Source organism: Papaver somniferum, chromosome 4 (genome assembly GCF_003573695.1).
Source record: "Papaver somniferum cultivar HN1 chromosome 4, ASM357369v1, whole genome shotgun sequence".
Classification (NCBI taxonomy): domain Eukaryota; kingdom Viridiplantae; phylum Streptophyta; class Magnoliopsida; order Ranunculales; family Papaveraceae; genus Papaver; species Papaver somniferum.
In genome coordinates, this window is record NC_039361.1 from 4,569,560 (window position 1) to 4,641,648 (window position 72,089).

Here is a 72,089-nt window from a genome sequence, read left to right on the forward strand (position 1 = left end):
AGTTCCAGCGTGCAACAAGAAGGAGAATCTCTTTTTAGGTTTTTAGAGAGATTTAATGATCTCTTGTCGCAATGTCCTCACCATGGGTTCGAGAAAATGAAACTAGTTAAAATTCTTTATGCCGGATTAGACTATTCGACCAAAGCCATGGTCGAGTATATGTGTGCTGGTAGGTTCACGAGTAAAAACGCTGATGAAGCATTCTCCTTCTTAGAAGATGTAGCTGAAAAATCCCAACAGTGGGAATCTTGTGTTGAACCCCCTAAAAGACTATTGGTTAATAGAAGTAGCACCAATGTGGTATATACGAGTTTTGCGTCAGTTGCTAAGTTTTCTTCTTTGTCTAGAAGGTTAGAAGCTTTGGAAATGGGTCAGTCTAAACATAGGTCCCTTGTTAAACCTAATGATAGAATTAGAGCTTCTCAAGTCTCTAGTTGTGGAATAGAGCCCGATAACTCGTTTTGGTAAGGTTAGGTTAGTGAAGAGCAAGTCCATGCTCTGTATAACAACTCTAGGTTCGAAAACTGTCAGAAGTTTGACCCATACTAAGAAACCTACAATCCTGGTTGGAGAAACCATCCTAATTTTTTCTCTTGGTCTAAGGGCTAGAGTCAAGGTCAGTCTAGTAATTCTCAGCCTCCCCTAGGTTTTGGTTATAATAAGAACCCTTCAGGTCAAGCCCAGTTTCAGAACCCTTCTGAGAAAAAGATCTCTAGCTTAGAAGAAACTCTTACTATGTTAGCAAAGAACCATGAAATGTTGTCAAATAACCACCTTAGCTTTCAACAAGAAACCAGACAGAGTTTGCAGAATAATGCCCAGACTCTTTCTAAATTAGAACTTCAAGTCGGCCAAATAACTAAGATTATAAGTGAGAGAGAGAACGGAAGGTTCCCTAGTCATATTGATCCTAATCCCAAAGGAGAGAAATCGTACAATCATGTGAATGCTGTTACAACCCTTAGGAGTGGAAAGAAAGTTGACAACAAGGTTGCCATGCCTGAAGTGAACATGTTGTAGTTCACCCTTCTGAGCCAGAAAATGAAGAGACTGGTAGGCTCTCTAAAGAGACCAATGAGGGTCCTAATGAGTCCGACTTTGTTCTCAGAGCCCCATTCCCACAACTGCTAGTTCCAACTGAGAGGGAGTCCAACATTAATGATATATTGGAGGTTTTTAAGCAGGTAACTATCAACCTTCCATTATTAGATGCAATTAAGCAGATTCTCGCTTATGCCAAGTTTCTTAAGGATATGTGTACGCGAAAGCGAAAACTTAGTGTGCAAAAGAAGGAATTTCTAGCTAATCATGTGAGTTCTATTATTCTGAATACCACTACTCCTAAGTATAAAGACCCAGGGTACCCTACCATTTCTTTCACAATAGGTAAATACCGTGTTGAGAAAGTGTTGCTTGACTTAGGAGCCAGTGTGAACTTACTCCCATACCATGTGTACCTTAAGCTAGGACTTGGTGAGATGAAACCTACCCAGATGACACTTCAATTAGCTGACAGGTCCGTTAAAATTTCTCGTGGTGTGATCGAGGATGTTCTTATAGAGGTCGACAAGTTTATTTATCCATTGGATTTTGTTATCCTAGATACCCAACCTGTCCCTGACCCAGAGAACCAGATACTGGTAATTTTAGGTCGCCCGTTTTTAGCTACATCCAATGTGATCATCAATTGTGGAAATGGTATTATTAATTTGTCTTTTGGTAATATGACTATTGAGCCGAACGTTTTTAATATTAGTAAGCTACCCTCTGAACTAGATGACTCGAGCATAGAAGAGGTAAATATGATGGGAACATTAGTCGAGGAGTCATTACCAAACACTTTGTTAGAAGATCCATTAGAGAAATTCCTAGCTCACTTTGAGATTGATTTTGATGATGATAATGTGATTAATGAGGTGAATGCTTTGGTAGATTCAGCCCCTTTGTTAGATACTAGTAATGGATGGAAACCTAAGTTCGAACCACTACCAGTTTCTAAGTTTGCCCTAGTTCCTTCTTTAGAAGAGCCTTCTAAGTTAGACCTTAAACCATTACCAGATACCCTGAAGTATGTGTTTTTAGGCCCATCTGAAACTTTACATGTAATTGTAGTATCTGATTTGGATAGTAATCAGGAAAGTAGGCTAGTAACCGTCCTTCAAAACAACAAGGAAGCTTTAGGGTGGACCATAGCAGACATTAAGGGTATAAGTCCTACTGTTTGTATGCATCCGATTTATTTAGAGGAAGAAAACAAACCTTCTAGGGAGATGCAATGTAGACTGAACCCTAATATGAAAGAAGTAGTTCGAACCGAGGTTCTTAAGTTGTTAGATGCAGGCACTATCTACCCCATTTCAGACAGTAAGTGGGTCAGCCCCATTCACGTTGTTCCCAAGAAATCCGGTATTACTGTAGTCCAGAATGATAACAATGAATTAATCCCAACCCGAGTGACCACGGGTTGGCGTGTTTGTATTGACTATAGGAAATTGAACAAGGTCACTAGGAAGGATCACTTTCCCCTTCCCTTCATCGACCAAATGCTAGAGCGATTATCAGGTCATAGTCACTATTGCTTGTTAGATGGCTACTCTGGTTATAATCAGATTGTTATTGCCCCAGAAGACCAGGAGAAAGCCACTTTTACCTGTCCCTTTGGTACCTTTGCGTACAAACGTATACCTTTCGGGCTATGTAATGCCCCTGCGACTTTTCAGCGTTAAATGATGAGCACATTTTCTGACATGGTAGAACGATTCTTAGAGGTCTTTATGGATGATTTTTCAGTGTTTGGTTCGTCTTTCGATGAGTGCTTGCATCATTTGTCATTAGTGTTGACTAGGTGTAAGGAAAATAATCTAGTGCTTAATTGGGAGAAATGTCATTTCATGGTTCGTTCGGGAATTGTTTTAGGGCATATCGTATCTTCTAAGGGTATAGAGGTATATAAAGCCAAAGTTGACCTTATTAAGACTTTACACGTCCCAAAAACCGTAAGAGATATTAGGTCATTATTAGGGCATGCAGGTTTTTATCGTCGATTCATTAAGGATTTTAACTTGATTTCTAGACCTCTTTGCAATTTGCTTGCAAAAGATGTTAATTTTTTCTTTGATGATGCTTGTTTAGAGGCTTTTGAGAAGCTTAAGACTTTACTCACTACCGCCCCCATAGTCCAGGCACCCAACTGGAAACTACCATTTGAGATCATGTGTGATGCTTCAGATTATGCTATTGGTGTTGTGTTAGGTCAGCGAGAAAACAAATTACTTCATGTGATTTATTGTGCTAGGAAAACTCTGAATGATGCCCAGTTGAACTATACCACTACAGAGAAGGAACTGTTATCCATTGGGTTTTTCTTAGACAATTTTAGATCATATCTCGTAGGTTCTAAGGTCATAATCTTTATTGATCATGCTACTTTAAAGTATTTTCTTTCCAAGAAGGATACTAAACCTAGATTGATTAGATGGATTCTCTTGTTACAGGAATTTTCCTTAGAAATTAGAGACAAAAAAAGGTGTTGAAAATGTAGTAGCAGAACACTTGTCTAGGCTTGTTGTGGATACCCCTGATGATTCTCCTCCTGCTAGGGATAGTTTTCCTGATGAACAATTGTTCTTTGTTACCCAATTATCTTGGTATGCGAATATAGTGAACTATCTTGTTACTGGTCGAATGCCCCAACATTGGGGTACACAAGATCGTTCTAGGTTTTTAGCCGAGGTTAAGCACTTATTTTGGGATGATCCTTATTTATTTAAATATTGTCCAGACCAGATTATTAGGAGATGTATACCTGAGAGTGACCAGTCCAGTATTATTTCCTTTTGTCATGATCATGCTTGTGGGGGTCACTTTAGTGCTAAGAAGACCGTTGTTAAGATATTTCATTGTTGATTCTATTGGCCTTCGTTGTTTAAAGACTCCCACAGTTACTGTGTTACTTGTGAATGCTGCCAGAAATTGGGAACCATTTCCCGTAGGAACATGATTCCCTTGAACTCTATTTTAGCTGTTGAGGTCTTTGATGTGTGGAGTATTGACTTTATGGGTCTGTTTCCTAATTCTTTTGGTAACTTATACATCCTTGTCGTTGTAGACTGTCTCTAAGTGGATTGAGGTGGTTGCGTGTAAGACCAATGACCATAGGGTTGTGATTGAGTTCTTTAAAGATAATATACTTACACGTTTTGGTACACCGCGAGCTATAATTAGTGATGGAGGGTCTCACTTTTGTAATGGACCTTTTAGGCTTTTGATGAAGAAATATGGTATTACACATAAGGTAGCTACCATTTATCATCCACAGACTAGTGATCAAGTAGAGGTTTCCAATAGGGAGATAAAACGTATATTAGAGAAAACAGTTAATCCTAATCGGAAAGACTGGTCGTCTAGGATTACTGATGGCTTATGGGCTTACCGTACTGCGTTTAAAACCCCCATTGGAATGTCACCTTATCAACTTGTTTATGGCAAGGCATGTTACTTACGTGTTGAGTTAGAACATAAAGCATATTGGGATGTTACTGGCAGTCCCCGGCAACGGCGCCAAAAACTTGGCAGGCCTCGAAAGGGTATAGAAATGAAGCGTGATAAAAACGGGGGCCTACAGTAATACCGCAAGTGCACGGTCGTCAGTTGTAGCTCGTGCAAGTACGGGTCGATCCACAGAGATCGGGTGTGTTTTGGAAGTGTTTTAGCTAATTGGGTTCCTAAATTGCTATTGGGCTATGAAGCCTTTTGGCTTAAATTGGGCTTTGAGTATTATTGGGTTTGTTCACAATAAAATGAACTGAGCTTGGGCTCAGTTGGTCTTTGAAATGTAAATGGGCTTTGGCCTTAAACTTAGGCTTTTGATTAAGCCTACAGTTAATTGGATTGGGCTTTTAACCTTAACCTAAACTGGGCTTTGAGCCTTAATGAAATGGGCCTCAGTGAACTAAACCTTGGGCTTTTGTATCTTTGGAATTGCACTGGGCCTTGGGTTTCACTGAATTGGACTTGGGCTCAGGAGTGAAGTGAGCTTTGGGCTCACTTGGCTTTGGAAGGCAGCAGGAGAAGAAGTGGCAGGGCAGCAGCAGCCTGGCAGCAGCAGCACAAGTGCTGCACAGCAGCAGCAACTTGGCAGAGGCAACACAGAGGGCAACAGCAACAGCAGCTGAAGTGGCTGAGAAGGCAATGCAGCAGCTGCAGTGGCAGAGAAGGCAATGCAGCAGCTGCACAAGCAGTGCACAACAGCACAAGGCCAAGAAGAAGGAAAAGCAGTTAACAGGAAAGGAGTAGCAGCAAAAACAATGCAAAGCAGCAGTGCAATGCAGTGAAAGAAAGAAAGTAGCAACAACAGAGTTGCAGCAGCAGCTGCAGACAACTGCAAGGGAAGTGACAACAAAACAAATAGCAGCAAAACAGTGAACAAAAGCAAAACAAAATGGAGCAAAGTGAAAGTGACACAAAGGCAACTAGCCTAAGGCAGGGGAGATGGTGAAGCTAACTTGGAGCAAAACTAAGGCACTCTTTTAGAGTGGGAAGAGAACTAGCTTGCTCATTGTCACAAGTGAGCACTAGTTTCTCCCCACTACTCAATTAACACTATGCAGCAAAGTTTTAATCTAACACTCCATTACTTAACATGTATCACAAACTTAACAGGAGCATCCTAAACTTAACAAACTTAACAGGAGACAAGCAATTTTAACAGGATAATCCTAAGCATAACAAGAGCAAACAATTTTGAACATAATCATAACATGAACATAAGCATAACAGGAAACAAGCAGGAAATTGAAACTTAACACATTAACATTAACAGAAAAATAGTAATCAAGAACATGAACTGAAATTGAGCTGTGAACTGAAAATTAACATTTTAACAGAACTTGAAAGTTCTGGATGCAGGCTAATCCAAACATAGTTTCTAACACAACCCCTAGTTCCTATTTATAGTCCACAACACAATTTCCCTAAATTACAAAATTAGGGTTCTTCCCCAAAAATCAGTTGAATTAGGTTTTGGTAATTCTTACCCACAGTGATGTGATTACACGCTACTGACTTCGACCCACGCCTCTAATTGTTCTCCTGATGTTATCCACGCCTCCAATTGCAACTCTATTTCACCTAATTTGTCAATTTCACCTCTAGGGTTCCTGACATGGGAGAGGCGTGAAATTGAGTGATTAGGAGGACATAGAGTTGGTGAAAGGGGAAGTAATGATGTGGGTTAGGGTTGTTGAGTGATTTGAGAGCTCGTATTGAGCTGGTGGTGGTGGCAGATGGAGTGGGTGGCAGAGGTGAAGAAGGTGGTGGTGTACGGTTTCTGCAGAGGGGGGTGATGGAGGAGAGGGCGACTGAGTTTGGGGTAGGGTGCGTTTGGGTGGCTGGTATAGGTTCGGTTGCTAGGGTGTTAGGCGGCTTCATCAAATTGGATGAACAGCGAGGATGAGCCGTGGGATATGGAGCTGGTAGGTAGATCGGACGGTGATGTGAAGTGAGGCTTGTAGCGACCGCTAGATTATATAATACAACAAAATCAACGATGCCAGATGGAGTTAGGTGTTGTAGTGTTAGGCGGAGATATCAAACTTTGATGCACAGCAAGGGAGCGACCGTTGGATTCAACTACCATCTAATCTGAAGGCTTGGAATTTCAGCGCTGTGGTGCTTGGCAGAGACTTCAGATTTTGATGCTCTATGAAGGAGCGACCATCGGATGCTTCTGAGAACTGATCTGATGGCTGAGAACGGAGGCGCTTTTGTGTGTAGAAAATGAGGTTGTGCGCACCATTCTTCGCGGCTTCCTTGCGTAATTCCTCCCGCCTTTTCACTACTTTTCTGCTCTTTTTGCTTCGCGACTCATCCGAACTTTATTTATTACCTAAAAATGCAAAATTAATTAATAAAAATATTTATTCTTGAAAACAATGAAAATACAGAATATGGGATAAAATGTAGAATTAATGCATAAAAGATGAGTTAAATTGCCAACAAAAAGGGATAAATATATACAATATTTGGCACTCATCAGTTACGCAGCTAAACTTTTCACTTGACAAGGCAGGATCCCATAGGAAACTCCAGCTCAATGAGTTGGAAGAGATTCGTAGAGATGCATATGATAGTACTAAGGAGTATAAGAACGAAACGAAACTTGTGCATGATAGAAATATTTTAAGAAAGTCATTTTCTCTAGGTCAAAAAGTTCTTCTGTATGATACCCGCTTGCATCTTTTCCATGGGAAGTTACGTTCTCGGTGGATGGGTCCTTTTATTGTTCGCACTGTCTTTCCTCATGGAGCTGTTGAGATCGAGACACCGGATGGTAGTAGTTCTTCGAAGGTTAATGGTAAAAGATTGAAACCCTTTTTAAAGCCCTTTCCTACAGGTGATCTTGAGGATGTCCCTCTGGAGGACCCTGCTTACCCTTGATTGACCACTGAGGCAATTGTATGTTGTATATTAGTTTTTGATTTCTCTCTTCACTCAGGTACTATCTTTCCAACTTCTCTCTTTACTGATTCCTCATGTTACTTTGCTTTTTGGTGTTACTCTTTCATCAGAAACATTAAGGACAATGTTATATTTAAGTTTGGGGGTGGGGAAGAAACTTTTTGTTAGCTTTTAGTTGCAATAAATAAACTCCAGAGCCTAAAAATTTATACTTATTAAGGTTGGCACTAACCAATTTAAGTGGATAGAAACATCTTGGTTGTAGGAGTTGAGAAACTAATCTGAGTGGATGGAAACATCTATAGAGTCTATTCATAAAAGCACAGAGCTCAAGTGTTAGAAATAACACGGTAGTTTCTCCATATCTTGTTGAGTCCTTTTCACCTTCTGTTTTTAGTTTTCTTTCCTTTTAAGTGATTTGGTGGGGCACACGATTCAAGTTGTTACCATTGCTAGGGTGAAATAGAGTGATTGAGATACAAAAAAAAAATTGAGACCAGACCATCATACCAACCGGAATAAATTCAATAAAGTTGACCGTTGGTTCCCTTGTATATGTCAGTTGTGTTGACCTAGAGTTAGGATTATCGATCGCTGGTTCCCTTTTATATGCCAGTTGTGTTGATATTAGTCAGACCGGTATCTCAGTCCATTAGGATAGGTTCATCTTGGCAGAGGCCTTCAGACAGATATGGGAAACACCGTTCACATTAAACCATCTACGTTTTTCTCTATATCCATCTGCTTGATCTTTTCATGTGATTGGTTTGACTCCGGATATTGATGTCCATAGTGCGACTATCTGAGTAGAGATTTGTCCCTTATATATGAATTTTAGTATGCTTGAGTCCAAACTCGTGTACAACAATTGGAATTTCGCATCAGGGTACTTCCTCCTATAGTGAATGATTGTATGCCAACCAAGGAGATTCTTTAGTTCCTTTCAAGGTTCTGCATAGATAGATAGGGTTTGGAGTAAAGGTTTTGTGGGTACACATCTTGTAGATCCTCCCGAGACAACACTCGGCCGCTAGGGCCACCTAGTGGTTTAACGACTTGCTGCACGTGTAGTCGTGATGCCTGCGACAATGAGTTAGGATTTTATTTTCTAGATTAGATTTGCTCGAGGACTAGCAACTAATAAGTTTTTGGGGCATTTGATAGACACATTTTTTTGTGTCTAAGTTGTTCTCAATTTTCTCTATGTTGGTACTCGATTTTGTACTTATTATGGTGTTTTGTGTGTTTGTAGGTATTTTTGGGAAATAAATATTTTTGGAAAAATCAGCTCGAAAAATTATGCGGAGCACCCCGGAGGACATTTGCTACGCGGACTCTCAGTTTGGTTAAGGGGCACCTCAATTACTAAGGGGCGCCCAGTTACTATTTATACCCAAGGGCGCCAACTGCTATTCGTACCCCCCATCTTTGTTAGGGGGAGGTCGTCCCATTCATTCAAACTTCATTTTTGGCGGGAAAAGTTCTGTTGATTCCTGCGAGTTCCTGGAAAAGATTTGGGGGAGATTTGATGGGAGTTTTGGTTGGATTTAAATTGCTAGTTTCCTGTTACGACAAACCAGGAGTAGTGTTTTGAATCGGTAAAAAAGGAACGGTTACGTGTACACACACGAAAACAAGGTGCATATATTCTGTGATATTCTGTAAGAATTTGTGGAGCATTTTTCTCATGCATGTTGATTGTGTTGATATTGTTTCACTAAAACTGGCAAGCTATATGGATTATTGTCGAAAATAAAAGGAAGAAACGTGTGATCACGAGAAAACAGAGTAGATGAAGTATTTCGGGATATTCTTGGTTCATTTGCGTGTGCCTGGATGGTGTTTGACTCTATCATAGGAGGTGTAGGATTGTGTTGAGGTATGCAAGCTGTAGTTAACGCGTGAACGAGGTAAAGAAGCAAATAATTACATAACTTTGTTAAGAAAAATATTCCCAAGGATGAAAAGCATTAATGGAGATTTCTTGGAGTTATTGTGAAGATTTGAAGGCACCGAAGAGTATAAAAGGGGTATTGGGATGTTGTAGGGAGGTTACGAAGTAATTGAGGAGAGACGGCAACACAGCCGTAAACATGGAGTAGGGTGTGAGATTAATTCCTCCTGTTTTCGTTTTTTGCTCAGCTAGTTTTAATTTTAACATATTTATGGATTTTGAGAAAGTCATGTCTGTCTAGAGCCATGTTAGGGTTTAGGTAGAAATCAATTTAATTGTGTAAACTCTGCATTTATATTTTTAATAATGATTTGATTGATTAATAGTATTTCTTCATATAGCTTGGTATTTAATTGTTCATGTGATTTTCTTGATTATTTATGCTTTTCAATTGATATTTCGTTCTTTGGTTAAATCCTTTGACGTGATATGCTTTAGATTGATAGGTAATACTTTAGAATCACTACCCATGAAGCGAAGAAAATTATAGCGGAGAAAAAGTATTTGAAAATGCATGGAATATATTTTTAAAGATTAGTAGAGTTTGCATAATTAATTGGTGGAAACCGAAAATCCTAATAACTAATTTCCATTTTGTTTATTCTTAGAATTATTTTTATTTCATCTTGTTCCAAATATCTAAAAGTCGTTAAACATCGTCTTGTTGATTACTTAGTTTTTGGTATTAGTTGGTAGAGTATTTCATACTCCTCGTGGGAACGAACCGCATTTGCTATCTATATTACAACTGATTTGTGCGCTTGCAAAAATAACTAGCTAGGTTTTATTTAATCATTAATTTTGGTTATCTAAAATCTATATCAGGCATGAGCCTCCGGATGTGGTCGCCAAATGTTGAGGGGTGATTTTAGTTTTGGTTCTACCTGCCCTAGTCTTACCAGGTGCCCTCACTTTACTAGAAATGGTAAAGAGAGTTTGCCTTTCCATTGTACTTTGTCCTTCCTTATATAGACTTTCCCAAAAGTGCCTCCTTTTATGACATCATGACACATGTCCTAAACCTCTTTAATTACTTCTAATGTCTTTCCTTAATATAACATCTTCCTTATCTCTTAATCCCCCCTTATCCCTCCTATCTTATGGGTATTTTCTCATTGGACTTGGGCTTAGTCCCCAAGTCCCACACTAGGCTTATCTCCCCTCTTAAGGGCATCCTACACCCATTAAGGGATATTATTTTTCATGTATCAACAATGATAACTATTAAATTTCAAGGGAGGGGCTATAAATCTTTTTTTCTTCAAATAATACACATGGAAAATTGATTTTTGGCTACCTTTTATTGATTAGGGGGTGGATGAAGCACCGCCAAGCCACCCCCAATGCCATCAGTGATTCGATCGGTCTTGGGGTCATACAAAGATCTGGTCTTAACATTTTCTATTAGAACCTCACCACTTGCAACAGACCATAGCAGCTTCAAATATTTGACACTGGTTATTAGGTTTGTGGTTAAGGTGAACAATTTAGTCCAAGATTCCTTCACTCCATGATCTTGCATTGCCATACATGAATACGGTTCATAATATAAGGATAATAAATAACTATACAAAAGCAGACATTCAGAACCTCCACATAGTCACGCAATATCAGCTTCTCATTGCTTACTGGATTTGATTTCTCGGGGTACATAAAATCCACAAAATTCTCGCTATTTATATCAAAACAGACTATAACTTTGAAACTCGTTTCTTTGATTGTTTTAACGCTTAACCAATAAATAGCTCCATCCCGTATTCGAGCAGAAAATATCTTTAAATCACCAGACGTGTAATTGTTTGGGATGGTATTCCACAACTCTAAACCTACTGTACAGACCTCAACTTTATAAAGTCCAGAATTTATAATTCTAAACATTCTTACCAACTTGTAATCGTCAGCAATGCAATCCCTTAGTATAGTTCCATGACAAGTAAATGTTGTAGATGATGCCGGCAGTGCTGATGAAACTGATAATAATGAAGCATAATCTATTGAACAGAATACAAATCTATGGTTTTCGATATCGGGAAGCATGAGTTTACTAGAGTTGTTATTGTACATGGTGGCATGTTTAAGGTAACTCATAATAAATCTAGGGTTAGAAAGTACATAATAGCATACCTTGAGAAATATATCTACAAATTTCAATGGACTTTAAGGGTAACTTGAGAAATATATCTACCTGAACCTCTTCTGTAAGGCTTGACATTCGTGATGTTCTTTTTTCTTTTCTTTTTCTACGTTGGATGTGTGACAAACATAATTGTTGACGTTCCAAGAAGTTTTGAAGTTTTTCGGATACCATTCCCCAAAAGTTCTTAATGCTTGACATTGCTGATGTTCTTCTTCTTTTTCTAGGTTGGATGGATGGGTGGGTGGTTGTTCAGAGAATTGGTGATGTTCCGAGAAGTTTTAACGAGATACCACCATTCCCCACAAGCACTTTGAAGTTCTTAAAATTAATTAAAAGCAGTTTTGGATCAAAAGAGGATCATAATTAACCTCTAGATTTATACCCAAATATTTATGTATATTAAGCCCACAAAAAAAATGAAGACTTGATTATGCCCACAACTCTAATAGAACGTACAACAAAGAAGCAAAAGATGAGAAGAACTTTCAGCTTCATGACAGAATATATTCTTAGCTCCAGGTCTTGCAGGAGGGCTTTCAACTCAACATTCAAAGAACATTCAGTGAATTTATGACTTATTCAACGCATATTGTGCTAGTTCTGGCAAATTGTTCTTTTAGTTATCTTTCAAGAAGCAGATTTTTGTCTCATCATGCATTATTTCCTCAATATTAATAACCAAAGTACCTAACATACATGTCTATTTTAATAGCTGAACTACCTAACAAACCTTTTAGTATGTTGTAATGCGACCAGAAAAAAACTAAACTGGAGCTAGTTAGGCACCTTGGGAGCATTACTTTACAAACTGTGATCCTTGGGAGCCTCACTCTCCTTGGACAACATAAGACCCTTAAATGTGTGGCTTAAATAAAAAATATTTTATAAATTCAGCGTGCTAAACTTCTTCAGTTCGCTCCAGAAACATCCAACTATTGAAAATTCGTTTTCATCAGTACCCTCTCCCATGGTGTTTATATATATATATCCCTTCTTGATCAATGCAATCTCTTCTTTATGGATCAAAAAAAACAAAAATACTTCATTCAAACATGGAAAATAAAGATTCTATCTCCTCCCATGTCCATCTCTTTGATGTGTGTTAGAAAAAAACTTAAAAGTTGTGTGTACACCCTTAATTTGTGTTTATAAATTTGGATTTCGATTTGTTTAATATATTTGAATTCCTTGGTCTAATTAAGTATTTGTTGTGCCGGAATAGCCAGTTTGCTATTAATTGCGGGTGAATCCCATCCCAAAATATTTGACACGCAAACTTAAGCTTAAAGCTTATGCTCTCTTGGACCCGAAACAAAGTTAATGTGGCAATATCAGCTAACTAATCCATTTACCTAGCCTGACTGATTGGGAATCCCGATAGAAATATATGCTAGCTATCAATTTAGAGTTATGTTGTGTATGGGGTCCCATGGGGCTGTCTTTCACGAGATTTTTTCCGGGATATAGTCCCGGTTAATGTAGCATTACTGATTATGTTTTGTTATAATGGAGGATTTGGGTCCTAATTTTGTCTAGTTTTGTGTTTGGGTGCTAGCTTTCATTATTTGTCAGTGTTATAGTTTGTCGTTGCCATTACTCTGGTTTTGTAGATTGACAATACTATGCACACGTGGGAGCTTAGTAAAGTAAGCTACACTCAATATCTGAGCCAGTAGTAAAACTTAATTTGTTGATTTGGTTCAATAATACTTTTTAATCTAACGACCATAAAACTTTGTTGATTTGGTATAATAAGACTTTTGAATCTAATAACGACTATAAAACGAATTTCATTCGGTCCCATGATAGTTGAGCCTCTTGGTTTTTGCATAATTTTAAGAAACATACGAGAGAGAATCATTTTTTAGTATTTTTTCCTTACCTACTCTTCTGTGGTAAAAATTAAAATTAATATATCTCACAAAATAAATTGCGCATGTTTATAAATGTAACATCATTAGATTATTTTTTTCAAGATACCTATGCAACGAGAGTAAACATAAATACCAAAAATAACATTACATTAATGAGTTGTTTGGAAAAATAACATACAAAAATAAGAAAGATCAACTTTCATGGGACAAAAAAAGTGAGGAAAACGATCAACTTTCATGGATGGTGGGAGTAGAACATATTAGTATAGATGGATTTAACGAACATGGATCTGTATGCTTTTGTACTTAAGATGGATGTGCTCAAGGGGTTGTCGTCTTTCTTTGGTTTATTTAGTTGATTTTCTTGCGTAGTTCTAGATTCGTGTTTGAATTCATCTTGAGAAAGTAAATTTTATTTTTTATGATTTTTTAAAGGGTTTTTAAGTTACTAAAGCAGAAGTTAGTTTGACAACACAATTTCATAATGACTTAAGAAAAAAAAAAGTGAAGTTTCTGTGAAGCAATTTTTTTTATCCAACATCTTAAACTAACTTTTGTTTTTAGAGAAACATAATAAGAACTCCTTCTTTCGATGCCAAAACATGCTACTAGTAATGTCAGGAAACAATGAAGCCAATACTTTGTATTGTACAAAAATTCTTTGATTAATCAAAACTCGTTTTCCAATTCTGCTTGTTGTCGTGAGCAAGAGTTATTATTGTTCATTGGATCTTTTGATCCAAATTTATAGTAAAGATGTAGTTGTAAATTTGGTCAGGCGGAAAGTTGTCTATTTTAGTTATAATAACTTAATTACTAACTTAGTACTTACTAACCTAGTTATGATAATGTAACTACGTATTTGCATTATAAAATATATAACTGAGAAAAATTATCAAAGAGCTAGAAATTGGATAATACACTGATGATATTTTAATATAATCACTTTGTGTATTAATACTAAGTACTAACTTAATAAAAAATAACCAATGATTGAAATAAAATGCGAAAGAATAAAAATACATATGTTTAAACATTCGTCAAATACAAAAAAAATGAAATGTTTGGTAGGAAAAAGATATACACAATCTTACATTTTTTTAATAAATAAAATAACACATAAGGGGATGATAAACACATATTTTAAGAATATGTGTGTATAACTGTGTAAAAACATTGATTGTTGATCGATAAAGGAAGGATTGATGCATTTGAATAAACTCGAAGTATAACAAAATTTAATCAAATAATAATATTTTCTTTCAATTCCCCTGATCTAGTTATTTTGGTTATGCATTTGAAGTCTAAAAGCTTATTAACTATATATATAATTAAAAAATGGCTTATTATAAGACATATCCTCTACAATGTATGTGGACCAATGCGACAGTATTCCACAAGTTTGAACCTACTGCATAACCAGAATTTATAATTTTAGAAAGTCTTACCAACTTATAGTCATCAGCAATGTAATTGTAACAAAACCCATATCTGGTGAAACAAACAGAAAAATCACATTGCGACAGTCGTGTGTTTTTATATGCACCAGTTGATAAGTTCTAAATACATAAGTTATCATCTTTATCTTTACCAACACTAGAATTACCTATGAAAATTAAACCATCAGAAGAACCTAAAATTTTAATTCCAGTAACGGTACGTATCTTGCAAAGGGTAATCCCTTAGTATAGTTCCACGAAAAGTAAATGTTGTAGATGATGCCGGTAGTGCTGATGAAACTGATAATATGAAGCATAATCTATTGAACAATATACAGATTTATTGTTTTCGATCCCGGGAAGCATGAGTTTACTAGAATTGTTATTGAGCATGGTGGTATGTGTAAGGTGAGTCTTAGTAAATCTAGGGTTAGAAAGTACAGAATACCCTACCTTGCACACACACCTAAAAATTCCAATGGACTTTAAAAGTAACTTGAGAAATATATCTACCTGAACCTCTTCTGGAAGACTTGACATTGTTGATGATCTTTTTCCTTGTATTTTTCTATGTTGGATGTGTGGCAAACATAATTGTGGACATTCCAAGAAGTTTTGAAGTTTTTCGGATACCATTCCCCATAAGATCTTAACGCTTGATATTTTTGATGTTCTTCTTCTTTTTCTAGGTTGGATGGATGGGTGGGTGGTAGTTCAGAGAATTGGTGATGTTCCTAGAAGTTTTTACGAGATACCACCATTCCCCCACAAGCACTTTGAAGTTCCTAAAATTAATTAAAAGCAATTTCGGTTCGTATACGGATCATAATTAATTAACCTCTAGGAAAGATTAGGCCCAAATCTTTATGTATACTAAGCCCACACAAAGAATGAAGACTTGATTATGCCCAAAAATCTAGTAGAATGTACTACGAAGAACCAAAAGATTAGAAGAACTTTCAGCTTCATGACAGAACGTATTCTTATCTTCAGGTCTTGCAGGAGAGTTTTCAACTCAACATTCAAAGAACATTCAGTGAATTTATGACTTGTTCAATGCATATTGCGCAGGCGCTAGTTCTGGCAATTGTTCTCTTAGTTATCTTTCAAGAAGCAGACTATTGTCTCACCATGCATTCTAGCCTTTATCTATTTTAATAGTCGAACTACCTAACAGGCCTTTTAATACATTGTATATGACAAGAAAAAAACTAAACTGGAGCTAATGGCTCACGAGTTAGGCACCTTGGGCACATTACTTTATAAATTGTACTCCTTGGGCGCCTCGCTCGCCTTTGACAACATAAGACCCTTAAATTTGTGGCTTAAATAAACAATGTTTTATAAATTCAGAGTGTTAAAGTTCTTCAGTTCACTCCAAAAACATCCATCTACTGAAAATTAGTTTTCCCCGGTATCCTTTCCCAGGGTGCTCATATATATTCCCTCTTGATTACTGCAATCTCTTCTTTATGGATCAAAAACTACAAAAATGATCCTCACGTACAAAGATTAATTCACTAGAATTACTACTTGTTGTTGTGTTAAAATTGTTGTCAAATATTATTATTCGCTGCTGTGTTGAATTTATTGCCCTAATATTATTATTCCTTGATGATGATGACGAAGGTGGTTGTCTGATAGTCCTAGGTTAAGTAGAATTTAGAGGTTAAGCAGACATACAGTGTAATACTAGATCATGAGAAGAATTATAATAAGAAGAAGTCGATCACCTTCTTTCTTTGTTTCTCTTTTATTTCATGGGGTTTTCTTGATTACAGAGAGGAAGGCAGGATGAAAAAGAGGGAGGAGGAGGACCGAGTGAAAACCTTTAATTTTATGCTTTGTTGATTGCTCTTTTCTTCCCGGCTCAAACTGACAGATTGTTGGGCTACGAGTCTGTTCTACTACATCATGCATGACACAAACAAAGATTTTGTGTCAACTGCAGAATGTTTCATTGACACGTTCTTAGTCCTATCTACTATTACTAGTCCATTATATTCGGTGATAATGCATATAATGATTTTGGTACTAATCAATGATAAAGTTTTCTTTTATGTCAATTGAAGTTGAATAGGTGTATACGATGTGAAAGTTAATCAGTAAACATATAGACAAATGCTATCCCACACGACTTTGCGGGATGGCTTCCCGCATAAGCGGCTTCTTTACCGTTGGATGATCAAATCAACGGTTAGATTCACACTCAAAAAAGGACCCATCACTTTATTTAACATATAGACATAAAGTGATAAATGTTAAATAATAACGGCTTTTTTCCCACACGACTTTGCGGGATGGCTTCTCGTAAGCATTTTATTTAACAACATAAATGTTAAATAAAATAACATGTATTATGGTTTTCTTAATTTATTATCTGCACAGGTATATAAAAGTTAGATCCGAGATTACACCGAAATTAGGAACCGAAATCTCCCCGAGACAATATTGTACCAGTGTTTCGGTCCCGGCGAGACAAACCGAAATCCGACATCAACTACATTGATCTACTCAATTGTGGTAAAACTTCAAATAGATATATCTCACAAAATAAAAAACGGATGTTTACAAATGTTATAGCGTTGGAATTTTTTTTTTCTCAATGATATACCTATGCAACGAGTGTAAACATGACTACCAAAAATTTTATATGTCTTAGATAACATTACAGTAAGGAGTTGTTTGGAAAAATAACATACGGAAATACGAAAAATCAACTTTAATGAGACAAAAATAGAGAGGAAAATGATCAACTTTCATGGACGGTGGGAGTAGAATATATTAGTAGATGGATTTAACGAACATGAATCCGTATGATTTTGTACTTAGGATATACGTGCTCAAGGGGTTGTCGTCTTTCTTTGGTTTATTTAGTTGATTTTTTTTTTCGTAGTTCTAGGCTCGTGTTTGAATTCATCCTAAGAAAGTAACTTTTATTTTTAGGTCTTTTTAAAAGGTTTCTAAGTTATTAAACTAGAAGTTAGTTTAACAACACAATTTTCATAATGACTTTGAGAGGAAAAAAGTAAAGTTTTTGTGAAGTAATTTTTTTTAATCCAACATCTTAAACTGACTTAGGTTTATAGAGTAACAAAAGAACTCCTCATTTCATTACCAAAACATGCTACTAGGAATTTCAGGAAACAATGAAGCCAATACTTTGTATTGTACAAAAATTCTTTGATTAATCAAAACTTGTTTTCTAGTTAGTTATTATTTTCCAATTCTGCTTGTTATTGTGAGCAACAATTACTATTGTTCATTTGGATCTTTTGATCCAAGTTTATAGTAAAGATGTCGTTGTAAACCTGGTAAGGCGAAAAGTTGTCTATTTTTAAACAATAATTCATGAAAACAAATAAATTGCGCTTATCAGTATAGTTTTGTTTCTTCAATGGAATGTATATGTGGAAAGTTATCCAAAATCACACATGATATATTTTCTAAAATTACTTTCCAACCCTAATTCTTTAACTAATATGTAGATGACGTGGTGTGGTGTAGTTTTGGTTAGATATTTATACACAGGATATGTACGATTTTATTGACATTTTATTTAATTAATATTAATTTTAATTAAATAAATAAGCATTTTTACTATAATTTACGTTAAAAAAATCCAATTTTCCACCGATTTGTATTCCTACTTTATGAAACAGAAATGCAAAAATGAGTGGGCTAGCCTCTAAACATTCAAAAAAAAAAAAAAACTAGAAGGGTAAACTCAAAAAAATAACATTCGAAAATTAAAAGGATAAACTCTAGAATGAAAGGGTACAATAGCGCTAACTAGGGATTTTAGTTTTTTCTTCCCAGTGGAGGAGTATCTTGAAACATTCACCCTTACTGGACCGTAGTTGCTCAGGGATAGATCCCTTTGTTGCCCCAGATTTGTCATTCTTATATCAAAACTCTCCCATCACTCCATGCAGCAAGGTATCACAACTTTTATTTATATTTTGTAATTTTTATTCAGAAAAGTGTCGAAGCTAAGCCTGTGGCTAAACTTTCATCCAATTTCTTGTAGACATTTATACGTTTCATGACCAGCAATACCAATGGCAGGTACTTGTCTTGATATTTGTTGTGCCCCTTGACTCGAGGCTAACACCAGGCCACTAGGCCATACTTTCCGAAAAACTAAACCGACTTGCCTTATTATCCGGTGGATAAACCGTCGGGAAACCCAAAATCCTTTTTCAAAATTTAAATTAATCAGAGATTATAAAATTATAAAAATAAAATAGTATTTTCTATTGAAACGAAAATAGAATTTCCATATTTTTCTAAAATACCTTTTCAATTTTATTTTCTTATTTAGGTTCTTCACTTCTTCTTCTTCTTCTCAGATCTAGGTTACCATAATCCAATAAAACCCCCAACTATTTCCCGCCTTTTTTTAACCAGAGAACCCAGTAAACCTAGCCATTGTCGAGAAATGTGGGTTTTGGACACAAAACAAAGTTAATTTGGCAATATCATCTAACTAATCTATTTACTTAGCCTGACTCATTGGAATTCGGATAGCAATATCAACTAGCTATCAATTTAGAGTTATGTTGTGTATGGTGTTATGTTTCAATAATTCTACATCTACCAGGAATGGAATCCCGTGGGATTTCCCGACAGACACAATCTAAGTGGGACCCATGGAGGGCAATGCCCACCCCATGATAATCTCCATGGGGGGCCCACATGGCAATCTTTCACGGGATTTTTTTGGGATACACTCCTGGTCAATGTTTGATTACTGGTTATGTTATGGTATAATGGAGGATTTGAGTTCTAAGTTTGTCAAGTTTTGTGTTTGGGTGCTAACTTTCACTACTTGTCAGTGTTATAGTTTGTCGTCGACATTACTGTGGTTTTATAGGTTGGCAAGACTATGTACAACAAAGAGCTTAGTAGAATAAGTTACACTCAATATCTGAGCCAGTAATAAAACTTAATTTGTTGACTTAGTTCAATAATACTTTTTAATGTAACAATCATAAAACTTTGTTGATTTGGTGTAATGAGATTATGGAATCTAACGACTATAGAATAAGTTTCCTTTAGTCCCATGATAGTTGAGCCCCTTGGTTTTTGCATAATTTTAAGAAACATATAAGAGAGAATCAGTATTTTTTCTTTATCTACTCTTTTGTGGTAAAACTTCAAATTGATATATCTTACAAAATAATAGGCGGATGTTTATAAATGTTAAAGCGTTGGATTTTTTTATTTAAGATATACCTATGCAATGAGTGTAAACATGACTACCAAATTTTTTATATGTCTTAGATAACATTACAGGAAGGAGTTTTTTGGAAAAATAACATATACGAAAATAAGAAAGATCAACTTTCATGGGAGAAAAAAAAAGAGGAAAACGATCAGCTTTCATGGACGGTGGGAGTAGTTATTAAACCAGAAGTTAGTTTGACAACACAAATTCATAATGACTTTAAGAGAAAAAAGTGAAGTTTCCGTGAAGCAATTTTTTTTATCCAACATCTTAAACTAACTTATTTTTTTAGAGAAATAAAAGAATTCCTTCTTTCGATATCAAAACATGCTACTACTAGTAATTTCCGGAAACAATAAAGCCAATACTTTGTATTGTACAAAAATTAATCAAACTAACTTTCTAATTAGTTATTATTTCCCAATCCTGCTGTTGTTGTGAGCAACATTTAATTGTTCATTGGATTTTTGATCCAAATTTATAATAAAGATGTCGTTGTAAATTTGGTCAGGAGAAAAGTTGTCTATTTTGGGACAACAATTCATGAAAACAAATAAGTTGCACTTATTAATATATAGTTCAGTTTCTTCGATGGAATGTATACGTGAAAAGTTATCCAAATACACATATGATATATTTTTCTAAAATTATTTTCCAACCCTAATTCTTTAACTAATATGTAGATGACATGGTGTGGTGTAGTTTTGTTTAGATATTTATACAGAGATGCACACCATTCCATTGAAATTTTATTTAATTAATATTAACTTTAATTTATTAAATAAACATTTTTACTATAATTTACATTAAACAAAAATCTAGTTTTTCACCGATTTTTATTCCTACTTTATGAAAAAGAAATGCAAAAATGAGTGGGCCAGCCACTAAACATTCAAAAAAAACAAAAAAAGTAAAAGGGTAAACTCGACAAATAACATTCATAATTGAAAGGATAAACTCTAGAATGAAAGGGAACAATAGGGGTAACTAGGGATTTATTTATTTTTTCCCGAGTGGAGAAGTATCTTGAAACATTCACCCTTACTGGACTGTAGTTGCTCTGGGATAGATCCGTTTGTTGTCCCAGATTTGTCATTCCTATATCCCCGAAAAATTAAATGGATTCGCCTTTAATTATCCGCTGGATAGACCGGCGGGAAACCCAAAATCCTTTTTCAAAATTTAAATTAAACAGAGATTAAAATTATAACAATAAATAGTATTTTCTATTAAAACGAAAATAGAATTGTCATTTTATTTTTTAAAAAAATACCTTTTCAATTTTATTTTCTTATTTAAGTTCTTCACTTCTCCTTCTTCTTCTCAGATCTAAGTTTCCATAATCCAATAAAACCCCCCAACTATTTCCCGCCTTTTCTTAACCAGAGAACCCAGTAAACCTAGCCATTGCTGAGAAATGTGGGTTTTCTCTGAAGCTGATGATAAAGGAGTAAAATTCGAAGATGAAGAAGTTGAGAGATGTGGAGAGTTATTGTTTTGTGGTGGAACGAGTTATTGTTTTTGCGGTAAATTTCTTCTCTCCAATTTCAATTTCGTCTTCTTTTTGCTTTAATTGATTTCTGGGTTTTTTTCTCTTAAATTAATGCCAATTTTACTGATTAAGTTGAGGTGTGTGCTTTATAGTATCCTTCCATTGTGTTGCATTGGATGTGGAAGGTCGTGTTTATACATGGGGAAAAAATAAGGTATTACAAATGAGAAATTACTATCGAATTTTTTAAAGTTTTGTTTGATTTGATTGGATTATATGCTGCTTATTGGATTTAGTTGTTCTGCAGAGGGGACAATTGGGACATGGTGATATGATTAATCGTGATAGGCCGACAATTGTATCTGGACTATTGGGGTAAGTTTATGTCTCTTATCTGGTTTGGGTAGTGGGAATTTGAACCAACATCTTCTTTTTTGACATTAGTAGATACAATTAATCCGGGGCATCCTAGATGTTACCTGATAATCTGTGGATTTATGTGCAAAGACTATTTGCTTTCCGCGAATTTGTTGGTCATTACTAACCTTTGCCTCTAAAATGTGTGCAACACTTCCATTGGGATGTTCGTCTTGTGGAAATTACTACTGACGATAGTATGGTGAACTAATCCTCTTGCATCTGTTCTTTTATCAACAAAATGAATGTAATCGTCATTGTTGGCTGCAGACACAAAATAATCAAAGCAGGCGCTGGTAGAGCTCATACAGTAGTGGTGACTGATGATGGAAAGTCCTTTGCCTTTGGCTGGAATAAGCATAGGCAATGTGGAACAGGTTCAACAAGGACTGGTAAGTGCAAGTTGTTTGATTGTTTGATGATGGTGTATTCTTTGACGGAATCCATAAAGTTATAGATATTGCAGAGTTAGTAGCTAGGTAACCCTTGCTGGCACCCCCATCTTGAGTCATAAACTGATTGTTAGTTCGAATCATTTCTGTAAATTTCACTAGCAAGGAAATTGTGTAAGTAGTGACTGAGTTCAAAATGTTAAGTTCATTGTGTAAGTAGTGGCTAAGTTTTACATCTAAAATGTTACGTTCATTGCGTAAGTAGTGACTAAGTTTTGCATCTAAAATGTTAAATTCATTGTAAGGATTACAAACAAAGGTTTACTTCGGACACCAAAATTAAGGATGATTATCATATGGAGAGCACTGCTGGAATTGGTGCACCAAATTGTTATCTTGCGCATTCCTGTCAGTCACATTATCTCTATACTTTTAAATTTAGTTTTGAGTTCTTTCTTTATTTTGAGTTTATCATCAAGCATTTTGCTCGTAGGTCTTGTTGGTTTGTGGTTTTTAGAATCATTTGTTGGTTTTACGTACATGAGTTTTTTCTTTACATTCTTTTTCAACAGTTTCAATGCTCATTAACTCACATAGCTTTTCTTAATTTCTGCAGAGTTCCTGCAGTCACTAGTTTCTAGTCAAGTTTCTGAAGTCACATATGTTGTTTGTGGAGGTGATTTTACTGTGTGGCTGTCATCTGTGGAGGGATCGTCCATATTGTAGGTTAACTGTAGTTGTACTTTACTTGATTCTCAGGCACTCGTAACCATCATTTGAGCGCTTCTTGCCATCTTTCTGTTTAGATTGATTCCATGTTTCTAGATTTCGTTGTTTACTTGTGGATATAAATAACTGTATCGGTTTCTCAGAACTGCAGGTCTTCCACAGTATGGTCAACTAGGGCATGGGACAGATAATATGGTCTGTCTAAGAAACATTTCACACCTCCTTCTTTTCAGTTGTGTTCTCTTTAGGAATTCTAATAGATTGTTTGTGTTACTTGCAGTACAATACCAAAAGTGCCTCTGTGCAGCTTGCTTATGAAGCCCAACCTTGTCCAAAAGCAATAGCCGCTTTTGCAGGGTCAACTGTTGTCAAAGTTGCATGTGGAACAAACCATACAGGTTTTTCATAACTTCCACCCTTCAGGTTTTTCATAACTATTGTCAAAGTTGGGTGTCTTACTAACGCATGTGTTTTTTTCATCTTTTTTTTTGTGTGCTTCCAGTTGCTGTGGATTCTAAGGGTCTTGTTTACACGTTAGTAGTCCACCACTGCTCTACTTCTTATTTACCCGTGCTTTAGAGGGGCAACTATTGTTTTCATATGTTGTTCGGCATTACATATTTATCTCTCTCTCTCTCTCTCTCTTACTCTCTGCTGTATGTTCAGGTGGGGTTATGGTGGCTATGGAAGGTTTCACTTGTCCCATGTTAAAGAAGCTTCTCTCCTCTTACTTATAATCTCTTCTAAATTTCTAAGCTGAAACTGTTTGAGTTCGTGGTGCTCAGGCTGGGGCATTATGAGCAGAAAGACGAATGGACTCCTCGTGCTGTAAATTTCTTCCTAAGGAAAGTTCTACCTCCCAATGCAATTGTGGCTGCTGGTGCTCATAATTCTGCAGTCACTGCCGGTAATAATTCAGCCTAAATTTTAGATGTTTATGGAGCAGCTTCTATTATTTGTTTATCCTTGTAGATAGTATGTTGGGCTATATTCATTGTACAACCATTTGCTATAGACCTAGCTAAGCAGGGCATAGATCATATCTACCATATATGAACAAGATACTAAGACATGGTTTCTACTCAAGTTGACAAGGTTTCTGAAATGAGAGACAGAATGCCAAGATACCTAGTGAAGCACGGCATAGATCATATCTACCATATCTATCTATCTCTGTCATAGTCGGAACTGTATTGAGAGACTAACTGAATTACAGTTATTCTTAAGTTTTCTCGATTTGTAATGTAAATTTTGTTTATGTACCAGTAGTTACTTTGTCTATTACTCCAGAGTCCCTACACTCTTATTCACTGTGATCTGGTAGAAAAAGTGTATATTTTTTATATAGGCATTATTGATGAGCTAAGTGTTTTCCAGGTGGAGGACAATTATGCATGTGGGGAAAAATGAAGGTTACTACGGGCGATGATTGGATGTATCCGAAGCCTCTTCTGGATTTAAGGTTTTGTGATAGGCCTTGCATGTTTTTCCTCTTAGAGTTTTTAAACTCTAAACTCTAGTTGTTGTATGATTGTTACTTGTAACCTCGTTTTTAAAATTTCTTGTATATTCATATATATACCCACCTTGCTGGTTGGGTCTGTTGACCCTTCCAACTAATTTTTCCTTTCTAATTGGTTTCGCTAATCTCTGGGCTACTCTGTCTGGTTGTTTTCGTATGATGTTCAATAACCGCAACATACATTATGTGTATATATATTCACCAATTTTATAATTAGCTGTATTTTCATGTCTTCTCATTTATCAGTGGCTGGAATATTCGTTGCATGGATTCAGGCGCCTCACACAACTTTGTTGGTGCTGAACAGTCGTGTATAAGTTGGGGTCATGCTCTGAATGGACAGCTTGGATATGGTCCTGAGGGACCAAAGTAAGTGTTGCTTTTCCTTACAATCTGTATGTTCCCGTTGGCTGGAGAATAAGATCCCACTTTTCTTGATGTCCCGGTTTAACTTTGTTTTGATGTGTTTGCTCATTTTACCATATATCTACAATGAATCCCAAAAAAGTTGATATCATTGAGGGTATGCATGTAATGAGGTATGAATTTGACAGCTCTTTGTTCGTCGTTCATGTTATGTGCTGCATAAATTTTAAGCTCTATCTGGCATCATTCGAAGTAAAGTTTAACCAATAAATAAAAACGACTAATCCTGGATTTGGCTGTAAAATTACTTTTGTAGTGTCGCCTGTGGTTCAGTTTATTCAATGGTGGTGGTTGATAGAACAAATGCTGGTGATAAGCTTGATCAGGTAAGCATTGCTGTAAAACAATCCTCATAATGCAAAAAACAAAAAAATACAGCAGATGCAAGTAATCTAGTTTTCTGCCCTGATTGCAGCTTGATGTTTATGAGGGCAAACCTTTTGAAGAAGGTAAGTTTTGGTTAGGCGTATCGTAATCTTTACATTCTAACGTTTCTGCTGTTTTTGTCAAGTTCTTCATTAATGCTGATTCTCTCCCCTGCAGGGACTGCTGAACCCAAGGCTGAAAGTCCCGCACCAAAGAAAACTGGTGCTAAAGCTTCATACAAAAATACGAAGAAGTCTAAAGATTCGTCAGAGTCTGCTGAACCCAAGGCCAAAGGTCCTGCGCCAAAGGAAGATGGTGCTAAAGCTTCATCCAATAAAAGGAAGAATTCTGAAGAGGATGACAGTGACAGTGGTGCCTGCGAAAATGGATCTGATGATGATGAGAACGGTAATGTAGAAGAAAAATATCGTGGTGGTGGTAGTGCAGGAAAAAGTAGTGGTGCAAAGGAACCTGCGGCTGGAAAAGGCACCGGACGTACGAGAGGACGACTTCCTTCTGCAGAAAAGGAAAGCACACAGCTGTTAGTGCGGAACTGGTGGAAAGAGAGGCAGGCCAAGAAAAGTCATGAAGAGCACTAGATAATAACAAATTGGACTTATTAACAACAAGTCTTTGGCTTCATTAATTAGGCAGTTTTAATTTCCTTGCTTCTTAGGTCTTAAATCTAACCAAAACCAAATCGAGTCATGCTGTTACAGAACATCATACTCAAGAAGATCCTGTGACACCTTGCCGTCTTCATTTTGTATAGATGCGGCACAAGTTGGAAATATTGGGAAAAAAAAGAATGTCTCGAGGCCCGTAACTAGACACACTGAGTTCAGATTGTCGGACTAATTTATGTCGAAAATGATATACATCCCCCACTCCCTCTGCATGTATCAAGCATCTGTTGATTAAATCTAATAATAACGAGACCCTTTACTAATCTCAATCCAAGGATCAAGGGATAAAAACGATGACACCTAATGTTGCATTTCCAGTGCCACCTGCACTCGCAGACAAGACCACTAGGCCATACTCCCCAATTATCCGCTGGATCAAACAGGCGGGAAAACCAAAAAAATCACACATATTAAAAATCCAAATTTAATAAAAAAATTATTTAAAATGAAAATCAAATGCTAAATGTTTTAACTTTTTATTCTTCTTAGGTTCTTCCTCTTCTTTTTCTTCTCAGATCTAAGGTTTAAAGTTGTTTTCTTCCATAATCCAATTAAAAACCCTAACTATTTCCCGCCCTTTTTGCTTAACCAGTGAACCCATTAAAATTAGCCATTACCTTCTACCATTTTCTTCTCATTTTTTTTCTTTCTCGTTATACTTTTTTACAAAGAGATGTGGGTTTTCTCTGAAGCTGATGATAACATTCGTTATGTTAATAAAGATGAAGAAAAGCTAATCGAAGAAGAAGAAGAAGTTGAGAGAAATGGAGAGTTATTGTTCTGTGGTGGAACGAGTTGGGATACCTTAACTAATTATGGACATCCAGATAATACTTATGGAAATTTGATTTCTCCTACTCGATTAACACCTCTAATTGGTGTTAACATTCGTGATGTTGCAGCTGGTTGCGGTGAATTCCTGTATCCAATTTCAATTTTGTTTAGTGATTGTTTTTCTTTTTTTCTTAGGTCATTTTGCTGATTAAATTGAGGTTTGTGTTTTATAGCATCTAGCCATTGTGTTGCACTGGATGTTGAAGGTCGTGTTTATACGTGGGGAAAGAATAAGGTATGAATGAGAAATTATTATCGAATTTTTTGAAAGTTTTGTTTGGTTTGGTTTGAAATCTTTGGATTATATGCTGCTTATTGGATTTAGTCGTTCTGCAGAGGGGACAATTGGGACATGGCGATATGATTAATCGTGATAGGCCGACAATTGTATCTGGACTATCAGGGTAAGTTTATGTCTCTTATCTGCTTTGGCTAGTGGGAATTTGAACCAACATCTTCTTTTTTGACATTAGTAGATACAATTACTCCGAGGCGTCCTAGATGTTGCCCTGTTGTCTGTGGATTTATGTGCAAAGACTATTTGAACTCTTTGCATAAATTTGTTGGTCATTTCTAACCCCCGCCTTTAGAATGGGTGTAACATTTTCATTGGATTGTTTAAATTCGGCTTCGCCTTGTGGAAATTACTTCTGATGGGTCGAATGGTGAACTAATCTTCTTCGATTTGTTCTTTTATCAACAACTAACGCAATATTGTTGTTGGCTGCAGACACAAAATAATCAAAGCAGGCGCTGGTAGAGCTCATACGGTGGTGGTGACTAATGACGGGAAGTCCTTCGCCTTTGGCTGGAATAAGCATGGACAATGTGGAACAGGTTCAGCAAGGACTGGTAAGTGCAAGTTGTTTATCGGTTAAACGATTGGTGTATTCTTGGACAGAATCAATAATTATTTGGAGAGCACTCCTGGAATTGGCGCACCAAATTGTTACCTTGCACATTCCTTTCAGTCACGTTATCACTATAGTTGTAAATTTAGTTCTGAGTTCTTTCTTTATTTTGAGTTTATCATCGAGCTTTTTGCTCGTAGGTCTTGTTGGTTTGTGGTTTTTAGAATCATTTGATGGTTAATCAATTTTACCTACATCAGATTTTTTTTCAACAGTTTTGATGCTGATTACTCACATATCTCTTCTTAATTTCTGCAGAATTTCAGCAGTCACCAGTTTCTAGTCAAGTTTCAGAAGTCACAAATGTTGTCTGTGGAGGTGATTTTACTGTGTGGCTGTCATCTGTGGAGGGATCGTCCATATTGTAGGTTTACTGTAGTTGTACTTTACATAATTCTCAGGCAGTCGTAATTATCATTGAACATTCCTTGCAATCTTTCTGTTTAGATTGATTCCATGTTTCTGGTTTTTGTTGTGCATAACTGTTTCTGTTTATTAGAACTGCAGGTCTTCCACAGTATGGTCAACTAGGGCATGGGACAGACAACGAGGTATGTCTAAGAAACATTTCACACCTACTTCTTTTCAGTTGTGTTTTCTTTAGGAATTCTAATAGATTGTTTGGTTTACTTGCAGTACAATACTAAAAGTAGCGCTGTGAACCTTGCGTATGAAGCCCAACCTCATCCAAAAGCAATAGCCGCCTTTGCAGGGAAAAAAATTGTCAAAGTTGCATGTGGAACAAACCATACAGGTTTTTCCTAACTTCCACCTTCATGCATGCCACCTTACCTCCATTCTTCATGTTGCAGTAGTGTAGTACTAATGCCGCTTCTTTCTTGTTTTGTGTGCTTTCAGTTGCTGTGGATTCTGAGGGTGTTGTTTACACGTTAGTATTCCTCCACTGCTTTAGCTTTTATTTAGTCGTGCTTTAGAGAGGCAACTATTGTTTTCCATCTGTTGTCGGCACTACATATTTATCCTCTCTCTCTCTCTCTGTTGTATATTCAGGTGGGGTTATGGTGCCTATGGAAGGTATGACTTGTTGCATATTTTAAAGATGCTTTTCTGCTCTTACTTGTAATCTTTTCTGAATTTCTAAACTGGAACTGTTTGAGTTCGTGGTGCGCAGATTGGGGCATAGAGAGCCGAAAGATGAATGGACTCCTCGTGTTGTAGCTCTCTTCCAAAAGAAGAATGTTCTACCTCCCAATGCAATTGTTGCTGCTGGTGCTCATAATTGTGCAGTCACTGCCGGTAAAAAAGAAAATCAGTCTAAGTCTTAGATATTTATGGAACAGTTTCTATTATTTGTATATCCTTGTATCATATGCTTGTAGATAGTACGTTGGGCTATATTCATTGTACAACCATTAACCATTTGCCCTAGACCTAGCTAAGCAGGTCATAGGTCATGTCTACCATATAGGAACAAGATGCCCTGACATGGTTTCTACTCAAGCTGACAAGGTTTTCGAAATGAGAGACAGAAAGGCAAGATACCTAACTAAGCAACGCATAGATCATATCTACCATATCTATCTCTGTCATAGTCAGAGCTGTACTGAGAGACGAAGTAAATTACAAATTTACATTGTATTCTTAGTTTTCTTGATTTATAATGTAAATTTGGTTCACGTACTATTAGTTACATTGTCTATCACTCCAGAGTCACCACACTCTTATGGACCATGATCAGTTAGAAAAAGTGTATATTTTTGGTGTAGGCTTAATGAGTTAAGTGTTTTCCAGGTGGAGGGCAATTATACATGTGGGGAAAATTGAAGGTTACAGGCGAAGATTGCATGTATCCGAAGCCTCTTCTAACTTTAAGGTTTTGTGATGGGCTTGCATTGTTTTTCTTCTAAAAGTATTTAAACTTTAAACTCCAATTGTTATATGATCGTTACTTGTAACCTCATTTTTAATAATTTGTGTATATTTGTTTACACGCCTCACTGGTTGGCTCTGTTGACCCTTCCAACAGATTCGTTTCTTTCTAATTGGTTTAGCTTATCTCTGGGCAACATGCATTATGTGTATATATATTCACCAATCTTGTAATTATCCGTATTTTCATGTCTTCCCGTCATCAGCGGCTGGAATATTCGTTGCATGGATTCAGGCGCCACACACAATTTTGTTGGTGCTGAAAAGTCGTGTATAAGTTGGGGTGGTTCTCAGTATGGAGAGCTTGGATATGGTCCCGAGGGACCTAAGTAAGTTTTGCTTTTCCTTGCTATCTGTATGTTCCTGTTGGCTGGTGATATCATAAAATCACACTTTTCTTGATGTCCCGGTTTAGCTTTGTTTTGATGTGTTTGCCCATTGTACCATAGATCTGCAACGAATCCCAAAAAAGTTGATGTCCTTGAGGGTATGCATGTAATGAGGTATGAAATTGACAGCTCTTTGTTCGTTGTTTGTGTTATTTGCTGCATAAATTTTAAGCTTTATCTGGAATCAATCAAAATTTTCAAGATTAACCGATAAAAATGACTAATCCTGGATTTGTCTGTAAAATAACTTTTGCAGTGTCGCCTGTGGTTCATATTATTCATTGGTGGTGGTTGATAGAACAAATGTCGGTGATAAGCTTGATCAGGTAAGCATTGTTATAAAACCAATCCTCATAATGAAAAAAAATACAGCAGATGCGAGTAATGATCTAGTTTTCTGTCCTGACTGCAGCTTGATGTTTACGAGGGCAAACCTTTTGAAGAAGGTAAGTTTTGGTTGGGCTTATTGTAATCTTTACATTCTATTGAGTCGTGTTTCTGCTGTTTTTGTCAAGTTTTTCATTAAAGTTCATTCTCCCCCCCTGCAGGGACTGCTGACGCCAAGGCTAAAAGTCCTGGACCAAAGAAAGGTGGTGCTGAAACTCCATCCAATAAAAGGAAGAAGTCTAAAGATTTGTCAGAATCTGCTGAACCCAAGGCTATTTCTCCTGCACCTAAGAAAGGTGGATCAGATGATGATGAGAATGGTCATGTAGAAGAAAGAAAACGTGTTGGTGGTAAACAAGGCAGAGGTAATGGTGCAAAGTCACCCGCAGCCGGAAAAGCCTCCGGACGTGGGCGAGGACGCCCTCCTTCTGCAGAAAAGAAAAGCACGCAGCCTCGTGGAGGAGGATCTGGTGGAAAGAGAGGCAGGCCAAGAAAGTCATGAGGCTCCTATCTTTCCCAGCCCAAAATTTTGCATCTTCTCTGGATTTTAACCCGAAAGAGATGAGCAATAACACTAACCATAACGAATTGTTCTGTTAGTCTCTTGACTTCATTAGTTAAGCAGGGTTTAATTTCCTTGGCTCTCCAATTTGTCATGCTGTTAGTGTTAGCTGCAGAAAAACATACTCCAGTGCTTAAAAGTTCCTGCAGTAACCCATCTACATTTTAAATGGAAGCTGGGAAGTGTTCACTTTTATATCCTACGTGGAATTTCTTATTGGTTGTATCTATTTTTTCCCAGAGACACTAGAGCTAATATTTAAGAAAGCTAATTAGTAATGTGCAGAAATTCTGTGCTTAATCAAAATTAGGTTTTTAGTTATGTTATTATTCTCTGATTTTGCTATTATAATAGGTCTTCCATTAAATATGGAAAGGGAAACCGGAGAAGACTTGCCTAGGAGCATCCATAACCATAAGTAGAAAGTTCAAAATATATTTATGGGATCATCAATGACCGCACGAGCTTTACAATGCAGGAAATTGCTAAAGGCTGCCAAGTGATCCTTGAACATAAAAAATAAAGACTTGTTGTCATTCTACAGGTTGATCATCATTTCCATATCGAATACAAGCATACAGAAATCACATTCTGACTCAATCATATACTGACAGTGATGTTATTGACTGAACAAATGGACTAGACTTGCTCAACAATATTAAATATGAAAGACTCTTTCGGGTTCATATCTCAGTTCTATTGCTACGGTTTTCTTTTACATTAACTTTGAAACGTTTCATGAAAATACATAATAGCTTCTAAAGCAACTAGGAAAGTTAAACTTTAATAAGAAAATGGGTGCTGTGACTGCTATCCACCATGTCTATGCATCGGTAGGCAAGCCAGATCGCAAAGGACAGGATACATAAATTCTGGTATATAAAAAATTAATCTGGAAAATATAGTCTACCAGAAAAAAGTCTCAATTACTGTTCTACTTTTAGCTGCTAAAACAGTAAAAAAAAAGAAAAAAAGATACCCGATGAAATGATGCTATCTCGAGGATGCTGTAACTCCTGCTGAACAAAATACTACTACTTCTTCTTCTTGCCTTTATTCTTTCCAGCCTGTTTTTTGGACTTTTGTCTTTCTTCACTCTCGAATTTTTTTGCTATAAGGAGTATATTTAATAATCAGCCCCAACAAACCAATTTTTGCAAATAGTTTCAATTCTGGATCCGCAGTCAACTTGTTAAAGCATTCGCTAATTTTTGCGTACTGAATATGGTGCTCCTCATCACTGAAACAAATTAGTCATAGAGCAAAGTGAATCAAGTCAAGTATGCTCAAAAACAACAGACTGATCCCAAGACAATTATGATAAAGCATGCTTCTATGAACCAGATAGTAAAATGTTCAAAATACAGTGGTTGGGAAATGTCTGCAACGCACTTAATATGGATTGGAAGATATGAAATAATTGAATAAGCTCATAAAATATGCAAGCTAAAGGAAACACGAAGACTTCCCAATCAGCACCCATGTTGGTACTGCTCTCACGTTCTTAAGGAAGTGGCTAGTTTTCCAACAAACAAAGGTAACGCGAGGAATTCCCAAGCGGTCACCCATCTTGGTATTGGGCTCACCCTCTGCTGGTCTATCGTGGCTCGCCACGCCTATCACGATCCTATTTTCATAGGGGACTGGCTGTAGTTCCCTCATCCATTTTACACATGATGTACTTGAAATACTGTAGACACGAGAAATATTTGTAAAATACTGCATGGTACGCCCATAATCGAGTTCTCCGGTTTCAGTCAGCATCAATTTCATCAAATCGTAATCAGGAATTCCGGTTTCGGTATAATTTGTATGGCCAAGATGAAACCAAGAAAAGAAGACGCTCAAGAACATAAACAACAAAGGAAGGTAGCATGAAAAGAAAGTCTTTGTTCCAGTCGTAGATGATCGTTTCTTTTATTAATTTTTCAAAATTGCTGACCAAAGAAACCGAGACCATACCTGATATCTTGTTCTCTTTCAACTGCTTAATGAAAACTTCATAGGCTGGAGACAGATCTGAATGTTGTTTTATAACTTGATACAGTTCTTCACTTAGATTACCAAACATGAAAATCAGGAAAACCACAGTCCACATCTTCAAATAAGTTGACCCGTCTTTAGCACTGATGATCTTAATGGTGGCTCCTTTGATCAAGTCCTGAGAGAGATCAGTTAGTCTCAGATCCATCAAATGCTTGTATATTATATGCTGTTTGTAAATCATATGCTTAGGGTCCGTCTGACAAAACAACGCGAAATAACGTTGCCTGGAATCATTCGAGCAGTTCTCCAGGAAGCTTTTTGCCCAGTATATTGGACTCTATTATTGATTTTGCAATTTGATAACGGTTAAGAGTGGTTATTCCTAGTCGAAAAGGTCGAGTATACTCCATGACATAATTCTCACCAATTTTAACACAATCAGAAAGTTTGTCGAGGCTTTTCAGCTTCTCCAATACTTGCATACACAGACTAACCAATGTAGAAACCCAAAAGCTTCGAGCAGAAGACGCAAATTGGTGATCATTCATGCCAAGTAAGTCTCTGGTCTTTCGAAGAAATCGATCCTCAATTTCTTTTCTCCAACAGGCATCATTGTTCAGCAAAATGTATATGGAACTTCGATTATGATCCTGCTTATATACAGCTAAGTAACCCAAACAGAAATCCTCATACCTTTTGTAGTCTTGCTTATCTTGAGTTCCAAGAGAATTGAGATAATTCAATATGTTAACCATCTTTTCCTTCCATGAATTCCAAAAGTAAGTCGATGTCTCAATGGAGACCCTGTTCTTGGATACTGAGTTCTCTACATGCTCTACTGTGTTCAGGACCACATTATCCACCCAAACGTACTTAGAGGGTGCTAAATTTAGATGGTAATCGATGATTTTCCTCAAAGAAATAATTTCACCACGCAGACTCTTGAAACTTTGTGAAGCAATAAAACAGTCATTCATCTCAGACAATCTACCGTTGGTGTCTGATAATATGCTTGCCTCTGTACTAACGGATTCATAAAAAAAATCATCTTTGCTTTTCGCCATCAACTTAGCTTTGTTCACAAAGTTTTTCAAAGGCCATCCTTCGTTTCCATTTGCCCAAACGGAATAGCCAAGAACATAAAGTAGAATGACCTCAACTGCCTCTACTATGTGCCCAGCCTTCTCTAACATATCTGCCTCAAGAAGTAGATCCCATTTCATTCTTGCAACAGCGGCAGATTCCATAAAATTTTCAGACCCCGCTTCAAAGAGGATGAGCTCATCAATATAATCATGCGACCTTAAAAAAGTTGTTATCATGTCCAACGAGTTAAAGGATTTGATAAACTTCATCATATTGATAGTATCATTCTGTTTATGATAATGAAGGGCACATCTCTTGAGAAAACATTGTTCTATATCGATCAGATCTTGACTTTTGGCTGTATCAGGGTTTAGCCTTGCACTTTCTTTCCAATACTCTATGAACTGAAGACCAGTTTCAAAGAGATTACCATTTGTGCAAACTAGCAAGCACTTGGAAAAGCAGTTACACCTAGAATACACATCAGCTGCAGTAGACCAACAACCAGCAAGACTAAAACAGTCGCCGGCATCTTCTAGCCTAGATTCCCCACAATTTCCCCACAATTCTTGAATGTGATACGTATTCTGATCGAAATTGACAAGCCCCATTGTTTGAATCCTATAAGCAAGATTGTTATGGCATCTATAATCATAAACTGTACACATACAAGTGAATATTTGCAACATGTTGTGCAGTTTGCAATCACATGTACTGGATTACTAGTAAATGTGTGACAGATTGGTTCTTTTGAGGTTCATCAAAGATGAATCAGGGATTGCACCACAATTTAAAAATCAAATGATGAAACAGTATACATGTTAAAAAAAGCTAGATTTCCAGACACGATTCCTAAGTGCAGAAAATACAGAGGTAATATCTTAATAAAAAAAAAAAAGACTAATATTCATATTGTACATAGGAAAATAATCTATACCTGCTCTTTTGAAATCTCTCAACTCCATGAAACATTTGGCTGCAGTATCAGCCTTGCCTATTGATTCATAAATCTCAGCTGCCTCAACAAGCGCCACGCGAGCTAGTTCAGCATTAGAAGCAAGCATGTGAACACCAGCAGCTCTAAGACCAGAAGCTTTAGCGAGTTTCTCCAGGAATGAATCACCAGCTCTTTCAAAGCACATCGTCACCATCTCAAAATTACCTTCATCCAGTAACTGCATGAAAATTAAGCATGTATAAATTTCAGAGATTGGGTAAATTTTAGGAATCTAGATAAATGACAGCACAAAAATTGGTTGTTTTCATAAAGTTTCAACCTCAAACTTCTTCGGACGCCAACCATTGGAAAGTTTAACCAATAGATTAACTACAGACTTTTGTGTTTGTGATGACTTCAACTTCCCAAATGATTTCCTGAAGTTATTGCTGAACAGGACCTGTAAATTTGAGGCAAGAAACAATGAATAATGAGTAGAAACTAACAATCTAGTGGATATTCAATTAAACCTTGGAATAGTTTACCTTCCACAATGCACTTTTGAAAAGCGTACTCTCTTCATTAAGTAAATTATCTAACTGATCAAGCTCTTTGTTGGCCTTAATCATTGCTTTCACTATCTCTTCATCTTCATCAGCATTCACGAATTAAATCTTCCCAGAAAGATCCAATTTTACACAACTTTTTGTGATTCCCCAAAATCCAAAGGCAGTGCCTGAAAGGTTAACACACAACAAGTTAACAAAGACTAGAAGATGTGCATCAAAATTAGCATATATTCAAATCTTCTACAATATATTCTTTTTACCAAAAAACACACTAGTTGTACCTAGCCCGTGTCAGAGCAACATTAGTACGTTGTGGATCAGAAAGGAACCCATCTGACACCCCGCTATGATTAGACCCGACAGTAGATATTATAATGACATCTTCCTCGACACCAAAGAATCCATCAGCAGACATCAACTTCACTTTAAAGTCCTTTAGCTTCCCATATTTCTGACCAACCTTATTCTCTATTTCAGCAATTTGGGCAGCGTATGGAGATATAATACCAATGGTTAAGCTACGCACTGAGCCTTCCCATGCTGTGAACAGTCAAACAATCCTCTATAAGCAAAATATATGGACTAATCATTATTTAACTATTCAACAATTTTATTGACAGGCTTAATAAACAGCATCAATGGTATGAGAGATAAAATGTAAAATTACATTGAATTTTCTATTTAACCATATATAGCATAACAAAGAAGCTATTGCAATCACTTTACTAACACTGATCATACCTTTATAAAGGTTTCGCAATATTGCCACTACAACTGCCACTTCAGCCATATTTTTCATACTTGGCCCAGCTTCATCCGCCTCCTCCCTTCCATTAGAAATATTTATGAATGAATACGGGCCAAACATAGGTCCTGGTAGATAATTAAGCCAAGAATTTTCAAGAAGAATGCTTGGAGCATCTATGATCTGGTCTTTATAAAATTTGCGATTTGGGAAAGAGCTTATTTCAGGATGCATTCTGTACTGCATGTTCAGTAGGTCCTCCAAATGCCCAAACAAACCCAACCTTTCAAATAGACTTCTTCCAAAGCCAGCTTCATCAGACACCTAAGGTTACAATGCATTGGAAAAATATTAAGAACGAAAACATGATTTTAGAGCGAAAAAATTGATGCTATAAAACTTATACTTACCCTGCTTTTGACCCTAGCTTGTGGATGGCACTCGTCGCCAATTAGGACAGCGTGTTGTATAGCTTTAAGCTGCATGGGAGCCAATGATTCACACTCTTTCATCTGAGCAGCTTCATCAATTACCAACAAATCCAGTGGTTCCAGGTCCACCTCGTGCAGATTGTATGAACTTGACACCGTGGAAAAAATGAGGGATGAATTTTTCAAACAGAACTCTGCTAAGAAACTTCTGTTGGTGGAAGTTGGAAGGCGACCACCAATCGAATGACTGACAGATCTTAGAGCCTGCACAATTTCAATCCTCATCTTGTGTAATGTGGCTGAAACATAATTAAAAGCTCGACTTCCTTGTGCCTCCATGAAACAATTTTCTTGTCGTGCAAAGAGTTCCTCTAATTCCTTGTCAGCCACCTGACTTGGAGAGAGCAAAACTTCGAAAGATTCAAGCATACCACAGAGATTAACCATCTTTTCGAAATTGTCCGGCAAAATAAGTCTTTTAGGGAGATGGGTGCATAATATTCTGATGCTTCTTTTGAGTGGTACCACTAAAGCTCTGAATCGGTCTTTTGCAAACTTGAGAAATGGCATGTGGACTTCAGAAGTAGTTCCAATTTTCTCCATTACATGAACCTCTGTAACTATTTCATTCTCCAAAAGCAAACGAAACTGAGATGCACAATCTTCAAGAAAATCCATCACGGAATCGAAATGTTTCTTCCAACCAATTAATGGATCAAAACACTCCACAAGACTGTCCACACGATGATCCACATAAATCTTTCCAAGATCATCACATAACTCACATTCCCAAACAAGAGAAAGTCCCCTAATGAACAACCTGACTTGTTCTTTCCCAAGTTTGATTCGCACGCATCTTTGTGAAGGTTTAAGATACATAGTGCTAGTTCAGCAACTGCAATGTTTTCCGGGGCACAAGCAAGTGTTCTACAATTCATACTTAGCAAGCTATAAAGCAATATACTGATGGCTTTGGTTTTTCCTGTCCCAGGTGGACCCCAAACAAGTTTTACGGAAGACGTGTGTTTACATTGCACTACAGATATAGTACCCAATACAGCTGCTCTTTGAGATTCATTAAGAGCCAGTAATAATTGTGAATCAACTTTTCCGTCCCAAATCCTGTCAAACTTGTGCAGAACAGAGACAACAAGTTTCCTTCACCTGCAACACCATAAAGCGAGCATAAAAAGGAAAATGTTACCATCTTGTTTCTCATATCTATTAAATGTGAAAGAAAGAGAAACCAAAACTAACACAAAAATCAACTCCAAAATTGGAAGAAAAAAAATGCCTGAGGTTAAAAAGTGAAGCCAAATCGTGTAATTGCATCGTTTATTGTTAGCGTTATGAGAAGTGTTTAAAGGCTTGAATAAGTGGTAGATATATCTTACCATGGAATCGACACACAGAACTTCCTTGATAATATTCAAGTTTCGGGACATATGTAACGCCTTCCACGTTCTAGTGTCTTTACCTGAAAGCATAAAAGTCTGTCTTCATGCCCTACAGAATCAGATTCTTTCAAATCTTCTACAACTGAAGCCAAAGACCAACTGCTTCCAAACCGCTGCAAGTCCGAAGCAACTTCAGGTACAGCATTGCCCAAAATAAATAGATCCAAAGGTTTCGGACTGCATGGTTCTTTGCCATATACACCATACCGGTTTCTCCAGCACTCGACCTTGATGCAATACAAGAATGACCCCCCATCCAGCTCCGACTCCTCTACTGAGGTTACTTCAGCCTGAGGTACACCTGACATAAACTCCATTTGTGAACATATCGCCATGCGAGTTTCTTCCAGCAACGGCATAGCATAAGAGCCAAGATAATGTTGTACGGACTCAAAACGCTTAGGTATCATTTCCACCTAAAAAAACGAACACAATTTCGAAGTTTAAATAGGACATAGACATACAAATTTCAACTAATCGTGCTCAAAATCCATCTCTGACTACCACACTTTAGCTAAACCCCGCGATGAGAAGTTACAAATGAACACAGAATTATATTGAAAGATGTGAATATAAGATAGATTGTAAAATTTGAATTTTGGAAATAATAACGGCCAATAAAGTAGACTGACCTAATCAGTTCAGGTAAAAAATGAGAATCAGATCAACCTTAAAGGATTGCTGATTTATGAATGGCCATGTCTTTGTGATGCTCAGCGCTCACAAGCACTTGGGGCCATGCAGATCCTTATAATTGCTACTAAGGCTTACAGTTTCCCAACTGTGTCACACTGTAAAACTTCCACAGCATTTTTGATATAGACCACTACTTCCACCATGGCGGCAGTGGGTGTTCGTAGCAGTTGTCTACGCAGGCCCAACAGTAAATTTTTGAATAGACCACTACTGCCACCATGGCGGTAGTGGGTGTCTGTAGCAGTTGTCTACGCAGGACCAACAGTAAAACTTCCATAACATCTCTTGAAAATAGCCATAATTACTAAATTTGGGGATAAAATGTTCTAATCAAGCATAATTTATTCCTTGCCGAATCATATAATTGCTACCAAGGTTTATGATTCGTACTGTAAAACTTCCATAATATGCCCGTTGTAGAACATCCACAATATCTTTGGATAATAGCCATACCCACTGTTAGGCTAAGTTCTATGGGCTAGATTGGAGTGCTAGATTGGCCAAAAGTGTTGCAAATTAAAAAATAAGTGTTGGAAAAAAGTTAACAATGATAGTTCTCTCTCCTACCAGGTGCTCGCAGTCCAACTATCAGCGAGATTGAAACGCTGAACCGTTTGGCGCTGAAAAAGTGGTTTAAACGTTGAACTGTTCAGCGTTTCGCGAATATTTCCTAGAATCACTGCCGAACCGTTCGGCGTTTGCACAAACGTTGTTCCATTCGGCGTCCCCTTTCAACGTCGCACCATGCGGCGCTTGACTGTTTTTCCTCCAACAGCTATTTTTTTTCTTCAGAATTCCATTTTCTAAATTATAGAATTTCCAAATAATTTTCCAATTTGTTCCAATGGTTGCTTGTTTCAAATTTGAGAATTTATCAAAATAAAGGGAAATTTTTAATTACATTGCAAAACGGTTACAATGTTTTTTGAAGAAATTGAAAAAAAACATTAAAATTAAAATAAATTAGAACATAAAAAGATATATTGAAATTGAAATTCTACAACTTAGAACATAAAAAAATACATTGAAATTGAAATCCTACTTCTAAATAACTTAAAACATAAAAAAAAAAGTACATTGAAATTGAAATCCTACTTCTAAATAACTTAAATTATTACTAATATATCATTTTAATTTAGGGGATAAGTGGTAGTCCATGACGGGCTAAAATCTCGTTCTTCCATATTTTGTAGACGGGTTTCTCCCATTCTTGTAATTCATCCAAGGGTTGACGTAGGATCTTCATGTCTGATTCTCTTTGCTGCGTTTGTGCCAAAATTGAAGAGTTTTCCATGTCCTTCTTCAGATACTCTTCCTCTGTTTCATATTTTGCCATTCTTTGTGTTTGTGCGTTTTCAAGAAGTTCGATGAGTTTATCCAATTTTTCATCTGATTTATGCGATGCTTTAGCCTCACGATCCCTTTTCTTTGCTTGATGTCTCCCTTCACTTCTAACTTCATCTGTTTGTTCAAAATAACGCATCCTCTTTGATATGTCTGAGGTTTCAGAATTATGAGTAGATGAAGAGCTACCAAACCTTGCCATATTTTGAAATTCTTCATCCAAATTATCAACTTCATTTTCTTCAGTAGCTTGAGTATGTTGACTAGGTTGAGTGGAAGTACCGACTCCATCATCATTATTCACCGCTGGATTGTAATCTGGTTGATAAGTCTTCAGGATCTGAAAAATCGATTCGTGCGTCCATTGTTTTTTAGTCGCTGCTACATAATTCTCTCTTCCACGACGATACTGGGGAAAAATGAAAAGAAAAATTTAGAGAAAGAAAGAAAGAGATCAAGATGGAAGAAAGAAAACATTAAAATTTTTTTTGAGGTACTTACATAATCCTCCTCGGTCATCCCCGTAGGTCTACTTCGGAAGTAGGGTCTAATATATGAAATATATTTTTTCACTTCGTCTCTCAGTGTGTTACACTTTGTTCGTAATGCCTTTCTATCTCTTTCGACACCATTTGGACCTTTGCTTTTATTGTATTCTTCCATTATCTTTCCCCCAAAATATTGCACCTTTTTGATCTTTTCCATGAATCGGATCGTTGCTTGCTATGACCCAACCATAAATTAGTGCGTCTTCTTCTATTGTACTAAAGTGTGTCATAGTTTTGTATGAACAAAATTACGTGAAGAAGAAGAATAAGAAAATCAATGAAGAAGATAATCAATTGATTTTGGTGTGAGGGATGAAGGAGAAGTAGTCCTCAATTTATAGGGAAGCCTGAAAATATAGCTGTTGAGGTTTCAAACGGATACAAATCTGAGTCGTTGAGAATGCAACGGTCATCTTGATCGGATGGCTGAGATTTGCTAGCGCCGTTCGGTTCGGCGTTGGAACGTCGTTTGGTTCAGCGTTTCCTCAAACGGCTACATTTTCAGCTCAAACTCAGACCATTTCCTATCTCTATATAAACCTATCACATAAAACTCAAAATCCCCACCCTAATTTTAATTTCTCCTATCATATAATTCTCAATTCAAAAATCAAGCATGGCCGCATTTTCCATCGACGAAGATAATGACTTGGTTAGAAGTTATTGCAAAGTTAACAACATTCAATTAACAACCAACTCTTTTTGGGAACAAGTTGTTGAAGAATTTGTGAGAATCAATGATAATGCTAATGGAAGATGCAAAAAAGCGTCGCAATGTCGGTTATCAAGCATCAAGCATTATTGCAAGCTTTTTGTCATTTCATTAAGGGCATCAAATGGTAATCGTGAGGATGCTAGGACTTTATATGAAACGGATCATGGAATGTCGTTCATTCATAACACCGCTTTGGAGATACTTGGTTATGAAGAATATGCATGAAGAAGTATTATGAAGAAGTATGCATATGAAGTTCTAGTTAAATATGTAATGTAATCGTAAACGTACTTAAGTGATAAAAAGAGTATTATGTAGTATTACAAGAACTAATTAAAATGTCTACTTATTAATGAAAGTGTGTTTGATTAAAATAAAGGAGTATTTTGGTTACTCTCCATCCTCATAAAATGCACTATCTCCTTGAGGGTCATATTGATCTTCATCGGTGTCCACATCGGTTGTACCCTCATGAACTTCCGGCAAGGCATCATCAATATGCATGTTTGGAATATCACCATCTCTCAGACCTTCTCCGTGTCGGTTCCTGATAGACGCATTTATATGTCTAATTTTTCCTCAATGTTTCGTATTGTTAGTACTCGTTTTCGTCCTTATTATGGTGTTTTGTATGTTTGTAGGTATTTTTTGGAAATAAATATTTTTGGAAATTTCGGCTCGAAAAGTTGCCTGGGGCACCCTTGGAGGACACATGTTATTCGGACTCTCACTGTTGGTTAAGGGGCACCTCAATTACTAAGGGGCACCTTCTTTGCTATTCGCACCCCAGCTGTTGGATAAGGGGCAACCCTTTCTTCTTCGTTTAAATTTGTTTTGGCGGGAAATTTTCATTCTCAAACTGTGGATCTTTCGATCGGAATTTGGAGGGGTTAGAAGTTAACTCAATCGCTGAAACTTCATGGGTAGACGTGATATGACAATAGAAAACTGGTATGGGTGTTCGTTTGAATCAGAATTGGCTCAATCGTGTCATGGAGTAAAACAGAGAAACACATATCCGAGAGAAGTATTTCACGGATTTTCTCAAGCTTTGTTGTTCTTTGCGTGTGCTTAGAAGGATCCAGTCACCAGTTAGGCCGTTTCAGAGATAAACAAGGAGAGATTTGCATCTGTACACGCGTGAAGAATTAAATCAGGGAAGAAATATTCCCGAATCTTGCATGGATATATTCTTGATTAACTTCCGGATGTATTGGAGTTATGAGGAGTAATACGGGGTCCTGTCGAGTATATATAGAGTCCTGGGGAACCACAGAGAGGTGATGGAGAGTTAGGGCAAGAAAAGAGAGGAGTTTGATCGAGTTGCAGAGTTGGTTCTGCTGCTGCAGAAACCCTAGAAGACGAAGAACATTGACCCACACAAGCAGTCGTTTATGCTACAGTGAATACGACAGTCGCAGGACAGTCTTATATGCTATAGTGGTAACGACCCACAACCGAGGGTCGTAGTTCTCTGGTTTGTAACAAATATAATTCTTACAAACCCGGTTTTGAATTATTTATCCCTTTTCATCATTTGAAAACACCCTTTGAGCAATAATAATGATTTTTGAGCGTGTTTCCAACAACATGATGAGCTAGACCCCATCACTGGGACAACGGAGGAAGCAAATTTTGATGATTGTGGTAAATGAATTAATTTTTTTATTGACTTTTTGCATAGATTTAATTGCTTTATGATTTCTATTAATTATTTGTTATTTTGTTAGATGCTGCATGCTTAGTTCTAAATACTTTAGATGAATCATCTTACTATAACTCAATTAAAAAAACCCATCGGTTCCATATGTGTGTAGTGAGTTCCAAGCGAAGTTGTGCCCAAATCGCAGGGTTGTACAATATATGAGGAGGTAGCCTTACGTTTCCTTGAATTGGCGGTTGAGGTTCATCTCCCGTGATCCTCCCCCAATCCGCATTGCGATATTCCACCTCAACACACATGTTGTGTATTATCAAGCACCCCCTCATAATTGCCTTCATGTCAGATTTTTTATAATAACGACACGGTTTCAGTATAATGCCAAACTTACCTTTTAAACCACCAAATGCACGTTCTATGTCCTTCCTTTTAGCTTCTTGATATTGATTGAAAAGACCTTCTCTAAGTTTGAGGCGGGTTTGTATCCTTGCATGATGCAACCATACATGGGATATGCACCATCTCCTAGGTAGTACCCCTGGTTGTAATTCTTTCCATTGATTTGATAATGATAAGGAGGTGCTACACCAAGAAGTTGTCTGTCGAACAAACCCGAAGCATGCAAGACATTAAGATCATTGTTCTGCCCACCAACCCAAAATAGGAATGCCAGATCCATCAATCATATGTAGTTACCGCCTGCAAAAAAATCGAGGGATATGGCTTATAGATGTTGTGGGATCCTGCTTGATCCATTGGACATGCTCTCCATGCCAAGTGAAAACAATCGACACTACCAAGCATACCAGGAAATCCCCGAGCTTCATTTTCAGCTAGAATCCTTTTTGTATCTTGAGCGGTAGGTTGACGCATGTATCGACCATTATGAATTCAAATTATTGCATCCATAAACTTCATAGCATAATGGTAGATAGTGGTCGCTCCCATTTGTGTGTAGTCATCTAAAGAATCCGGTGCAATGCCTTTGGAAAAATGTTTCATGACGGCAACCATTTTCATATATGGAGAATGACTAGGAATACCACAAGCATCCGTTGTTTGGCGAAAATCATGATCAAAATCACAAACTTGCTCTAAAATTCTCAGAAAAAGTGGACGAGGCAAAGAAAACCGTCCTTTGAACTTCTTTTGCCAACACATACAATTGAAGTTGAAGTACTGATGCATCATACGAGCATCCGCATCTACACGTTTTCTGTGCACCCTCTGACGTGTCTTGACTTCATTTGGGACGAGTTGACGTATTCCATGCCTCCTCTGCATCTCCAAAAGTGTAGCCACTACTACAACATTCGTCTCAATATCATCTTCATCATCCCGACGACTTTTCAAAATTCTTCTCAAAGCTCCCCGCATAATGTACCTAACACAACGAAAACATAAAGCTTTATGTATAACACTCCATAAAAAAAAATCACTTAAAAATTATAATACTCCATAGAAACACAAATAATACTCCATAAAATCATAAGACTCCATAGAAACACAAATAACACTTCATAAAATAAAAATCACTTAAAACGTATAACACTCCATATGGTTTCATAAACACTACGACAAGTAATCTAATTCAGGTCAAGGAAATTATAGGATTTGTGTGGGGCGAACTGAGTATCATAAACAATGTTAGGCTCGCTTTCCATCAACAACGCAGTAAATTCATTTCCTCCTTATTGATATTGTGATGTAGTAGCTTCATCTTCGACCCTAGGAGTGTAAAATTCTTGACCTGTAGCCCATTCATATGAACCACCTAATGTGAGGTCTTGTGATGTATTAGCTCCATGTGGATTGTTTGGAGGCTGGGATTGGACAGATGGTACTGAAGATGATGTGGATCTGCCGGATGAGGAACATGAAGTTGTAGCCCTTTTATATGATTCGTCCCGTGCGACTTGACGAGCTCCAAGCTGGAATGAAAATAAGTTTTCCATAAACCTAATGCAATCATCCTACAAGTATATAAATCAGAGAATTTTAATCAAATATTCAAGAAACCTAAAATGAAAATGAGTACAAAATGTAAATGTACTTCCCATTGTCAAATCCATATCTCGAAAGTTAAACGGACAAGGAACCCTTGGAACTGATACTAGATGTTCTATGCCGGCTTCATCAGTAAATGGTAAACTCCAATCTATCTCCGGCAGTTGTGATGGGGGCTCATTCTGTGTGCCATAGGTATATGTCTGTGACATCATGTTCAGAGGAGGATGACTAGGAAATAAACTACGAGGAATAGCTGAGCTACCAACTGCTATCTCATCGACATTCTGTGCATGGTATGAATCAGTGACATAAGCTCCAACACTCTTCTTGATCCACCAAGTGTTATATTGATCCTCAGTGACTGTATAATAGTCGTTGACCTCTACTATAATATCTCTGTCTTCAATTGCTTCCAAATTTGGAGAATTTGCCGGGACTACAATCTCACCTGTAATCTGCCTTTGGAATCTCTCCCCCAAGTAACAACTAACTCTTGTGCCACTTTCAAAGTGAAAAAACAGAATTCTCTTTTTTGGATACTTCTAGTGCATACTCATATTGGTCTTCCACAGCATACCGACTCTCTTCCCATGGTTGCCAAATACATGTTTCCCTTGTTCTAGTATCAATCTGTATTCTTGCGCTTTTCACTAAGTGTTTCATGGTATCCTTTTGGCCTCTTTTATGTCCTCTCTTCCTTGATACAATCCTTTCCTTCTTGAAGAGACTAATCTTTGGGAAAACATCAAAATGTCCTTGAGGTGACTGACAAAGGAAGGGTTGCATGTTGCGAAAGTAGTAATAGTACAAATACTTAAGTACCACAACCATGCCAACTAAATTCGTACCCTTGGTTGACCAATGGTCGAGATACTTATAAGTATTACCTAACGAAGCTAGACCCCAATCATACTCCCCAACTCTATCTAAATCATCCAATAACATAACCCAACGTTTATCTACTTTTCCAGTAGAATGAGCTAGAAGAAAATGACCAAAACACCACATAAAGAATGCTCGTGTCAATGTCACTGCACATTCAATATTATTCCGGCCTTCTCTACTTTCAATGTATTTTTTCAAGAAAATTAAGGAAAATGTATTAGTCTTAGAGTCTCATGGACCATAAGTTTTGATATCCGAAAAATACAAATCATCCAAAGCAGGATATGTTAGATCACTACCCAACTGCGGCATAACTACTGGTCGTTTACTAGGGTCACCAGTGGGAATTCCCGTTAACATGTACCAATCTAAAGGAAGGAGGCCAATTTCAAACTTCCGAAAATGAAATCTCCTAGTACTTTTCCACCATCTCTCAGCTATGGCTTCAACTAAGCCTCTATCCCATTGGAAAAATCAAACTCAAAAACAGAGGAAAAGCCACAATTATCACAAAATTGTTGTGCTACCGGATTATCTTGCACTACAATTTTATAATACTTTTCAACATCTTTCAAACTACCTCTAGAGCTCACACTGCGAGAATCTTTCGTAACATCTTGACATACATGTCTATCACAATTCTTTGACGAAACTATATCCAACCGGTCTAGCAATTCATCCATACTCGTACTACAATCAATAACAAAGATGAAAAAAAAAATATCATTATGATTATCATTCATTTTTATCCATACAAACTAAATCATCATTATCATTCATTTTAATCATACTAATTATCATTATAATTCATTATCATTCATCTCATACAATTATCGTTCATTTTCATCCATACTCAATTCATCCATATTAAATTATCATACAAATTCATTATCATTCATTTTCATCATATAACTAATCAAATTATCATACAAATTCATCATCATTCATATTCAAAATTATCATACAAATTCATTATCATTCATTATCACAAAAATCAAAATTTCATTTCTATTCGTCACACATAATCAAATTAAATCCCTAAAAAAAAAAAACATCACAAATAATCAAATTAAACCATACACATTTATAAGCACGTAAGTGTTACATTTTACATCCATGTTTATATTAGCTAAGACTCAATATTTTTGCTAACAATATTATTTTAGTGCTTTTGTAGAAAGTACAAATGAATTCCATCATCCCAAGAATAAAAGGCTAAACCAGAAATTAAATGATGTTTGCGTCACAAGGCGTTGAGAAGCAGCTTAATTAATTATTCCTTGCCTAATTAACAATCGATGTGTAACCTGGTGCTTTTTCATCTCATGGACATGAAGTGGTTTTGAGTACCACTAAATTTGGGTACTGCCTTGGACACCACATTCTGCTTGTGGAATAACGCAGTGAGACGTGTCTGTCTCTCATGACCACAATTCTACGTGGTTGTGTCAAGTGGTGTTCTTCATCTACATAACAAGGTTCATAGCGTTTTGTGAGAAATATTGGTCACTGAACATTAGTGGAACACGACAACAATGCCAGCAACCGCAACAGATGGAGTTCCAAGGGGTTTCTGTCCAAGTGAAGGGTCTGTCGCATACAAGGGAGAAAGGAAATGATGTTGTAGCCGAGACAGCCAGAGATTTGCAAGCAGTAGCCGAGAACATGAAGAACTGAAGTGGAGATATGTAAATGAAGATGAAAGATAGTACTCCATGAATGATGACTTAGATGTGAATCCGATTTGGCAGTAGGTGATTCTCGAGCTCTCTATTGCAACAACAGTATTGAGTTCGAATAATTGAAAGATATGGGTCATATGTGGCCTAGATTTTGTACCTTGAAAGCAGCAATGAAGAACCAGGTCAATGGTTAAAATAAGAGACGATTTCTCAGACAAGGAGAGTTATGTCTCGGTTGGTATGCTGTTGGTCGAAGTGATATCATGAAAATTAATAGTGCAGCAGCGACGATGAAGATTCTGGGACAGAAGCTGCTGCTGTGATCGTAGTTGACAGCGATGGTGGAAGTTGAGCTTGCTGTGATTGAAGCTATGATGATAAAGACGAGTCGTAGTCTGCTGTTTGGCTCGAGATGGAGTGTACTTAGATGTTCACGGAAACATACAATGGGGAAATGGGTTCGATGTGGTCCGGAAATTGGGTTTGATTTGGGACAGTTTGAACTGTTTGGTTTGATTGCTTTTGAGTAGTATTGGCAAGAGTCTGGTGCTGTTTACAGTGGCTGTAGAAGATGGGTTTCGTTGACAGTTCTCAATGAAGAAAATGGACAGCAACGAGGTGATCCGTATGTTAGCTGATATTTGGAGGCAGTGATGGTCGTGTTGGCTGAGTTGTTAGCTGACAGAAATGGCAGTAGTAGTTGGGGTCTTGGCATTCCGTTCAGAGAAGAGAAGTTCGTTGTTGCCTGGATTTGGAAGGAGTTGGTTGAGCCGGTCAGGGAGTACCGTGAAGAGAGGGACCGTGATAGTACAGTGATGTTTCCATATTTGGTGGAGTATATGCAATCACGTTTTTGCATGCAAGGTGGACAAATTCTTTACCAACATTTATGGAAGGAAAATGAGCAGGCAGCATCTATAAGATCAGATGCAGACGAGTGTTGGAAGATAGGAGGTGGCGGAACCTCAATGGGTGACTTTGTTTATCACTCGACATTGGCATAATTCAATTGGCTAGTGACGTGGTATATAAAATGAAAAAAAGGAAATCAGATTCCTTTCAGGGCTTGGGGTACGATGATATATTGAGCCAGGGCGACAAAGCAAAGGAGAGGGCCCGGTCATAATGCCCAAAGGAGAGAAGGGTTTTGAAGTTTTGTTTTCGATTCTTCATTTTTCATTAGCTAGAGTTTGATTTTAATATGTTTATGGTTTTTAAGAAAGTCATGTTTAGCTAGAGTCATGTTAGGGTTTAGGTAGAAATCAATTAATTGTGAAAACTCTACGTTGATATATGTTTAATAATGATTTGATTGATTAATAGTTTTCTTCACAAAGCTTGGTGTTTAATCGTTTATGTGATTTTCTTGAATATTTATGCTTTTGAATTGATATTTCGTGCTTTGGTTAAACCTGGCGTTTTTAGGGGCCACCCGAAAGGATTTAGGGGCCATCAAGTTATACCCAGCCAAAGACTCTAGCTAAGGGGTACCCTATATGATATTGAAGTTACATAAATGCCCTTTTGGTAAAACTGTATAAAAACCAAATCAAAAACAATTCTACTCATTTCAACTCTTCTTCTTCCAGTTTCCTATTATCTTCCGATTGTGGAAGAAAAAAAAAATTCCACTCCAAAGTCAAATGGTCCCAATTAGGTAAAAATCTATCATTTTTGGGGTTTATTTCGCTTTAATTCGACGAATCGAGAAAAAAAATTCTAGGATTTTCGGTTATTTATCCAGATTAGGGCGATATTCATGCTCCTTTACTTCCGAATGTAGTCGTGTTCTTCATTTCTCAAGAACATCGACAGTATTCGGGAGAAAGATTTGTTGGTTATCTGCCGAATATTGTTGGCCATATCTTCCTGGATACAAACTGGTAATAATCGGTAGTTTAATGAATTTTTTGGCTCCCGAATATATTTAAGTAGACACACAGTATTCGAAGTACACTCACTACCGAATATATATATATATATATATATATATATTGAAAAAATCTCAAAATTTCTGATATAGGAAAAATCCCATTTTGGGGCCAGTATTTATTCGGAAGACAATATAATGTTTTATACTTCCGATTATTTCAATTTCAAAATTTGAAAAGTATAAGTTTTTCCCAAATTCTGATTTTTGGGCCATCGTACATTCGGGACTTTACAAAACAATTATCCTCCGAATATAGCAAGTTCAAAACAAACCACGCCATGACTCTAGGTGGTTCCAAGGGCCAATATAGAATGTTAGACAGCCCATATTCGGACGTTTTGGTAACTAATTATACTTCTGATTATTTCAATTTCAAAATTTGAAAAGTATAAGTTTTTCCCAAATTCTGATTTTTGGGCCATCGTACATTCGGGACTTTACAAAAAAATTATCCGCCGAATATTGCAAGTTCAAAACAAACCACGCCATGGCTCTAGGTGGTTCCAAGGGCCAATATAGAATGTTAGACAACCCATATTCGGAAGTTTGGGTAACTAATTATACTTCCGATTATTTCAATTTCAAAATTTGAAAAGTATAAGTTTTTCCCAAATTCTGATTTTTGGGCCATCGTACATTCGGGACTTTACAAAAAAATTATCCTCCGAATATTGCAAGTTCAAAACAAACCACGCCATGGCTCTAGGTGGTTCCAAGGGCCAATATAGAATGTTAGACATCCCATATTCGGAAGTTTGGGTAACTAATTATACTTCCGATTATTTCAATTTCAAAATTTGAAAAGTATAAGTTTTTCCCAAATTCTGATTTTTGGGCCATCGTACATTCGGGACTTTACAAAAAAATTATCCTCCGAATAATATAGTCGTGTTTAGAAATACCAACTTAATCGGCAGATAAGAATTTAAGTTTGCCACCGAATGTATTATTCGGAGGTAATACGTGTATCGTTAACAACCGATTGTAGTGCACCAATGATACGAAACCTCAACGGCCATATTTTCAGAAACCTCAACGGCCATATTTTCAAAAATTAGATCCGTTGGAACTCTAATCTATATAAGGAGGGTAACCCCTCTCACTTATTATTGAGTAAAAAATCTGAATGAAAAACCTTTTCAATGGAAAGTCCATCATCAATCGACAACATACTTCGAAGATGCAAGAGAACAACTACATCAATTGCAGCAATGGAAGAAGAAATACAAAAAAGGAACAAACAACCCAAAAAAATTAAACCATCGTTAGTGGCAACGGAGGAGGAGGAAGAGGAAATCAAGGCTAAGAAGAGAGGTCAAGAACAATTCCATCATAGAGAAAGATTAAAACAAGTTGACGAAGAGACCGAATGGATAAAAAATTATTACATTGTGAAAGATCTACCCAAAGAACAGCAGGACGATCGTATATTTTGGATTAACGTTTCATTGGGTCCTTTTGTTGGTAAGTACAAGAAGCCACTCCACAATTATGAACCATCCCATGTTTCTTCAAGGGTGCACCATGTTATAAAATTGTGCACCGAGTACAACCGTATTCTTGCTAGGCACAGAGACGACAGGTTTGCGGCACAAGATGCTTATTCCAAGTGGAGAGGAGAGTCGTTTCTACATTTCGAAGCCGCGTTGATTGTTGCATCTCGGACTGGGAAAAAAGAATAACATGTGATGTTTGAGTGCTGTAAATTCAAATATTTAATATTAATCGGCGGTTTGATAAAATAATACTATGCCTAAGTACGTTAGGAAATTAGAATCGACACATTTGCTTAAGAGTGACCACTACTCTCATTGTGGTCAATTTTGTAAGTCAAATCTTATTGACTTAGAGGATCCTCAGTTATTTAGGTTATTATTGTGCGCTTCTAAGATCATATTTGAGTTTTTCCAGACTCTAGGACCTAATAATTTGGATCCTACCTATGAGAAAATGCATCCGAGGAAAATAGTCTATTAAGACCCCTTTATAGAACCTGAACCTGAACCGCAATTAGTGATAGTTATCCAGAAACTAGGTAAGGGAATGCTAGTCTTGTACATTTTCTTGGTTCACTGCAGTTTCCTTTTGTCAGCTCTTTTTGGTTTTAAAGACCCACAGTTATTCCGGCTACTGTTATACGGTTCGAGTTGACTAAACCTTTTCTATGTCTGGCTGAAGACTTTAAACTTAGCACTTCTTGGGAGGTAACCCAATCTCGTGCAACACGGTAATATCTTTCCTTAACTCTTTTGCTTCAAATGGTAACAGTTTCTCATTGGTCATGCTTTTAATTTCATCTTTAGAACATTGAGGACAATGTTAGATTTAAGTTTGGGGGTATGGGAGAAACTTTTTAGTTGCAGTATGAATAAATAAACTCCAGAGCTTAGAAATTTATGCCTATTTAGGATTGCACTAACTAATCTAAGTGGATGGAAGCATTTTGGTTGTAGGAGTTGAGGAACCAATCTGATTAGATGGCAACATCTAGAAGAGTCTATTCATAAAAGCACAGAGCTCAGGTGTTAGAAATAACATGATAGTTTCACCATATCTCGTTGAGTCCTTTTCACTTCTATTTTTATTTTATTTTGTTTTTAAACTATGTTTCTCTAAGTGATAGGTGGGTCCCACGATTCAAGTTGTTACCAATGCTAGGGTGAATTAGAGTGATTGAGATACCATGAAAAAAAAAAGTTGAAAAAGAAAAAGAGAAAAGAGATGAAAAAAAGAAAAGGAATGGTAGTTACCAAAAAGTAAAAAAAAAATGTTGAAAAAAAAAAGTTGAAAAAGAAAAAGAAAGAAATTGAGACCAGACCATTTGACCAAAAGGAATAAATTCAATAAAGTCGACCACTGGTACCCTTGTATATGCCAGTTGTGTTGACCTAGAGTTAGGTTATCGATCACTGGTTCCCTTGTATATGCCAGTTGTATTGATATTAGTCAGACTAGTATCTCAATCCATTAGGATAGGTTCATTTTGGCGGAGGCCTTCAGACAGATATGGGAAACGCCGTTCACTTAGTAAACATCAAAACCATCTATGTTTTTCTATATCCATCTCTTAATCTTTCCATGTGATTAGTTTGACTCCGAATATGATGTTCATAGTGCAACTATCTTAGTAGAGCTCTGTCACTTTATATGAATTTTAGTATGCTTGAGTGCAAACTCGTGTACAACAATTGGAATTTCGCATCAGGGTACTTCTTCCTGTAGTTAATAAGTATGCCAACCAAGGAGATTCTTTAGTGCCTTCCAAGGTTCTGCGTAGATAGCTGAGGTCTGGAGTAAAGGTTTTATGGGTACACCTCTGGTACACCCTCCGGAGACAATACTCCGCCACTAGGGCCACCTAGTGGTTTAACGGCTTACTGCACATGCTAAGTGTAGTCATTTTATTTTAGATTAGATTTGCTCGAGGACTAGCAAATAATAAGTTTGGGGGTATTTGATAGACGCATTTATGTGTCTAATATATCTCAATTGTATATAGTGTTAGTGCTCGATTCTATACTTATTTGGTTATTTTATTTATTTGTAGGTGTTTTTAGAAGAATGAGGTTTTGCGGCGAAATTGGCTGAAAATGCGGCGTTTGGACCTCCGTTGATAGAGTACCGGAAGCACCTCAGAAATACCCCGGAGGAACCCCGAAAAAGTGCGGAAAATGTCCCAGAAAACTCAGTATACGGACCCTCAATTTTGGATAAGGGGTAACCTAATTACTAAGGGGTGACCCATTTCCAGGCAGCTGCTAAAGGGACACCGGAGATGGATAGGGGCATCTCTTCTTCACATTTCAAATGAAGTTTTGGCGGGAAAGTGAGTTTGTTAACTGACAGTTTTTGATCGGAATTTTTGAAGGAGCTATAGTGCGATTAAAGGGCTGGAAATGTTTGGGCTTACTCTATGGACTTATAGGAAGCTAACATGGGTGATTTTAAGGGCCAGAAGTTGCTGGAATGACCGGGAGAAGCAATCAAAGTCCAAACAGGACACGTACGCTTCTGTTAAGTTTGAAGATTTTGTGAGGAATATTTGGGAGAGTTTTAAGCTAGTGATTGTTGTACTTGGTCCTGTTCAAGTCTTGATAAGAGTTTGGTGGCAAGTTTATAGCTAATAAACGCGTACAGGGAGATCACAAGAGAGATATTATCTCAACAATGCAGAGAAGAAAAAAAAGAGATTTTATCGGGATTTCTTTGAGCTATGAAGTATATAAGAGGTGGAGAGAAGTTAGAGAAGGTTTATCAAGAGTTTGGGGTCGATCCAGAGCCAGGAGGAGCGAAGAAGAAGGAAAAACATCAATGTTCACCTGCTGCTGCTACTGCCATTAAAAAGCTTCAAGAACACGAAGAACAGACTCTCCAGAGCAGACTTATTTTCAGCAGTTCCAGAACAGGCTTATTTTCAGCAGCTCAACAGTAGAAGAGAGGTGTCGCAGTTCGCTGCAGTTTTCCGTTGTCGTTCTTTTCTGGACGTGTTTTGTGAGTCTCAGAACTACTATTTTATAACTTTTGACTCTTTTAATCACACTTTGAGCTTTGAATTAATATGTTGAGTGTGTGATTGATATGAATAGCTAAACCCCAATACTGGGATGATGGAGGAAACCATTCTTTATGCATGAATAATTTCTTATTTAATTCTTTTATGACTATTTGCATTATTATGAATTGAATTATGATTTTTCTTAATTATTTGTGATTTCATTTGATGGTTTATGCTTGGGACTAATCCTTTTGATAGGCCATGCTTAAGATTTACACTTAATATTTTTAAAATCTATTTTGGCAAATAAAGAGTTGATGCTTAGAAGCTATAATTGTTTAGAATAAATACATGAATCGCATGAGTATAAGAATTGGTGAAATCCTGAGTCCTAGTATCTCTTGATCCTGTGACAATTTTTGTATATATTTTTGTTTTTAAATCTATTCAAGTCCGAGCAACGAATTCTTACTTATCGCAAATTTAATACTACAACAGTGATCAAACTATAAAGTCTTGATTTCTATCCTATTAGCTAAGTCTCGGACTAGGATAGGAAAAGTGTAGTTGAGCTCAAGGACTTCATGGTGATTCAACGACAACGACGAAGATCTACACCAAGGAACCGTGGAACTTCATCAACAAAAAGGTATGTGAAGACTTGAACTTATCTATCACTCGAAAGTCTATCTATTCTTCTCCTACTTCTTATGAGACAAAAGTCGTATGCCATGTAGACTAGATCACATACATTTGATATTTCGAGCTGCGTATTCATTGCTTATCTTTTACTCGAAATCATGTGTTGGTAAAGCGTTTCGCTTTGCTCAGGTTTATCTTCACCTAGTGACGAAAGTCATGAAAGTTTCAATTACTTTGAGAATTGCTCTGACGTGAATCGGTTTGTGAATAACGGCTACATAAAATGTTTCAATGATTGAAATGAGAGTTTAGATTATATAACCATGTATTCCTTGAACCGAAGTTTTCGAACTTTGTTGATCAAGAGAAATCGGTAGGATTGTGGAATTGGCTTGCCAAGTCCGTGAACCCAGTCCGCGGACTCAGTCCGCGAACTGATGGCACTAGTGGAAAAAGGTCTATCTGAGACACAATGAAACGACACAAAATAAATATCTCTGTACAAAAATTTGAAACAATGTACGGAACGTGTCCTTGACTAAAGTCAACATGTCGTTGTGTAAGGACTTCAGTTGACTTTTACAACGACGTATGAATAGTATTGTTGTTGTGGTCCCACCGAAAAAGAAAAATCATATTCCTATCTACACGAAAGCCGAGAGAGAGAAAATATCACACACAACCTTATCCGCACTGAAGCGAGAGAGAGAGAAACATCTTCTTCTTTTTTTTCGTTTTCCCCTCTCTTTTTCATCGAACTCTTCTTCTCTTTTGCAGGTTCAATCTGAGAGGAAAAATTAACTCTCTACTTCTATCTTACCCTGCATCTTCATCTAAATAATTAACTGAAGGTAATGAACTTTAACCTTAGTTCTTCATCTATAAACCAGATCTGTGATTATTTATTATTTTGATTTTAGGGGTTTTTGATTGCAGGATAAAATTGTTGAGGTTTTTCTCTATCTATGCAACAAAAAGGGTAAACCTATTTCTCCATCTCTACAGAAAAATTGGGTAAATTTTTTTTACTCAATCTCTTCTCGTTTTCTCTTAAATCAATTTTGGGGGTTTTCATCAAAATGAAACCCTGGAATTTTATAATTAGGGATTTGTATTTGTATGATATTTTTTGTTTAAATCCGTTTTGCTTACCAGCTTACTGATATTTTTGGGGATGGGTTTTTGTTTAAATCTAAGGTTTTTAATTTTCTCAGCTTAGTTACTGGAAATGTTATTAGGGTTCTTGAATCAGGCCAATGGATTCTGGGTTTAACTTAGATTTGTTTATAATCTGCTGAAACTACTGTTTTTTAGATTGTGGTTTCCTCTTATATATCCAAACATTTTGCATCTGAGGATTAATGATTTTGCTGGTTAAATAGGTGCTTACAAGTACGTTTCTGAGTTGTGGAGGAAGAAACAAGCCGATGTTATGAGGTTTTTGTAGAGGGTTAGGTGCTGGGAGTACCGCTAACATCCTTCAAGTTGTATGTGTTACCCGTCCTGGTAAGACTAGACGTTTGAGTTACAAGGTCCAGAAGGTAATCGAAAGTCTTAAATCTTGGCTTTAATTTGTTGTTTTCAGTGCATTTGATATGTTAAAGCTCATTGAATCCTGATTTTCATCTTAGTCTCAAGTTAAATTTCGAGTTACTTTGGAATCAGTTTATTTGTTGAATAAATTGTTTTGATTTTATGGTTTTCATGAAGTCTTAAATGGTAAAACTGCACCTTTCTCTGGTTTTCTTCAATGTTTGGATGGTGTTAGGTATCGGTTCGCGTAATGACGTCCGTAGACTTCAAAAATGTTAAACTCGAATGAGTTATTACTCATTAGTTATTTGTCAAACTAAGGTGCCTAGACAAGTTTGAGTTGCGTCGTCGGGTTATGTTTGATTTTGCAATGCATATTGTGTGTCTTACTTTTCTCAATGCATGGAAGTCCAGCTTATATAATTACGTACTATATTTTTCTGACTAATTATAATGTTCTAACTATCTGATTTATGTAACCATATACAGGTTCTCGATGATGCCTTCTTTAAATATTAGACCAAGCCTAAGCTAATGATAAGCACACAAGTGCGACACTTTTATACCCGCATTTATACTAGCTAGGTCTCGATATCTCGCTAATAACTATGTTTTAGAGCTTTTACAGGAATGATAAGTGAAATCCGTTCGCCCGGAGAACTAATGGCCTAGAAGCTAAATTGGTGCTTGCGACTTGCAATGCCAAAGGAGTCGGAGCTTGTGGGCTAGCAAGCCAACAATTTATGGGCCGCATCACTTAAGCCAGGAGGTTGAACAAAGAAATGATGTCCTTTACCAAACGTGTGAGCTGCACAAGGGGGCTTAGAAAGTGAGACATGTCCCATTTTTCCACCTCTTCGGTCTTATCAAAACAAGAAAAAGAAATGTTCAATTTTCTTTCTCATTTCAAGCTGGTAACAACAGAGAATGGGAATTTGAGATCGAGCTTCATACTTGAATGGAATTCGTCATCATCCAAACAGCTACAGCCAAACCAAGGTAGTATCTTCTCCGTTACCTCTCGTTAGATGGAGTTCAAGCTCTTCTCTCCAATTCATGAGCACCAGATCTTGAGGCAACATCAATGGATCTGTGTGAGACTGTTGTAGTGTTGGAATTTATACGCAGCAGCAACAGCAACAGAGCTACAAAGTTCGTTATCGGCTGAAATTGGTTTTGACCTAACTTTTGGTCTTGATTAAATGGTGACTGTTTGGGGCGGTTCTGAGTTGTAAACGAAGATGAAATCATGAAGATGCAGATGAAGTGTCAAGACTGAAACTTGGTTACAGCAAAGCTAGGTCGTGATGTTTGTTCGCTGTGAACGGAGATTGGGTTCATTCCATGAGCTTGATCGATGGAGATTTGGGGGTTTCAACATCAGTTGATATTGGGTCTTAATTTAATGGTGATGGACAGCGAAAACAGATGATTCTGTGGGTATTCGATTGAACGCAGAAAGGTGTTGCTGCCATGAATGTTGTGATTATGAAAAACAGGTCAGTGGCCGGAGTTGGGAAACAGTTCAGTTAAGAAAGTACTGGTTGCTTGAGTCCAGTGGTGTCTAAAGATCCCATAAAACCAACTCCCTGTAATATGTGGTACTGTTAAGTGGTTTTGAATGGTGAAAAACACTTGCTGCTGCTGTTGATTTAACGGAGTTGGAGAAGGTGTATATGTTGACTGAATTTTGGAAGTCGTCGAGCTGGTGTAGTCGGTGGTGGCTGGAAGTGCAGGGAAAGCAGCTGTGGCGAAGCTTGGTTCAGCTTTTGTGATCAATGGCTAGCTTTGTGGTTGGATGTGAACTGAAAGTAGTCAGGGAGTTTGGCTGAGTTGATTGCAAATTGTATAAGGCAGTCTCATATGGAACAAGGAGATGGATTCCAATTGAGTTTTTCTATAGAGCTTGGATCAGAGCTAATCGAGCTGTAATAGCCAGTGGGTGACGAGACTGTGAATATTCTGAAGTACAACTGTAGCCGATATGTAGAGTGGTTGTTTGCGATTCTGCACTTGAATGTTCTCGACTGAGAACAAACACAGCAGTAACAACTGGTGAAGACGGTGGTACTGCCTGATTGCAAGTGATGATGGTGGCTGGGCAACCTGCGGTGGTGTTTTGTAAGATGGAGATGCTGGTGTTGGCTGCATCAGTTCAGTGGATCTGAAATGGTCGTGACCAGTGGTGCTGAGATGATTGGATTGAGCTGGTTGTTGGTGGTATTGGTCATGGCTGTGAACAAGGAGGTGCAGACAGTGGCCAGACTTATTGTTGGCCTGGAGTTCTGTTTTTGGACTGGGCTTTGGTGTGTGCTGGCGTCCGTCACCAGAGGAGAGTTTGGATGGCTATTTAACCTGGCGTGAAGAGAAGAAAAGATACACCGAATACAGGGAAGAAACTAGGGTTTGCATTTATCTTTACTTTTCGATTTGCATAACTTGATTTATTCCTGAATCATTTTCTATGGCTTTTAAGAAAGCTATGTCTAGCTAAACTCTTCATTAGGGTGAAAGATGAACTTGTAGTTTTGATTTATTTGTGTTCTAAAATAGAGGTTTTCAACAACTAAAGCTTAATGTCAATTGTTTGAGTTTCTCTTAATGTTTTATTTTCTTTTCAACTTCTCATGTTCTATGCCATATATAGTTCATTGTTAGGTTGATAGAAATACTCATTTAAACCTTGTTATCGATTGATTTATGAACATCCCGAGACTATGTATGCCATGTATGCTTAGTACTAGGGACTTCTACCTTAGGTTGAGAACAAACAATCTTTTATGATAACTCTTCTCTAAAGATCATTAATGAAATATCTTCCGTGTGTGAGTAGCAAGTAAAGCCTAGCTTACAACGGATTCTGTAGCCCTAATAATTCTACATCTTTGATTACAATCTTAATTAATTTGCTTTGATTCACTTTGTTAGTTTACAAGAATTCTGAAATCTCCATTTTGAAATATTCTTGACTCGAAAGTAACTAGTATTGATTGGAAATAGTGTTTGTCACTCCTCGTGGGAACGATCCCTATTTGCCACTATTCACATGTAGTGCACCGTATACTTGCGGTTAATTAAAGTCGGTTCTCCGATTCATCAGCTAACAATTCATGGCGAGCTCTATCACGAAGGGAAGTGTTTGAGGTATTAATTCTGTCACTTATGTTCTTCATTTACTTGAGCTCATAAAAACCAATCTACTAGTCGTACTGTTTACTTGAGGTGTAAATTGTGTTACTGAATGACAAGAAGTCATCCAGAATTTTTGTCAAACAAAATTGGGTGTTCAGTGCTCTTAAGGATTCTGATTTTGGATTTCTAATTCTTATCAAACAAAATTGAATGAGTTATGTGGTATTTATGATTCTAATATTGGGTTTGATTTGTTAGTTTTAATAGGCTTGTATTGATTATTTTGTGGTTTTGTATGAATAATTTTTGGTGCATGATTGAGATGTACATGATGAAAGAAAATTAGGAACCACTGGTGGTGCTATATGTGTGTTCTGATGAAAGTGCTGGTGGTGATGGTAGTGAGATCTTCCTATCAACGATAATGGGTTGAAGATAATACGGTTAGTGAGTATGTTTGCTTCATTGGTATAGAGTATTGCTTTCCCTGTCCTCCATATATTTCTTACTTGAAGATACTATGTTATTAGGAGCTTGTTCTTTCTGGATACCTAGTTGGTTCCTGCTTTCATGTCCATAAGCAGAGATCCAGATGAAAGATACAGAGAACAAAGGTCAGTGGCTCAAGTAAAGAGTGGGTTTAATTGTGGTAAGTTTCTTGGATTTGGTGAGCTTGGTGGTCCCTCTTTATTTGCTGTCGAGGAGTACTCGCTTCACTCTGGATATCTAGCGAAATCAAATTATCTCAATCTTTTTAAAATTGCAGAGTTGAGATTTGTGTAAGTTTATCATCCCTGCATTATGTTTTCATGTCACTTCAGAAAACCTTCATCGATTTTGACGTTTTTTGGCATTTCATTGATCGAAACTGCATAGGCTCTTTTAAGTTGTAGCAATTAGAAATAAAAATTTTATTACCTCTACTAGCTCCTCATGTGTTCTTATTTTGGTATACAAGTTATCATGGTAGTGTAGACTGACGGACACCCTGTAATTGTTGTTGTAAGAGCCTACTTTCTTCACGTGTTCTTGTTTTGTCTATAACTCTACTTGAGAATTAAGGACTCAATTACCATTCTTCTTACATTCTGGTGATTGAAACTTTCATACAAAATACTTATTACATTGCCTACCTTCACTCTGCACATCTTTTAGTGATTATTTTGAGTATTTGGTTCACTAATTATGCTTTTGGGTTTAGCAGTGTAACTGGTGGTGGTAGTTGGGTCTATGCGTGGCCGGTGGGGATTGGAAAGTGGGATGATAGATGATTCCCAACTATCCTTGTACAGGATGAGAAGAACATCAACAGTCTTATAGGTTTTGTTTTCACATATACTGTTGAGAAAGACAACTTGAAGATCCTTGGAGATGGCATATATATTTAGTTTGTTCAGTGAGTATTGAGGTTGAGAAATCTACTAGCTTGGCTAGAATTTTTTCAGCTTCTCAAGGTTAGATGCTAGACTGGTTACCTGTAGTGTGGTTTATATATGCTTTGGTAGTCTTGTATATTTTCAATGAAATTGTGTTTTGGTTCAATTTTATTTTTTTTGTTGAAGGCTTCATTCTAATAACTTATTTTGTTGTTAGTTATATGTAGATGCATAAATAGAGCTTGGGTTGGTCTTGGAGAAGCTCTTGAAGGTAGCATCGAGAATAAGATTCATGGGTAAATTCTCCAACTCCACTTCTCCATTACTCGATTTTGTATGGTATGTTTGGTATATGATAACTACATGGTAGATTGTTTACTCATTCAACGCGTTCTTTAGATAACGAAAATGGTTCTGATATTATTCAACCAACTGATGGTTTATGCTTTCATAGGTTACCGCTGAGTCCATTTGATCAAATTTATTGGATTTGTGACTTCCAGAACAGAGTTTCCTAATCAATGTAAGGTATGTAATGAGATTAAACAAGTAGATAGTTATTTTGCAGGGCTATGTTTCCATTTAATTGGTTCTTACCTCCACTTGTATGTGTATTGCATATTGATGATGCAATTGATCTTGTGATCCCAAGGGTAGCTACGAACCGAAGGAAGAAGTTGGTGATTCGGATTAGGAGTTTCCTGCATCACAGTAATGACATGGTTCTGATAACCTCTAGATTTATCTAACTTCCAAACATATAGGTAGGTGAATGGACACAACACCCAGTTGAGAGAGGCATTTAAGTCTGTCACGGCAGACCAGAAGTATCCTTAAGCGTGTGATTCCAAGCATCGCCACTGTAAGTTCATCTCTATCTCTCTCGCTCTCTTATATATATGACAAGTATTTAATTCAATATTGTATATAGATGAATATTAAACTTCGGATATAACATGATAATTGGTCAACCATATACACCTTGGTTTGTATTTCCTGGCCATTGAATATACTATAGAGTAATCCAATTATTGTATAAAGGTTGAGTTGTCTCATTCGAGATGAAACTTAGATTGCTGGAAATTTTCTACCACAACATTCATATTGTATTGTGTATATCATTTGAATGTGCTTGTTAGATTTATGCTAAAAGGTTTGTGTATCTATCATTTTAGTATCTACTGTCATAAGTAGTTGTTATTGATTTTGTGCACCTTTTGGTTTGACAGAGAATTTTAAGAGATATCCAAGATGGGAAGCGCTTACACTATCTAGAGAGAGGACTTGTTTGAGTACGGCGACCGGGAATATCTCGGTTTGCTGGTTTGTAGTTTTCTTTATGAACCCAAGAACTTAGATATGACTTGTATGAATTCAGATTTGATTACTTCACTTTGAACTGTGTAAGAAATACAATAATTTTTATTTGAATGGCCATTTGAATTTATAAATCCAAGTTTTATTTCAGGTTAATTTGAGTTTAAGTTCAGATTTATTTCATCTCAGTACTGTAGTCAGCCAGATCTGATTCGAAATTAAGCTGAATTCTGATTATGTTTTTATATTAAAAAGTTAAATATACGACGTAAACTAGGTGTCGTACCTAGAGACATCCTGAAAGTATCGTAATTGAAATTTATTCTGAGTCAACTTGAAAGTCTCATTCCAGAAAAAGACACTGAATCTACGGAACTTTTAGAGGCCTCTTGAAACTGTTGTATATATCGCTAATACGACACTTTTCAACTATCTTAAAACGGCCTTTTTCCACTAATGCGGAAGTTCTCGACCGAGAATTTCTGCTGGGATTTCCAAACTCGTTTGTGTGCTAAGTCCGCGAACTGGCGGGAGTTCTCGACCCGAGAATTTCTGCTGAGTTTGGAAAACTCAACCGATTAGCTCAAGTCCGCGAACTTGTTTGTGAGCTTAAGAGGTTATGATCTAAAGATGTGCTCTGAACATGAAACATTAATTACTAAGGAATACTTTATGCAAACCGTGACCATAATGTTCATGAGACGATTTTAATCGAATCGAATCATCTTTGTTTCAATTATGTCTTGTGTAGTTATATAAGATCTCATAGCAATTGAACAACTCTTAACTAGTTCATTTGAGTCAATTGAACTAGTTATGGTGAAGAAGAACATGATTAATATGAGATGCTCATATTGTTGACCTTTTGGGTTATCATGTAAAACCAACATACATGTACTCGTTTGGGCATGGTTTTCTCAAATCTAGTAAACGTGTACCCAAGTGTGTGTGACAAGCTATGTCTTTCGATCTAACGGTTGAGAGATATTGGCTTGAATCTAAATCAGGTTTTCATCTAATGGTGAATAGAATTTGATTTGTACCTAAGGCAAAACCCTGATTTGAAGGCTATATAAAGGAGACTTCTAGCATCGAGCAAACCTAATCCCCACACGTCCGTGTGCTACTAGTGCTCTTGCTAGAGTCGATCTCCATTAACTCTTGAGTTTCTTCTCTAAACTCGAGTTAACGACTTAAAGACTTCATTGGGATTGTGAAGCCAAACCGATACTACTTATATCGTAGTTGTGTGATCTGATCTTACATCTTCTATCGTACGAGTACAATCGATTGATTGGCTTGAGATCGTGAGAGTTCTTCAATAGGAAAGATAAAGAAGTCATAAACATCTTCGTCTCACTGTTTGTGATTCCTCGACAATCCGCTTGTGTAGTTAGGAAGGATTGTAGAGAGGTGATTGATTAATCTAGGTTGTTCTTCGGGAATATAAGTCTGGATTATCAATTGGTTCCCGTTACCTTGATTTTATATCTAAAGACGGAAAAAAACCTAGGGTTTATCTGTGGGAGACATATTTATCCTTTCGATAGACTTTTCTGTGTGAGACAGATTCGTTTATTATCAAGTCTGTGATTTTGGGTTGCAACAACTCTTTGTTGTGGGTGAAATCAACAAAGGGAATCAAGTGCGCAGTGTCCTGCTGGGATCAGAGGCGTAGGGTTACAACTGTACCTTGTATCAGTGGGAGATTGGTATGGGTTCAACTATAGATCAGTCTGAAGTTAGCTTGGAGTAGGCTGGTATTTGTAGCGGCTTAATACAATGTGTATTTAATCTGGACTAGGGCTTGGGGTTTTTCTGCATTTGCGGTTTCCTCGTTAACAAAACTTCTGGTGTCTGTGTTATTTCTTTTCCTCATTATATTTGTTATATAATTGAAATAATACAGGTTGTGCGTTCGTGATCATCAACTTCTCTAATCCAACTTTTGGTTGTTGATTGTAGTTGATTGATCCTTGGGCATTGGTTTTTGGTACCGTCCAGGTTATCTCTCTTTGATAAAGACTAGCTATTGATTTTAGCTTGAGTAAAGATCAAATCGAGATATTGAGATATAAATTCTTTGATATATCTTTTTATTGCATTGAGTCTGACTGTCTAGTTGATTCTCATAAAAAGTATATTGGTGTTTGTCCATACAAATTGCTAATCGAAATATTGGGTGTGTTGTTAGACCACCGCTTTTTCAATTGGTATCAGAGCAGGCAAACACTGTAAACCTAACAAGTTTGTGTTTGATCGTTCCTTTTAAATTGACCCATGGGAAATTTATTAAGAAAGATTTCTCCTGGCATCTGTAACGCACACCAGAATTCCTTAAGGATTGTTCAAGGCTTATTATGGCTAAAATCTCCTGGCGTTCATGATAATCTCTTTTCATCTAAAAGGGAAGATTTAGATGATAAGAAGCAATCTAAAGAAAAAAATAAAAAGAAGGGTAAACGCTCAATACGCTCAAGGATATGGAAACTCTCTGGATTAACTCTTGATCTCTATGAGGAATACTATCGTGATGGATCAATTGACAAAGATCTGTTTAAAGCGTTCGAAGGCGTTTTTAAGTTCTTAGAAAAGCTTAATTCTCTTAAGTCTAATAATTATTCCGGAAAGGGTGTTGTTTGTGTTAAGACTGTTGATACTGTACAACCCAGAAATCGGAAATATCATTCTTCTTGCCCGAACAAACAGAAGATAGAAAGCTCCAGTTGTCCCGACTATCATCATTATTTTGATTATACTACAGGGACTGTTCACACTTATCAACCAGACATGCCGCATGAGAAATTATCTGCGCATCATGCCTCTTGGTGACAATGATGGCATTTACCCCATTTGTATATATCTTGAAGTGGGGCAAGAAATGGTTTAAGTTGTGTACTGCTGCTTTGTTTTGCTTTCTATTGCGTTCGTTGTCTTTCACTAATTTTGATTGCATACCTTAATGTGAAAAAGGTCTAAGAATATCTTTTTTGTCTCTTGGTTCACGTTTTTTTTCTCGGGCCAAGCCCATGAATATACGGGTATATATGTGGTCCGCGAACTTTTTCTTCTTCATCTTCTCGTCTGCGCGCATGCGTGAACTAGGGTTTTGGTCTCCGTTAAAGCTTCTTTGGAAGAATTGGAAAAAAAGGGTGTTCAAGTCTTAATCCAAGTAAGTATTCTTCTCAAGATCATTTCTTCTTCATGATGAACACTAGAAGCTCAAAAAGGAGATCTAAGAGCTCAAAATCCTCTAGCTTGAGTCCTCCTCTAGACTCTCATAGAATTAGGTTTGTGGATGAGTCATGTTCTAGAATTTATGATAGGATTGCTTCTAAAGGTTTTATTTTAGAAAAGAAATTGGATTTGTCTAGTGGGTATGACGAGGATTTGATACACTTTTCAAAATTCAAGCTTGGAAACATCTTTGATGGACTTGGTCAAGGGTTTGATGCTCTCACAAGGGCCTTCTATGCCAATATTCATGACATCAACCATGACAAGATGGAATTCAAATCCATGATTGGTAAGAATAAGTTCCTTGTTGATAGAGAATTAATTTCAAGGATTACTAAAATTCCATTGGGAGAAGTTCGAGTACCTAGACCAAGTGATGAACGTCCCACGCTTGAAGAAATCCCTCTTGAGCTTTGGGAAAGAAGGTTGTTTGGAGTCAAGGAAAGTTTCCAACTAAAGATCTTAGTGTTGCTTTAATTGCCTTTGGAAAACTCGGCATCGCTAACCTTTGTCCTTTGACAATTGAGAATTCATGGTGGTGCTATGAGTTTGTGGAATTAGTTTACTTCCTTGTTTCCGGGAAAACTAACCTTGATATTTGTGGTTTTATTATCTTTCGAATGATGACAATGACTTCTCACATCAAGATGTTGGGCTACCCTTGTTTGATTAGCAAAATTTGTAATGATCGTGGTATCGAGGTTATTGGAAATTATCTTGGAGCTCCTAAACTCGTCCGTCCGTGTACCTTCCGGCGTATAAGAGAGAATGTTCAAAAACGTCAAAGAGATACTCCTCTTGATGTCGAAGACCCTACCACCTTGAGACTTATTGAGAAGATTCACAAGGGGGTGTGCATGGTTAATACAAGAGTGAAGTGCTTAAGGGATCAAGTGTCATTGATTGGTGCCAAGTGTCCCGAGCTCAAGGAAGAGTTGGAATCGATTCAAGAATCTTGGAAATTGTCCGATGATGAAGATGATGAGTAATATCGCTTAGGATGTCTTCCTTTTGGATTAGTTGGAAGAATAACTAGTGCTTTGAATAACGATGATTGTGACTACACATAGCTATTATTTGTTTTCATCTTTGATGTTATTTTATAAGTTTATTTTCTTGGAGGATGATGATTATTGCAGTATTTTCTTGGTTTGTTATATTGCAATATTTTTTTATGGGATATGTATTGTTTGCGTCCGTGAACTTGAAGGTCCCATATTGCGGTCAAAAGTAAAGTCGTTCATGAATCGGTATTCGTATTGATGAAAGGACGAATGGACTTTTGACATTTACAAAAGTTATGCCTATGCAATCATGTATTTGATGGAAAATAGGATTAAATCTTTTGTGTGACAAGGATAAAGTCTATTATAAATTATTATGCATATAATGATGCAAAGATAGAATAGATCCTTGTATGTTTATCCACGGTATAGATCTTCATTGATCCATTTTATTATGTTTTACCGTGAAGGCTCCATTATGTGTCTTATGTTGAGCACCTTACAACTAAGTCGATTAACCTTGGCTTTGTTGGTTGTTCCGTAAGATGCTATATGTTGAGCATTATGAACTAAATTAATCATCCTTGGTTATTTAGTTTTGTACTCCATAAGTTTTCTTTCTTATGTTGAGTACATGTGCGGTTAAGATGGTCATGTTCCATGATAATCTTAATCGGGGTTCCATAATCTCCTATGTTGAGCCCAAAATAATTAAATTGATTACCTCGGTGATTAGTTTGGTTATTTGTTTGTATTCCGATTAGATTAATTATAGGTTCTCTTGTAATTAATCTAATTGAGTTTTCATATATTCCACAAGTTCTTGTGTTGAGTATATGAATGGCTACACTATCATGTTTTATTGGTTAATGTAGTCACTATTCCGTAAGGTTTTCCTTATGTTGAGTACTTGAACGGTTAAGTTAGTCACCTCCATATGATTAACTTAGTCGTAGCCTGCTGCTCAGTGAGTTTACTTATGTTGAGCACTTTCAATTAAATTGATCACTTTGTGGTTTTGATTTAATTGAGTATTCCAATTAGAATATTCATGGGTTTACTTGTGAGTATTTTTATTGAGTTTTGGATATAAAAAATCATTCACATGGTTTTTGGTGTCCAAATAAAAATCCTTCTTTTCTGTCGAAATTAAGGTCGCTCTTGTTGTTCCTTTGGGAATGACATCAAATGGTGGAGAGTTCTTTGAACTTGTGCTTAATGGTAATATCTTGCGGGGAGTGCGGCTGTGGAATTTTATAGGAGTTATCTTGCGTCTTAAAACTCCTTGATGAATGTTGTTAGCTTCGGCTATAAGATTGCATCTAAATTAAGATGATATGTTGTCTTTCTTTTGGTCATGAAATGTCTCTTGTGGAAATTTCATTATGAACCCTTTCTTGTACCTTTGCCAATTTTATTGACAAAAAGGGGGAGAAATATTGTAGGTCACACTACAAATACATATGATTTTGGATCATTGTGTAAGGGGGAGTGGTTTCCATGATCGAGATGGAGTATTGACTAAGGGGGAGTGATACATATCACCATAGTATTATTGTTAAAGTCGTGATGCAATTGGACTTTGATGTTCATAATAATACTATGACACTGTATAATAATGATCGAGAATCTCGATTTCTCTCATTGTTATAGCTATGGATCTTCAACGACGGTGATACTAAACTTACAACCTTTGGGATCATTGGAGTACTTGGAAGGACGAAGATTTCAAGGAACGTTGAAGAATGGACTATGGAATAGGAGCCACTAAAGTTTATCTTTTTGTATTCCATATGTATTTATAGTTTTGTCACTAAAATTGACAAAGGGGGAGATTGTTTGAGCATAGCTCGGTCAAACTCGTATGCGTTGCTATATCAAGCATGTTTGTCAATGTTAGCGATCAAAACTATAAAGTCTTGATTTCTAGTCTATTAGCTAAGTCTCGGACTAGAATAAGAAAAGTGTAGTTGAGCTCAAGGACTTCATGGTGATTCAACGACAACGACGAAGATCTACACCAAGGAACCGTGGAACTTCATCAACAAAAAGGTATGTGAAGACTTGAACTTATCTATCACTCGAAAGTCTATCTATTCTTCTCCTACTTCGTATGAGACAAAAGTCGTATGCTATATAGACTAGATCATATACACTTGATATTTCAAGCTGAGTATTCATTTCTTATCTTTTACTCGAAATCATGTGTTGGTAAAGAGTTTCGCTTTGATCAGGTTTATCTTCACCTAGTGACGAAATTCAAGAAAGTTTCAATTACTTTGAGAATTGCTCTGACGTGAATCAGTCTGTGAATAACGGCTACATAGCGTCCTCTGAGAATGTTTCAATGATTGAAATGAGAGTTTAAATTATATAACCATGTATACCTTGAACCAAAGTTTTCGAACTTTATTGATCAAGAGAAATCGGTAAGATTGTGGAATTGGCTTGCCAAGTCCGCGAACTGATGGAAGTTCTCGATCGAGAATTTCTGCTGGGATTTCCAAAACTCATTTGTGTGCTAAGTCCGCGAACTCAATTCGCGATCCCAGTCCTCGAACTGGCGGAAGTTCTCGATCCGAGAATTTCTGCTGAGTTTGGAAAACTCAACCGATTAGCTTAAATCCGCGAACTTGCTTGTGAGCTTAAGAGGTTATGATCTAAAGATGTGTAATGAACATGAAACATTAATTTATTAAGGAATTCTTTATGCAAACCGTGGCTATAATGTTCATGATCCGATTCTAATCGAATCGAATCATCTTTGTTTCAATTGTGTCTTGTGTGGTTACATAAGATCTCGTAGCAATTGAACAACTCTTAACTAGTTCATTTGAGTCTATTGAATTAGATATGGTGAAAAAGAACATGATTAATACGAGATGCTCATATGGTTGACCTTTTGGGTTATCATGTTGAACTAACATACGTGTACTCGTTTGGGCATGGTTTTCTCAAACCCAGTGAACGTGTACCCAAGTGTGTGTGACAAGCTATGTCTTTCGATCTAACGGTTGAGAGATATTGGCTTGAATCTAAATCAGGTTTTCATCTAACGATGAATAGAGTTTGCTTTGTACCTAAGGCAAAACCCTGATTTGAAGGCTATATAAAGGAGACTTCTAGCATCGAGCAAACCTAATCCCCACACGTCTGTGTGCTACTAGTGCTCTCGCTAGAGTCGATCTCCATTAACTCTTGATTTTCTTCTCTAAACTCGAGTTAACGACTTAAAGACTTCATTGGGATTCTAAAGCCAAACCGATACTACTTTTATCGTAGTTGTGTGATCTGATCTTGCATCTTCTATCGTACGAGTACAATCGATTGATTGGCTTGAGATCGTGAGAGTTCTCCGATAGGCAAGATAAAGAAGTCACAAACATCTTCGTCTCACTGTTTGTGATTCCTCGATAATCCGCTTGTGTAGTCAGGAAGGATTGTAGAGAGGTGATTGATTAATCTAGGTTGTTCTTCGGGAATATAAGTCCGGATTATCAATTGGTTCATGTTACCTTGATTTTTTATCTAAAGACGGAACAAACCCTAGGGTTTATCTGTGGGAGACATATTTATCCTTTCGATAGACTTTTCTGTGTGAGACAGATTCATTTATTATCAAGTCTGTGATTTTGGGTTGCAACAACTCTTTGTTGTGGGTGAAATCAACAAAGGGAATCAAGTGCGCAGTGTCCTGCTGGGATCAGAGGCGTAGGGTTACAACTGTACCTTGTATCAGTGGGAGATTGGTATGGGTTCAACTATAGATCAGTCTGAAGTTAGCTTGGAGTAGGCTGGTATTTGTAGCGGCTTAATACAATGTGTATTTAATCTGGACTAGGGCCTGGGGTTTTTCTGCATTTGCGGTTTCCTCGTTAACAAAACTTCTGGTGTCTGTGTTATTTCTTTTCCTCATTATATTTTTTATATAATTGAAATAATACAGGTTGTGCGTTCGTGATCATCAACTTCTCTAATCCAACTTTTGGTTGTTGATTGTAGTTGATTGATCCTTGGACATTGGTTTTTGGTACCGTCCAGGTTATCTCTCTTTGATAAAGACTAGCTATTGATTTTAGCTTGAGTAAAGATCAAATCGAGATATTGAGATATAAACTCTTTGATATATCTTTCTATTGATTGAGTCTGACTGTATAGTTGATTCTCATAAAAAGTATATTGGAATTTGTCCATACAGATTGCTAATCGAAATATTGGGTGGTGTTGTTAGACCCCCTCTTTTTCAGAGCCAACAAAGGTGTACACGTTTAGGTACAGTTACTCAATCCAAATGAATTCACTTTTCATTTGGGTGTAACAAGCTAAGTTCGATCTAACGGTTGAAAGATATTAGCTTGAGTCTAATCAGGTTTTCATCTAACGGTGAATATTGCAAACCCTGATTTGAAGACTATATAAAGGAGAACTCTAGCAACTGGGGAACCTAATCCCCACACCTCCTGTGTGATAGTAGTTGCGACCATAGTCGATTATCCTTTAACCTTAGGTTTTTCCAAAACCCTGTAGGTTAACGACTTGAAGACTTCATTGGGATTGTGAAGCCAGACCCAAATATTCTCTCTGTAGTTTCGTGTTCTGATCTTGTTGTTTTCTATCGTGATTGAGTACTATCTTATCTAAGATTTGCTCGAGATTTAGTCTCCGATAGGCAAGATAAAAAGTAGTCACAAACATCTTCGTCTCATCGTTTGTGATTCCATAATATCTTGTTTCGCTACCATATGCTTAAGATTATTATGAGGTGATTGATATTTCTAGGATGTTCTTCGGGAATATAAGTCTGGTATATCAATTGGTTCATGTTCACCTTGATTTATCAAAATACGAACAAAACTCATAGGTTTATCTGTAGGAGACATATTTATCTATTCAATAGACTTATCTGTGTGAGACAGATTGGTTTATCAAGACATTGACTTTGGGTCGTAGAAACTCTTAGTTGTGGGTGAAATCAGCTAAGGGAATCAAGTGCGTAGAGTCCTCTTGGGATTCTGAGATGTAAGGAGAGGAAATGTACCTTGATCAATGTGAGATTGGTTAGGGCTCAACTACATTTCAGTCCGAAGTTAACTTGGAGTAGGCTAGTGTCTGTATCGTCTTAATACAGTGTGGTGTTCAAATCTGGACTAGGTCCCAGGGTTTTTCTGCATTTGCGGTTTCCTCGTTAACAAAACTTCTGGTGTCTGTGTTATTTCTTTTCCACATTATATTTTCTATATAATTGAAATATTACAGGTTGTGCGTAAGTTCAATCAATTCTGAATCCAACCTTTGGTTGTTGACTAAATTAATTAACACTTGGATATTGGTTTTTGATATCGTCCAAGTTATTTTTTATATTCAATCGGGCTCACAAATTCTTATTTGTTTGATTGCAGATTGAATTGAGAAATTGAGATATAACTCTTTGATATAGTTTTCTTAAGATTGAGTCTGACTGTCTAGTTGATTCTCCTGAAAGTATATTGGAGTTAGTCCATAAAGAATTCTAAGCGAAATATTGGGTGTGGTTGTTAGACCCCCTCATTTTCAATTGGTTTAAGAGCAGGCAAA

The 72,089-nt window shown here is 36.9% G+C and overlaps 3 protein-coding genes and 1 long non-coding RNA gene across 14 annotated transcripts; 3 read left to right on the forward strand and 1 right to left on the reverse strand.

The window, feature by feature from the left end:
• The first annotated feature begins 21,439 nt into the window (after nucleotides 1-21,439).
• On the forward strand, nucleotides 21,440-26,267 carry LOC113273449 (protein RCC2 homolog). Its single transcript, XM_026523164.1, has 16 exons — nucleotides 21,440-21,618; nucleotides 21,737-21,798; nucleotides 21,892-21,959; nucleotides 22,272-22,393; nucleotides 23,010-23,115; nucleotides 23,266-23,317; nucleotides 23,403-23,520; nucleotides 23,625-23,655; nucleotides 23,789-23,812; nucleotides 23,908-24,029; nucleotides 24,500-24,584; nucleotides 24,891-25,013; nucleotides 25,130-25,183; nucleotides 25,327-25,396; nucleotides 25,486-25,519; nucleotides 25,614-26,267. The coding sequence occupies exons 1-16, from the start codon at nucleotides 21,510-21,512 to the stop codon at nucleotides 26,033-26,035; spliced, it is 1,602 nt and encodes a 533-aa protein (XP_026378949.1). The 5' UTR covers nucleotides 21,440-21,509; the 3' UTR covers nucleotides 26,036-26,267.
• Nucleotides 26,268-26,632: 365 nt separating this feature from the next.
• Nucleotides 26,633-31,357, forward strand: LOC113273450 (protein RCC2-like). The gene is made up of 16 exons (XM_026523165.1): nucleotides 26,633-27,033; nucleotides 27,130-27,191; nucleotides 27,293-27,360; nucleotides 27,687-27,808; nucleotides 28,126-28,231; nucleotides 28,367-28,418; nucleotides 28,504-28,621; nucleotides 28,726-28,756; nucleotides 28,879-28,902; nucleotides 29,000-29,124; nucleotides 29,620-29,701; nucleotides 29,964-30,086; nucleotides 30,207-30,260; nucleotides 30,403-30,472; nucleotides 30,559-30,592; nucleotides 30,695-31,357. Exons 1-16 carry the CDS (start codon nucleotides 26,796-26,798, stop codon nucleotides 31,033-31,035), a joined length of 1,650 nt encoding a protein of 549 aa, XP_026378950.1. The 5' UTR covers nucleotides 26,633-26,795; the 3' UTR covers nucleotides 31,036-31,357.
• Nucleotides 31,358-35,758: 4,401 nt separating this feature from the next.
• On the reverse strand, nucleotides 35,759-37,728 carry LOC113271845 (probable helicase MAGATAMA 3). Its single transcript, XM_026521769.1, has 4 exons — nucleotides 36,829-37,728; nucleotides 36,415-36,742; nucleotides 35,955-36,213; nucleotides 35,759-35,840 (listed from the first exon to the last, which is right to left on the reverse strand). The coding sequence occupies exons 1-4, from the start codon at nucleotides 37,726-37,728 to the stop codon at nucleotides 35,759-35,761; spliced, it is 1,569 nt and encodes a 522-aa protein (XP_026377554.1).
• Nucleotides 37,729-55,603: 17,875 nt separating this feature from the next.
• On the forward strand, nucleotides 55,604-62,402 carry LOC113274622. Of its 11 annotated transcripts, none has more exons than XR_003323100.1 (10): nucleotides 55,604-55,767; nucleotides 55,853-55,930; nucleotides 56,299-59,593; nucleotides 59,904-60,024; nucleotides 60,112-60,360; nucleotides 60,786-61,035; nucleotides 61,175-61,253; nucleotides 61,412-61,485; nucleotides 61,610-61,819; nucleotides 62,187-62,402. It is a non-coding gene; the product is annotated as an uncharacterized LOC113274622 (long non-coding RNA). The 11 variants fall into 11 exon arrangements; XR_003323102.1 differs by having other exon boundaries at nucleotides 59,920-60,024; XR_003323103.1 differs by having other exon boundaries at nucleotides 59,928-60,024.
• Nucleotides 62,403-72,089: the final 9,687 nt, after the last annotated feature.

Coding starts and splice junctions, on each gene's coding strand:
- LOC113273450 (XM_026523165.1), top strand. CDS start 26,796: ATGTGGGTTTTCTCTGAAGCTGATGATAACATTCGTTATGTTAATAAA. Junction 28,419..28,503: donor GGCATGGGACAGACAACGAG/GTATGTCTAAGA, acceptor GTTTACTTGCAG/TACAATACTAAAAGTAGCGC. Junction 28,757..28,878: donor TCTGAGGGTGTTGTTTACAC/GTTAGTATTCCT, acceptor TTGTATATTCAG/GTGGGGTTATGGTGCCTATG.
- LOC113271845 (XM_026521769.1), bottom strand. CDS start 37,728: ATGTATCTTAAACCTTCACAAAGATGCGTGCGAATCAAACTTGGGAAA. Junction 36,214..36,414: donor ATTGCGAAACCTTTATAAAG/GTATGATCAGTG, acceptor GACTGTTCACAG/CATGGGAAGGCTCAGTGCGT. Junction 35,841..35,954: donor GTTGCTCTGACACGGGCTAG/GTACAACTAGTG, acceptor TTAACCTTTCAG/GCACTGCCTTTGGATTTTGG.
- LOC113273449 (XM_026523164.1), top strand. CDS start 21,510: ATGTGGGTTTTCTCTGAAGCTGATGATAAAGGAGTAAAATTCGAAGAT. Junction 23,116..23,265: donor GTGGAGGGATCGTCCATATT/GTAGGTTAACTG, acceptor TCGGTTTCTCAG/AACTGCAGGTCTTCCACAGT. Junction 25,184..25,326: donor GAGGGTATGCATGTAATGAG/GTATGAATTTGA, acceptor TTACTTTTGTAG/TGTCGCCTGTGGTTCAGTTT.